The following is a 60,948-nucleotide window of genomic DNA, read 5'->3' on the forward strand; positions in this document are numbered from 1 at the left end:
GTGTATTTTATATGTTGTGAGCCGCCACAAGTCCTCGGAGAGGGGCGGCATAGAAATCCAATAAATAAATAAATAAATAAATTCATATGGAATTTAATAAAACAGTAGTTTTCCTTAACCTGTGTTCCATAACATTTGCAATTCTTTCTAGTTACATGAATGTATTACATTTCCTCATTTCAAAACATTCTTATTTTATTATATATGAACAAAATGTATTTTTGGTCAAAAGGATGAAAGATAAGACTAGAAAAACATGCAAAGGTTCATTTATTTCAGTAATGCAACTTAAAAGGTGAAATGTAATATATGAGAGAGACTCATTACATGCAAAACAAGGTAGTTTAAGCCATGGTTTTTCATAATTGTGATGATTATGAGGTACAGCTCATGAAAACCGCAAATCCACCATCTCAGAAAATCAGAATATTACATACAATCAATAAAACAAGGACTGTACATAGAACAATATCGGACAATATCTAATTTTCTGAGATGGAGGTTTCACGGTTTTCATGAGCTGTACCCCATAATTGATCACAATTATGACAAATCACAGCTTGAATTATCTTGCCTTGTATTCAATGAGTCTCTTTCATATATTACGTTTCACCTTCTAAGTTGCATTACTGAAATAAATGAACTTTTGCACAATATTCTAATTTTTTGAGTTTCACCTGTAACTTAATACATTGAAAACTATGAAGAAACATACTTAGTTGCTTCTATTTAAAAACTAAACTACTTCAATAAGAATGTTACAAATGAGTTGTCCTGCGGGAAATGGCAGTTAGTACTGGATTTGGGGAAAAAAAACATATAATATTTAGTTGTTGCATCATGATACCCCAAGTGGGGCCCAATATTCAAGCTCAGATTACAATAATTTTCAGGCCCTGTTTCCTCTCAGGAGATTCCTAGAGAGGCTCCACAGAGGCATCTCCCTGTCTCTTCCGGCCCTGTTTCCTCCCAGGAGATTTCTATAAAGGCCCCACGGAGGCTTCTCTCTGCCTTTTCAGGTTACAGTTTTGGAGGCTCAGGCTTGTAAGTGGAAAATGGTTCTTGAGAAGAGGCAAAAAAATCTTGAACACCCGGTTCTTATCTAGAAAAGTTCGTAAATAGAGGCGTTTGTAGTTTGAAAAGAATACATTTCCTGAAGTGTTAACTTTTCTCTTCTTGTAGAAATATATAAATATATCCCCTTAAGTTACTATGGAAGCACATGAAAGAATCCCAAATCAAAAGGAGGAATTATTACAAAGAAATAACCCACAATATTATATTTTCCCATTATCTTCCAGCTGTCACATTTTCGAGGAACCACGACTGTATCACAAAATCTTCTTGGATTTGTATCTCTATCTAATGTGGAATATTATACGCTTCTTTATGAAGAATTATTTCAGGTGGCCATAATGTTATAATTTTTACTGTAACAAGAAAATTATTGCATGTTATTGCTTTCTATTTTTCAGAATTTGGATGAAGATATAATGATAGAATGTCAAAGCAGTGAGTAACTACTGCAATATAGTCTACGTAAATTAATTCATGTTACAGGTGCTATAGATAGCTCTGGAACTTCATGACACTGGATCCTTTTATACCAGTCTCCTATATCTTTTTTTGAACACAATGGGTGATGGAGAGGAGAGACTACATATTGTGTCTTTAGCAAAGACGTGGAATGGTATAAAAATAAGTGATCTGCTATAAGTGTAATGTTTTTATGGTTTATTGTTTTATGAGCTGTTCCCAGTCAGACTCTTTTAACATAAAGGAATATAGGGAAATGCTCACTCCAATAGTTATATTAATAGAAACTATCCAGCATTGTTTTTAAGTGGTTAGTATGACCCTTTGAATTGTGATACAAACATTTCATTGAACTGCATTTAAATCAGCTCAGTCACATTCATGTTGGTAAGTTAGAATGATGTGAAGAACCATGTGGATGAAACTGTTCTTCTTTGCTTTGTTTTCTGTTCTTTTTCCTTTTAATTGAGATTTCTGGAAAGTAAAGCTTAAGAGCACAGAATGGAACCAATATCTTCCCTTGGAGACCTTTTCAAGCTTATATTTCAGAATTCTGTCTGTCCCCATTAGTTCCACTTGCTGGAGTTTTTGATGGATCACCCGTTAAAATGTTACACTGGATGTTCTTCAGTGTTGCTGGTGCACAAGCTCACCTCATATGCGTGGAAACCACTTTGAGTTTTTATCAAAAGAATCAACTTTTATTCATTTATATAAACTTTATTTGTGTAAAAGACAAGCAATACAGGGATTGGGACCATGTGTTTAGCTACCTTTGAAGTGAATGTGCTGTTGCTCTCAAAGTGTTTACTTACATAACTGAAATAAGACCACATATACATTAAAGAGATCAAGAGGTTCATAACCACCAGGAATTTGCAAAAAAAAAAATGCAGAAAGGGGGCAGAAGAATAATCGAATCGAATAAAAAACACCCAACTTGTTTTATTATTTGATGTATATTTTGGTATGTTAGTCATTAATGAGAGAATAAAAAATTACTAAAAGCTATAGCACCACAATCTTAAAATCTATGTGACAAAAATTGTTAAACAAAAAGGAAATTATTAGATTGGCCAGATGTGTATGTAAATCATAACTTCAGTTTCGAAGTTGCCTTGTTCAGTCTCAAAGAGAAGAATAGCAGTTGGAAGGCAATATGGGACATTTAAGATGGTCCTTAAGAATTGTACCTGAAATTGATTAAATCTTTAAAAGCTATCTTAATCCAGATTTGGTAATTATATAAAAAACCTTCTTTGATAATTTAATATTAACATCTGGTAAACAGCTGGGGCAAGCATTCGTTCCTGAGGATAGAAAAAATTGGAGCAAACCAGAGAAGGTGTCTTAAACTTTCTATCATACAAAGCTGCTGAATGAAAATCACTAATCATTTATGAATAAAATTCTTGGGTCATTAAAGCTTTTAACCTGGCCCATCTGCTATTTGTAATTCCCTCCTCTCTAAAAAATTTGATTACATAATTCTGAAGAGCATTTTTTTACAATGTCTTTCCAAAAAAAAGTGTCTTCATTCAAGACTTTCATAAGTAAAATAAATACTCTATCAAGACGAAGTCTTGAGCTTGGCTTAAGAAACCGAGCCAAAGCTGCCCGTAGATTCATAAATGCTGTGTGTTGTTTTTCTTCTGAAGGACTGGTAGATTTGTTTCCCCTGGTAATGATCCGACGGCATTTGTCATTATAAAGGGGAAATCATTAAATCTAAAAAGTGAAAGGATCAGTTGTTGATTTTAGAGGATAATGTTCAGTTTTCATTATCTTTGATGACTCATAATTCATTTTAGTTATAGTAGTTATAGTATAGCTATGTAAGATCTGTGAAACTACTGTGGATTGTAACCATACTGTATCCAGTGGTGAGTTGATCCCAGTTTGGACTTTAGAACCGGCAGCAGTGGCGAGAGGCTCCACCCATCTGCCTGGGATGTTTCTCCACATGCACCAAAGTGTAATGCGCGTGCGCAAGCGTGCATGCAAACCGGTGGCAAAGTTATTCAGAACCCACCACTGATTGCATCTGGAATGCCTCTCCCTAAATAGTATTAATTAATTTTATCCTAAAGTCATCTTTTCCATGTTGAAACATGGGAGCCTTTCTTCTCCATGAAAGCTCCTGGAGGAAGGTCCTCTCTAATTAGGCACACCTAGAATATTTTGTGCTCTTCTGGACAGCATGAAAGAACATTTTTATTCGCACAGACTGTTAGATATTTGCCTGGGTGACCTACCCAGACAGGGTAAAAGTCAAAAGTTCAGATTTGTTTATTGCATGTTGATTGGTTGCCTTCTTTTGGTGCTTAAAATGTATCTTTGTAAAACTACCCTGTTGCTGGGCTAGATTGTATAAATAGGAGAACTGTCATTGTATAGAGCTCTCAATACTCCATTGCTTCTTGACTGAATTGACTTCCTTGTCCTGTTAGCGAAATAAACCTTGCTTGATTCAACCTTGTTTTGAGAGTTATTATATTGGCGACGAGGAGACCGACCCTCCGTGTGCTATCATGGCTACTCCGTCGGTAGTCCAGCCACCTGAATTCTTTGACCCAGAAAGAATGACCTGGACAGCCTACATGGCGAAGTTTGAAATATTTTTGGAAGCGGCCGGCTTGCTTTGAGAATTATTACACAGACCATTTGATGTATTAGTCTGTTTGTATTTTTAAATACATGACAGCTTTCTACCATTGTCCAACCACCAATATTTTTGCACAGAATTATCCAAAATGGACAAATGTTAGTACGAGAAAAAACCATTTCTACAACTTGCAACCAAGGTCAGACAGTATCCAAGGACCCACAGTTCATCCCTGAGCTACAAATATTCTCTTCTATTGGCACTTGGCTTTTGCCTGTCCCGTTTTGCTATGGATGGCTTTAAAGGCCTGGTGAGTTAAGCTGAACATTCCCAAGATTCCACACAGCATAACAGCGATGCTTCAGAGAGTTCCTGCAGCTTGTTATGAGGGATGCCATGCATGATTTCTGCAGGGTATATTTTCATTTAACCCAGTGGCTTGGCACACTTAGTCAATAAACAGAAGCCTAGGTTAAAAAGAGAGGGATTTTTTTGCTCATGCTCAGAATGGTGGAAACAATTGATTAATTAATACCACGGAGACCTGCCATCTTGTTAAAAGATAAGTCGACAAGAAGCAGGCCTCAATGTTGGCTCTCTCTTCTGCCATGACTAAGTGCTCAGGATTGGTTTATGTTGAAACACGTGGAGTATGCAAATGATGATCCCCTTTTATGTTTACATTTGTGTATTTTCCTTCCCCCTCTGTCTGTTTCTGATGAGAGGCCCATTAGTGAAGCTGCCTATAATCTGATCTCATTGACAGACGTGCCCTTGGATCCCACTGAGGCCTGGTCCAAGGTTCCAGTCGATGAAGCAGACCCTGCTGTATATAACCAGATAGTATTTTAAGTATCGGTAAATATTGCCACTAAAAATAAGGATGAATGCACTTCTGTCATCATAACGCTGATATCTGAATGAAAGAGTTAGTTTATGACACGTGACATGTTCAATTATTAATTTGCATCCCTTCAGCATCTTATTTAACTATTATAAACCACTAGAGATTCCATTACATTATTTTAAAATAAGGACAGGAAGCTTTGTAGGAGCAGGAGAGTGAAATTGTTTATTGTTTTGTTTTTCTGTGATGGGGATGGGAGGAAGATTGCACTTATGTCAGAGTTTTGTAAACTGGAAGGATATGGGAGTTAAAGTTATATTTTTTCCCCAATTTTTAATTGCAGAAAAATTCCACATGTATTGCTTTGGTTTTTTTTGTTAATATCAAATACAGAGTCAATTATTTACATTTTTGCCCTTTGCTGTTGACTTTCATTGACACTACGCCAATCAAATTATAAAAGCCGTGAAGAGGTTGCCCCTGTTTCTTGTACTTTAAAATAATTTATGTTGTGAGTTTTTACATCCTTTCTGATTTCTTCTTAAACCTATTTCAATTCTTATTTTTAGAAAGCATTTCCTTATTCAACCTATCCAAACTTTTGTTGCCATCCTCATCAGAAATTTGAATTGTATGAGTACATTTTTATTCCTTTGTGAAGTTTAAGACAATCTTCCAAATAAATTGTTTTAAGGAAATACTGTTAGGGTCATTAGTGAATACATTTTTATTATGTATGTATGTATGTATGTATGTATGTATGTATGTATGTATGTATGTATGTATGTATTTATTTATTATTTGGATTTTTATGCCGACCTTCTCCATAGGATGGCTTACAAAATGGAAACAATACAAAAGACATATAAGAAACCCAATTAATTAAAACTAATCTAAATTTTATCTAAGAAACCTTTGAATGTTCAAAGATGGCTTATGTTTTTTAAAGCGCTATGGAAGTTTAGGATTTAAGTTAAGTTTAAGTTTTACTGTATTAGATTTGTATGCCGCCCCTCTCCGAAGACTCCTGGCTCTTCTGAAGACTCAGTCATAGAAAGAAAAAGTTCCCTATCTGAAAGTGGATGAGATGTTTTCGTTCTTCTGAAAGCTTCACAAGAATGTGTACAGCACTTACCAGAATAAAAAAATAGGCCAATGTCAAGTTGTGCTACTCAGATTTAAATGTTTAATCCCATTAATAGGGATGATACTACACTGGCTGAAATCCAAGTTCTTCTGCATAACATTGGGCTATGAATGCAGGAAATTCATACTTGTTCAATGGTGACTACCTAGGCATTGAGTCATAGGAAAGGCATACTCATGTTTAGAAGTCCCCAGAGTTTTGCAAAATATTTGGCACTTATCAGGTATTACTGGGACCATGTCATAGAAAGCTTCTTCACTAATCATTTTTCATAGGAGAAATGGTTCACAGGAAAACCAAAATAAAATAACACTACATAAAGGTGGGTAGAGCAAATGCAGAGCCATGAAACTATGATAATGTGTGGTTTAATGAAGAAAAACCATTAATACAATAAAAAGATGGTCTAATTTTTTAAAAATTAGCTTATTACAACTCTCTCATGTAAATACAAAACCATGTTATCAGGAGCACAAGATCAAAATATCCAGTTTTGATTACAGTGCATTACAGGATACTGAGGACCTGGAAAGATTGCAGAGAAGAGCATTACAGATAATGAGAGGCCTTTAGGATAAATCCTATGAGGTATAGTAGTTTGTAGAAAACATGCATCTTTAGCCTTAAAAAAAAGGTTTAGGAGAGTCATGATAGTAGTATTCCAATGCTTGAAGATCTACTTCAGGAAAGAAGATACGGATTTATTCTCCATAGTGCCAAAGTATGACAAAAACAAATTATGAAAGCATTACTGAAAGATATACAAATGTAAAATACGTAAGAAGGGATTCAATGAAATATGCAGATATCAAACTGCTTTATAGAAAAAGTTCAATAGTATCTGTACATCAGTTGTATATATCCCACTGAAACCAGACAATGTAGATTAGGTATATATTGATCATGATTGTTTGTGCATCATGTGGATATCAGCCTTTAAATTGTACTGTAATTATTAGCCTTCTAGAGAGACATTTAACAAATCTGGATGGACTCTTGAACACTATTGTTTTTAATAATAGCAAATTATTAAAACAAGGAAAATAACAAGATTAACTTCAACAGAATAAAGTTAATCTTTATCTCCGAGTCTTCGGAGAAGGGCAGCATACAAATATAATTAATAATAATAATAATAATAATAATAATAATAATAATAATAATAATAATAATAATCACGCAGTCCTAGGTGCTTGGGAAGCGCCCGACTGGTGATGAAATACAAAATCCAGCATAGTGATCTCGTTTGCTGTGTTGTACTGACATAATAATAATAATAATAATACGTTTAAAAGGAACAGTGATAGTATATTTCAGAGTCTTCGGAGAGGGGCGGCATACAAATCTAATAAATAATAATAATAAATAATAATAATTTTCTGGGAGTCTTCCTTAATGATTTCATCCTCAATGCGATATTTATTAATGTAACTCAACACAACACCAGAAAATCATCTTATTTATAGAAAACATCAATAACTGTGGTCTTGATTTTGGGGGCTTAATTCAAAGATACTAGTAAGCTAAAGCTACTCCTGCTTGTTATTTGGTTATTTTTTTCTAAACAAGAAGGGACATTTAGAATTAACAGTAGCAGGTGGACTTTGTGCGTATTTGCAAAGCATGGATTTTTCTTCACAAAGTAATTCCTTCTCCCCCCCCCTCCCTTTTTTTTTTACATCTGCAGCTGCTTCAAAAAAAACTTACCATGGAGGACTTGCAAAAAGTATTAAAGTTCATAGTAAAATGCAATAGTATTTTAATGTTTGATTCCCTACTCAAAAAGAACCTCTCGTGACTAATTCACTTGTTGCCTACGACCTCATCTGGTGCTCCTTTTACCTTCTTTCCCTCATGGTTTACTCTTTATTTTCTTCCCTGACGTACACCTTGTTTCCAAGTTTGATCACTATGAGAGAGAGCTGTCACTTGGAGACATCGTGGGAAATTGATGGCAGACAGGGAAGGGCAAAAAGACAGGACAGATGGCTCTGTCACCACCACCGGCTGGATGATATGAAATAAGTTCTGTCTTTGCAAATGCCACTCTTTTCCATAGACTCCCCCTCTCTAGTCCAATTGCCTCATCGACAGCTGTCTATTTTTAAAAGCACTTGTTTTATTTTGTTTATTTTAAGCCAAGTTAAAAAAAAATCAGTTTTTAAGTTGGCCAGGGATCTCTTTACTAGATCCATTCCTTATGGGTAGAGATTGAACAGAATTTAGGCTAAAAGGCAACTTCCAGGACACCAAATTTCCATCCTTGATCCTCCACATTTCAAACCTGTTTCTCTCTATTGGGTTCAGTTTTTCTCTACAGTCATTTCTTACAAGTTGAATGAGCTCAATTTCCATATAGAAAGAACCATTATTTTCACCAATATATCACAGATTTCATTTTTAGAGACAAAGCAACTTTTCTCTTTAGAACATTTTTTAAATTAACAAATATTTTAGATGTAGTTGATTATTTGCTAGTTCATGAAATAGCAGTGCAATCCCATGTCTATTTTCAGAAATATATTATTTTTTAATGAAGCTTCCTCCAAAGTACAGGTTGTCCTTGACTTATGACCACAATTGTGCCCAAAATTTCTGTTGTTAATTGAGACGTTTGCTAAGTGAGTTTTGCCCCATTTTATGACCTTTCTTGCCACAGTTGTTAAGTGAATCACTGCAGTTAGTTAGTAACATGGTTGTTAAATGAATCTGGCTTCCCCATTGACTTTGTTTGTCAGAAGGCTGCAAAAGATAAATCACATGACCCTGGGACACTGCAACTATCATAAATATGAATCAGTTACGAAGCATCAGAATTTTAATCACATGATTATGAGGATGCTACAAAGGTGGTAAGTGTGAAAAATAGTTATAGGTAACTTTTTTTCAGTGCCGTTGTAACATTGAACAGTCAGTAAATGAACTGTTGTAAGTCAAAGACTACCTATAATTATAAATTACAGTGATCCCTCGATTTTCACAGGGGTTACGTTCCAAGACCTCCCGCGAAAATCGATTTTCCACGATGTAGCGGCGCGGAAGTAAAAACACAATTTTTGGCTGCCCACCTGCCCACCCGCCCGATTTCCCTCCGCCCGGCTGGGGAGGTGGATACACCGCCCCTGCCAGCCCGATCTTCCTCCGGTGGCTGGGGACGTGGATCCAATGCCCTCGCCAGCCCGATCTCCCTCTGCCCGGCTGGGGAGGTAGATTCACCGCCCCTGCCAGCCCGATCTCCCTCCGGTGGCTGGGGACGCAGATCCACTGCCCTCGCAGCCCGATCTCCCTCTGTGGGGGGGGTGACAAACCGATGATCGGGGGCTGTCCGTCCCTGTTGGGTGGCGCAGGGCAGGCACAGGGAGGGAGGGAGAGAAAGGAAAGAGAGAGAAAGGGAGGGAGAGAAAATTGAATGAAGGAGGGAGAGAAAGAAAGAGTAAGAGGTAGAAAGGATAGAGAAAAAGGAAGAGAAAGGGAGGGGGAGCATTTTCGTCCCAGCTATCAGCGAGGGGGCTGCAGGAGAGGTGGGGGCAGGCGTTCTCACAGACAGGGAGAGGGAGAAAGAGAGAGAGAGCAAGAGGGGGAGAGTGGAAGGTAGAGAGAGAGAGAAAAATGATAGAAAAAGGGAGAAAAAAGAGAAATGAGAAAATGATTGAAGCAGAGAATGACAGGAAAGAAAGAGAAAGAGAGAGAGAAGTGACTCTTGGTGATGACGTATGACGTCATCGGGTGGGAAAAACCATGGTATAGAAAAAAAACCGTGGAGTATTTTTTAATTATTATTTTTTGAAAAACCGTGGTATAGCGTTTCACGAAAATCGAGACTGCGAAAATCGAGGGATCACTGTATATAAAATTGCAGTCTAGAGCTCATAGAATCGATTCCTAAGATTTCTTTCAACTTGTGAAAAGTCTCTTAAGAACTGAAGACAACTAGCAGGCAATTCGGAAGTCTCTTTCAATCATTCGTGGAGATTAATGTATCCGATTCTTTTTGTTATACACTTTTCCATTGAGGATAAATGGGGTTTAACAAGATCTGAGTAAAACTCCTTTGAGAGGGGGGAACCCATAATGTAATAATTTAGGGGGAAATGTCACCCAATTCTGAGATTCTAGGATGAGTCAATGTCTACTTCAGCTTTAACCACAATACACAAGCTCACATTAGATACAAACTTAATGTAAACCGTGCCAAACTCGATTGCAAAAAATTCTACTTCAGCAATAGAAGTGGTCAATGCCTGGAATATATTACCTGACTCTGTAGTTTCTTCCCCAAACCCCCAAAACTTTAATCTTAGACTGTTTCACCCCATTCCTAAAATATTTGTAGGGGGCGTGCATAAATACAGCAGCATGCCTACCATCCTTGTCCTAATGTCTCCATGTATTTGTAAAATATCCCGTACTCATAACCATGCTTGTACATCATATATATTCACAATAGTGTTTATAATGTTTGTAATCATATACATGCTTGACAGAATAAGTAAATAAACAAACAAATAAATATAAATTATTTGAATTCTTACTGACTCATGTGGTCTTGTTCAGCTACAACCATGAGAGAAACCTAGCTGCATAGAGAAAGATGCTTCTTAAAATTTGCCTTAATTCTCAGCAGCCTTGTGAATCCTAACAGAGAAAATGGTGAGCCAGATTAAGATGCCTTGGTTCTTTTATCAATTTCTGGTCATCCTCCAGATTCAAACAGCTGCACTCTAAAGACAAGACAGTAGCAGTACTTCAGTAAAACAAATGGAAGGGAGTGACAGCATCTCTATTCTCTTAACAGTGGTACATCTGCTTTCATTTTTGCAGCCAAAAGTCCTGTGCTAAGTGCCAGTGATAAAGCAGAGGCAATGTAGCTTATTGCATGAATTAAGCTGTGTGAAATCACACATGTTTCAGTTTATGTTCACAAAGCAGGTGGGAAGACATTAAAGGGCTGTATCGGGCTTGTCTTTTGCCACAGGGTAGAATCAAAAGAGGCCAACAAATCATGCGGAGGCATCTGATTATATAAAAGAGTTAGAATAGTATTTGCATGGCTCCCTATGCCCAAGGCAACTGTTGCTTCCTTCAGTTTATGGGTCTTGGATTAAATAATGCTGATAGCATACCTATCACCTAGAGGATTTTCTGTAAGCACAGAGGGTGATCCAAATGACTGCCCTGTTAATCTGTCTAAAATAGTTTGAGCATTGGCATTCCCAGCTGATGTGTATGTTGGAACATTTGAAACAAACAAAATAATAACTATACTAGTGTCTCGCAATGAAAGTCTAATGTACCTTGGAGAAATCACATTCCTTATAGCAATGGCTTTAATAGTTCAGGATAAACTCCAGTCTATGAAAACCTATTGTGCCTTTCATTGGTGGGATTCAAAATTTTTTAGTACCGGTTCTATGACCATGGTTTGTGGGCGTGGCTTGGTGCGTAAGGATACTATAAGATCTCCATTCCCTCCCAACTCTAGGGGAAGGATACTGCAAAATCTCCATTCCCTCCCCACTCCAGGGGAAGGTTACTGCAAAATCCTCATTTCCTCCAGATCAGCTGGGACTCAGGAGGCAGAGATTAGATAAGGGCAGGGCCAGTCAGAGGTGGTATATCTCCGAACTACTCGAAGTTTCCGCTACTAGTTCTCCAGAACTGGTCAGAACCTGATGAATCCCACCTCTGGTGTCTTTATACCTTTTGTAACATGCTGTAGTTACCATAGACCTCTTTCCTGCTCCTGGAGACCCAAATTTCCCTACTGCTCCAGAGCAAAGTGTTCTTACAACATCATATTTCTGTGCCGAAATATTAAAGAATGCAAATGCTAAACAAGCCCCCATGTGCATATAAATTAATGTACTTAGTTGGAATAACACTGTGCTATATTTTTCCATCCCAAAGTGAATTCCTTTACAAAGTAGTAGTGATATGAATGGTCACTGCATCAGATAAAACTAGTATCAGTATATTAAAATGCCAACTAGACACAAATCCTTAGATGAGCCATGATTATTGCTTAGCTCTAGATTGGAAAAGTGAAGGCTAATCTGGCTCCTGTTCGTTAATTTTTAGAGATGAGGATGATGATGATGAGGATGATGAAGATGGTGATCACCACCACCACTACCATCACTACCATCCTGCATTTCTTCCTAGAGGGCACTCAAGACACCTCATAATTTAGAAAGGCTACTATTTGTCATTCATTAATTAAACTTTTGTTTTAATATTATTCATACTGTATTTCAACACCCACCCCGCTGTTTTTATGAAGTATATATATATTAATCATTTTTCCATTTTCTTACTTTATAGATTCTGATGCCTCTATTTGGGTTGTCAATAAAAGAGTCATGCTTAGAATGTAGTGTTGACCAGCTCAAAGTTGAGTTGGCCTTCCTCGGCCTGAGGTTGGTAAAACGAGGACCCAGATTGTTGGAGGCAATATACTGACTTTGTAAACCACTTACAGAGGACCGTAAAGCACTATGAATCATTATATAAGTCTAAGTGCTATTGCTAAGTAGAATTTGCATTGGCAATTTTGATATTAAATGATACCATAGGCAACACTATTATATTTTTTAAGTGTACCAAGTGCATTCTATTGTGGAGAGCCTTAAACATGAAATCACTGAATTGCATCTCCCACTAGCAGAAAAAACAGTATCTCCCCACCAACTTTCTAAACTTCTAACTTAGTCCTAAATGAGACTAAGTTTTGTTTTATTTGGATAAAGTTTGGATATTAAAATAGCTTTGTTGTATATTGAAGAGTTTCATGATAATATTCTTTTGAAAAATAATTTAATAGTTTTAAACTCGTGTTTTTATCAAATAGAAAATGCAAAGAAAAAGGAAGGGTAGATTTCTTATAAATTATTTTAAACATCAGTGACAATAATGGGAAGGGAATGCAAAACCTTTGTAAGATATTTATTTTGATCATATGAATTTATAAGAAAAAGCTATGGTGCATTTGGTTTTTTTAAGTAGAAATGGATGTGTTAGATAAATAGACAAACTGACAGCAACATATTCAAAGTTAAAACGTATCTGAAAAAGGGGATTTATGATCCAGATGTGAAATTCTGACAGTCTTGCTCTCTCCCCCATCCCTACAGTCAATGGCTATACTTTGGGCACTTGGCAAAACCAGGCCTTATCTATAGTCATTTACAGTATCCCACAGGCACATGACAACATTTTAGGAGGGCCTTTGCTGAAAAACAGTATTTCAGGTTTTCAGAAAAAAAACCCCATGCCAGAGAGACCAATATGCTCAGTTGATGACAGTGGTGTTTGCTCAAAGACTCTGCATCCGTTTACGACCGCTGTGGTCACTTAACTCAACTACTGCAAAAAACAAAAAACAAAAACCCCAACCCCATTGTAACATGACTAACTCATTTTACCACAATTGCAATTTAAAGATCATAATAGACTCCATTAAGGTTATAACTTGAGTTCTACCTGTAACATATGGATTGCTGTTATGTGCAATAAATGGAAGTCTTGTAGAAGACTGTCTAGAACAGAGTTGTCAAACTCAATTTCACTGAGGGCTGTATCAGGGTTGTGTTTGATCTTGGAGGGATGGGATGGGTGTGGCAAAGGTGGGTGTGGCTAGCTGGACATCACTTGCTTGGCGGCCCAAGCACATCTACCAGCAAAAATGAGCTCCCAAGCTCCGTTTTTGGCTATGACGGCTTCCTGCAACCCACTGCTCGTGAAAATGGAGCTCAGGAGGGCTTCTGTTTTTGCTGGCAGAAGCACCATGAGCCAGACTTCACTGTTTCAAGGGTGGCCGTAAGGGGCCAGTCTAAATATCCTTGAGTTTGATACCCCTGGCCTAGAAACTGTAGTACATGCGGAGCTGTGAGATTTTAAGCAGCTAGTTGTTAGTTTAAAAGACATCTGTCGACTAGGCTTTTACAGGATAAATAGGTTTCTCCAGATCATAATATTAGTAAATAAAAGTACATATCTATATGCATCTAGTCACAAGATTTCTATGCTGTTTCTCCTCTGAAATTAAAGCTATTAACATTACCTATCAAATGTTATAGATTAAGAACATAAAAATGATAAAACTCCAGAACCAATGAATTGTCAGCTAATTAACCCTTGTTTTATTAGTTTTATATTTTAGCATTTAATTACTAAGCAGGAAAAGTGGGGTAGAGGGAGAAATGATGTAGGGAAATTAGTTTTTTTCAACAACAAAAAATCCTTGATAATGAAAACCTATGGAAAGTCCATTAAAGAATGGTGGTATATGGTGAGCATTAGTACTGAGAACGCAAATCAATTGCATCACATTCAATTATATCTCACCAGTATAAAGTGTGCTCATCAGGATATACATTCAGATAGACACAAACATACAACTTAATAAAGTTCTATGAGTTTTAAATATTGTACAAATAATTGTATGCAGTACACATATTGAATATTTCTAATAATAAACATTATTAATTTAACTAAATCTTTACAGTATAAATAATTTTTATTTTATTTTTATGTCATAATATTTATTATAAATAATTACTTTATTATTGTTTTGAAGGAAGAGCAATATATAAATAAATTTTTTGGAGTCACTTAAACTTTTAAAATCTCAATATAAACCATAGAGTGCCACATTGCCCAGACTATTAAGTTAAGACTGATAAGACTGTTGTTCTCACCACATTTATATTTCAACTATGGCTATGTGCCTGCTTTCTGTTATTACTACTGAGATATGTGAATTTATTGCTAGCTGCCCTTTTCCCTCTTTGAATCAGCAGAACTTTTGTATTACCTTCACCTGCTGTCCATGAGCAATGGAAACATGTTGGGGGAGATATATTCCTTTGATATTATAGCAGAGGTTCTACAGCTGCCTTGCTGTAAAGCTAATGCTTGGCTGTGATCTCTACTACTTGCTTTCAAAGCTGTGGCCATCACAGTAGCCAACAGCCAGGACCAGTAATAAGAAACATTAATAATGCCAGCCAAAAAGGATACATGAGTAGCTGCCATATATAGATGACATTTGTCTCTAACATACAGTGAAAGATGCATGGCCATGTCAAGCTAGATGAGGTCATTTGCTTCCCACAAGGACTTCAATGTAGGAGAAGGAGAGCAGGACAATGGGGATTTCTTCCTGTGTTCATTTTAAATAAGAAGCAAATAGTCAAACTTTTATAGACATGGGCATCTATGAAGATGATGGGGAAATGGCTGCTTCGTAGTCATTCATCTCAATGACTCAAGGAAGAATAACTTTATCAAATAACTGAGAAATGTCACAATTCAGAACAGATAGCGTATTCCCAATCAATAATTTGGGTTTATTATAGATCTGTGAACTTCTGCTGTAAAGAAGAATGTAGCTGCAAGCTTGAAGGTCAGACATTATTTCCTAATTCTACCAGTAATGCTCATTACCAATTATGCTGTACATATTGTCAGAATGTGTTCTGCTGCTTCTGCAAATACGCCAGCATCAAAATTGAGCTTCTGATATTTACTTATTAAAATGCTAAGGCACTGTCAAAATATTCTTAAAACTTGCCTAAGCAAAAGTTCTATTTCACTTATTTCCTTTATAAAAACAATCCCCAAAGCAGGAATGGAATGTTGAACAATATGCCATCCATAGATTAACTGTACCACAAAACCCTATTTTCAGCACTTCTTTACATTCCTATGATTTTCTGTCGCAAGAGACAGAATGGAGGCTGAGCTTATGTAGCAAAAGTTTGGGAAACCTTATCAAATGTTTGCTCGCAACAAAATCACCTTCTGATTCCTTCTCCAGAAATTAGTACCATCAAATATTTTAACCTGGAAGTGTTTGCCTGCCTACTTGCCTGCCAGAGTATCCAGAAAGCAATATGTTAATCAACTCAAAAGTTTAATGCATTTATTTTAACCCATTAAAAAAGAAAGAAAGGCAAGAAACACTTTAGAAGTGCTATTTTGCTACTGAATTTGGAAGGCTTGAAAATGGTGGGGGGTTTTGTGAATTCAGGTTATTGAACCCAGATATATAGCATCTATAGAAACTCACAGAATTTCTTTTCCATTTCTTTCTGGGAATATTAAGATATGAGTATAAGACGCACCGGAGTATAAGATGCACTTTAGCTTTGGGGGAGGAAAACAAGGAAAAAAGGCTTCTGCCTCACAGCAATTTTCCAAACAGCAAACAACATAGATGATATACAGTACAGTGTTTGCTGTGTATTTCTGTGCACGTGTGCCTGACCCATAGAGACAGCAAAGAATTGGAGAAATGTACATTATGGCAGTATATTAATCCCAGAAAGTTTTCTTAAATGTAATCACACTAACTCCTCTCAACTATTTAAATAGATCTACTCCAAACATGACTAAGTCAGAGTTTAACTCAGCTGCCTCATCTTAATATTAATACTTAATACCAATGCTTAAAACAGGACATTTCAGATTATACTTTTACAGATCTTTAAAATTGATGTGGCATTCTGGAAATATTCTATGCTATTTAAAAGAAGATACAATAGCACTGGGCCTTTTCAGATCAAGCCTTTATTTTATTTTTTAAAACTTCTTCATTTTGTTGTCTAGAACAATAATAAAGCAGTCTTTAAATATAAGTCTAATAATTTGAACATTCTATAAGCATTTATAGTTATTGATTTACCTCCTTGCAGCAAAAAGCAAACAGCCAGTTTCAGCCTTTGCCTCTACCTGCAGCAATTTGTTTCTGTGTAGCTTTAGTTTCACTTTCACTTTCACTTTAGCACATGGGTTTGAGGGCAATTTCAATCAATCAGCTGAATGTCGGGAGGCAGATAATCAGGCTCTGTTCCTGTTTGCTGCAAGGAGGTAAATTGCTGACAGGCAGAGACCAAAGAGTGGTGGTAGCTGGGTGGGGCTACATTCAGTGTATAAGATGCACCCAGGTTTTCACCCTGGGGGGGTGGGGTAAAAAGGTGCATCTTATACTCCAAAAATATGGTAATCTGTTTTCTTCAGTATGAAAATTATACACCTACTATTTAGCACTATAGCCATTAGACTTATATACTGCTCTACACCTTAACCACCATATAAGAGTGACTGGTGTGATGTACAATATATTATTAGTCTATTAATTAGATTTGTTGTTTGCATTGCTTATATTGTATCTTGTGAGCCGGGGAATGCAACTTTCAGAATTCCTATCCCGCGTGGCCTACCATTCCGGCTGGAATTGCTGGAAGTTGTAATCTCAATACATTTAGAAGTTATCAAAAAATGGAAATCTTACATAGCTGATCTTCACTAATATTAATGCTGTCAGAATTAAATTATTTCAAATAGCCTTTCCTTCTCCTAAGAAAACCTTGAGAGATACCTTTGTAAGAAGGCCTAAAGATCTCAAGGGTGGCATTATGAGCATATTAAGGATTCTTTAAACCCTTATTATACATATATGAAGTAAATCTATATTTGTAATATACATACAGTGATATCTACGGTACACTGATAGTGACGTTGCTTTCATCAGTCTGACCTTACTTGCTCTGTTCACAATACCACGTATGCTATATGACTTTCCTGGGAATCATGATTTGTTCCGGATCCACAACACTATCTAAGAGTTTTAATTTTGAATTAATTAATTCAAATATATTAGAAGAATTAATTAATTCTTCTAATATATTTCTGAAGAGAAGAGAATTTGTAAAATGATGACAGAAATGTTAATTTCCATCTTCTCTTCTGTATAATGCAGTCACAGTCACATTCTATAGATCTTAATTGTACAATGGTTTGAGCTATGAAGGATCTCACAGCTCAGGAAAAAAGATCAGCATAACATTATGTTGAGAATTAAATGTGACCCCAAGTTCACAGGTTTCCCTTCTCTAGACCAACCAGTAGCCTTATTTGGCATGTCTGCTTCCCCAATTCTCATTATTTGGTCACCAGAATAGTCACATTAAAACAGAAGGTTGAGTAGATAGATCTCACTTATATTACTGTTTCATCTGAGTAAATACAGAATGTATTTGTATTTGTAGTGCTGATATTTGGTGTTGAAATCCTTAAATCTTTTTTTTTTGTCTTGTCTTTCTTGATCTTCTTTTTGCTGGAGATGGGTCTCTGATATCACAGCTTCAGCTGCCTAATTTTAACCTCTTAACATGGTTTGCTAAACTATCAAGATCTAGATCCAAGCCAGAAATAGGAGGCAATGGGAGGATCATGTGCTTGACAAGGAGCCAGGCTGCCTGCCAAAACACATTGGAGAGGGATGGAATTTCTTGCCCCTGTGAAAATGCAGTGCTAAATCTTCCTCTGCCTCTTCTCCTCTTTATACACAAGTGGATCTCTCTAGTGCCCTGAACTGTCATCTGAAACTAACAAGGAGGATGTTTCCATAGGAAGATGAGCTTCAGAACTTACCCAGCCCTGTGAAAAAAGTCTAACACTATTTCTGCAACCGTTAGCAAAAATATTTCAATGCAATTCGCCATGCTATGCTATTTCACAAATAACTTCCAAAAAAATGCAAGGAATGGATCCTAAACATTCCTTGACATCCTCAAGTATCTGAAGAAGGTATGTGTTCATACCATCAGCGATCTTTTTGGTCCACAGCTTCATGGGTGTGATTTATTTTATCTATCTGTTTGCATCAGTACTCAACCCTGCTTGATCGTTCTGGACCTTTATATGAATAAGGTATTTCAATATCTAAATATTGCATGTTTCTTTTCATCTGGAAGCTGCCATCCATCCATCAACTTAACCTTTCACTTTTCAGAGTTGAATCCGGATATCTGTATCAAATTCCTGCTACAGCTACAGAGCAATTGGACTTCTGTGCTTCCTTGTCAAGTATGGAACTTTATATAAATTAGCCATTATATCAACTGTTTATTTATCATGTCATAATTACTTCATCAAATCATAGCAATTTAGCAGTCCCTGGTCAATGATTGACTGCTACTATCATGCTCTCTGAAGTCTATACTCATGGAATGCTATCAATTCATTCTGGATTCTAATATTGTGCATTTAGATGTCTCTATCATAAAACACTGCATTTAAGCTGAAACTAAGTATTTGATACAATTCTCTCCACAAGGCTTGACAGCTATGTATTACCATTTTCATATTAACAGGTTAACAGAGTTGGAAGGGACCTTGCAGATCATCTAGTCCAGTGATGGTGAACCTATCACACGGGTGCCACAGGTGGCACATGGAGCCATATCTGCTGGCACGCGAGCCGTTGCCCTATCTCAGCTCCAACATGCATGTGTGTGCTACCCAGCTGAATTTTGGCTCTCACAGAGGCTCTGGGAGGGCGTTTTTGGCTTCCAGAGAGCCTCAGGGGAGGGAGGGCATTTTTACCCTCCCCTGGCTCCAGGGAAGCCTTTGGAGCCTGGGGAGGGCGAAACACGAGCCTACTAGGCCCACCAGAAGTTGGGAAACAGGCCGTTATCGACCTCCAGAGGGCCTCCAGGGGATGGGGGAAGCTGTTTTCACCCTCCCCAGGCATTGAATTATGGGTGTAGACACTTATGCGTATGCGATAGCGTGCACACACACACACACACACTTTTGGCACCGGAGGAAAAAAAGGTTTGCCATCTAGTCCTACCCCCTGCCCATACAGGAGACCCTACATCTAGGATCTAATTTACAATCTCTTGATTGTGAGGCAAGAGCTCCACCTCTAGGCCAAAGCAGCTGGGTTAACTATCTATCTATCAATCTATCTATCAAACAAATCCACCAACAGGTTTGGCTTAATCTCCTAGCCCAAGTGTCCAGGGAAACAAGTTCACTACCCTACACAAAACCAGAAGACTTAGAGCCAGAGGTGAAATGTGACCAGTTTACTACCAGTTTGGTAGTAAAAAATGCTAACAGTTCAGGTGAACTGGTAGAGGGGGAAAAAATACTACCAGGCGAAAAAGTACAAACTGGATTAGCTAGAAAGCTGCTTTCAAAATTGCACAGCACAGCTGATAAGCCCTCCCTCGCTGTTCTACTTTGCAGACTCCAATGGCTTTAAAAAATTCCTTTTTCAGAACTACATGCAGGAGTGGGCTACTGCCTGCCTGGATGAGGGGGGAACACAATGAGGTAGCAAAAATGGAGCCCCACCCCAGAGCACCCAATTTACACTGAAAGATGTTGAAAGAAAATGCAGGGCGTCCTACATAAGCCACGCCCACAGTGTGGTAGTAAAAAATTTGGTAGCCCTTCACTGACTTTACAATAGTTAAACTTCAGAGGATTTCACCCCTGCTTGGTGCTATCTCTATATATCTACGTATATGTTCAGATGCTATGATACAGAAGTCTGGCAAGAGATCATTTCCTAGTAGACTTGGGGTTTGGCAGCCTTGCTGGTCCTAATGAGACCTAAGGTGCCAAACTGAAGCTTTAATCACTGTTCACTCTAAGCTGTGCGCGTGCACCCCAAAATATCCCCCATGCACCCTTTTCCAAAGGTGCATGCTCCCCATCCCCCTGCCAGCCTGCGGGGGGACAGGGGGCACTGGCAGTAGACATGGGTGGAAGGAAAGGCAGCTGCGGCCGCCCGTGCCTCCCCACGGTGCCTCTGGCCCCCTCGCGCCCCTGGCCTCTCGCCGCTGCCCCCTACCCGCCCGATCCACCCCGTCTCCGGCTTTCTCCTCCTCCACCTCCCGCCTTGGGGTGTGACTTCTCCCGTGGTGGTGGCTGCAGCGACGGCTTCTCCTCCTCCTCATCCGCGCTCCCAGTCAAGGGGCTGCGAGAGGATTTTCTCCGCACGCTTTGGGAATCCCCGCCCTGCCCTTCTCGTAGCCACTTCGCTGGGAGCGCTTTCGTCCCAGGCTGTCAGCAAGGGGGCTGCAGTAGAGGCAGGGCAGGCATTCCCGAAGCACTCAGAGAAAGTGCTCTCACAGCCCCCTCTCTGACAGAGAGAGAGAGAGAGCAACAGACAGAGCATGATAGAAAGAGAGAGGGAGAGCGAAAGTAAGTGAGAAAGAGAGAGAGAGAGAGAAAGAGGGGGGAGAGAGAGAGAGAAAGAGAGAGAACAAGAGAAAGAAAGAAAGAGAGATAGAAAGAAAGAAAGAGTGAGAGAGAGAGAAAGCAATAGAAAGAGAGAGAGAAAGAAAACAAGGGACTGCCGCTCAGACACTATACTTTTCCGCCCACACCGGAAAAAAAATAAGAGGGAACATTGGCTTTAATGCCCAATTCTTTTCCTTTCCTCTTGCATATTTCAGACTGCCACATACCACGTGGTTAGCCTTCACTCTGCATATTTTAACAGTAATCTGGGAAAGTGTCAAATATGGGATTGATATACACAGAAAAAGAGCCCCTCTTGGAATTATACTGCATGTGGTGCAAGTAAGACTGTATTTCTTTGTCCTAATGGGGGCTGCTCGACAGAGAAAGAATATGCATCGAAGTTCCAAAGAGGGAAAAACAGAACCCTTCCAGTATCAATTGGGACTGCACATGTGGTCACAACATACCACGCCTCACCCCACCCCCTGGCACGAAAGAGAGAAACAGAAAGCGGCAAATATGAGTTTCAGCAATGACTTCAGCTTTGCTTCCCGTGACAGTAATCTATGCTTCTTGTTGAAAGAAATGTGAAAGCTTGCTACTGCACTGCAGGAATGTGTGGACTGTGTAGTGTTTGTAGGGAACTGGAAGGCGAGAAACTGAAGTATGGCTTGGCAAGAGCAATGCTGGAAAAGCTGGAAGACTGAAAGACACACTCAGGGGTCAGAGATTAACAAAGATCAGGAAGAGGAGGAAGATTCATCCACAACCATCACCATGACGAAAGGTTTATAAAACCAAATGTTTTATCGTTCTAAAGCAGAAATGTGTGGCTTTGGATTCAATGGTATCCTTATTGTTATCGTCAATCAATTCTAATTTTGTTCCCCCAGAGGGGAACAAAATACAGTGAAAATATTGAAATAATCAAGAGCAGTATTTAAAATGCCAGAGGCATTAAAGGTTTAAACACCATGCAATTAACAATTTACAAACATTCTACAGTTTTCAATCATTTTAACTAATATTTAATCTATCCAGATAACTTTAGTTATTAACAGGACAATAATTATTCCATCCATCCAAAAATTAGGTTGAATCCTCATCATTTTATTCAGCTCCTTTTGTACTTATCTTCAAGCAAGAGTCCCTATTTTAGTTTTACAACTAAGTCCAAAGCTTAGGGAGAATATTTTTTTGTGCTGCAAATATAAGAAATCAGAAAGGCATGGTGTGCCACAAACTATGTCAACTCATTACAAGATAAAATATATGATAGAACACTGAATTCCAGTGGCTTGTCAGTCTCCATATCTATCCTTCACAAGATCTTATTTTTGTATGCTCTGCTCTCTATAATTTTTCTTTAATTACTTAAATGTTTTAGCAATTCAAGGAAAATTCAAATACGATTAAGTTAAAGATAGCAATAGACGCATTCAGAGTTTCAGTATTTTGATCCACACACCCATGTAAAATGTTTAAACCTGACTACAGACCTGCTCTTCTCCCCTTTCCCCACCCCGATTATGATATAGAAGAGGTACTGATGATATAGAAGATATAGAAGAGCTAGAATGATATAGAACAGGGGTAGGCAAAATTGGCTCTTCTATGACATGTGAACTTCAACTACCAGAATTCCTGAGCTAGCATGATTGGCTCGGGGATTCTAGGAGTTGGAGTCCACAAGTCATAGAAGAGCCAACTTTGCCTCCCCCTGATACAGAATGATATAGAAGAGCTACTGATTACTACTGATAAGGTTTTCTGCTATCTACCGGTAGCTTGTTGCAAACCATTGGTGGGTTGCTACCAGTTTGCCCTCGTTCAGGCAAACCAGTAGCAGCGGTGGCGGGAGGCTCCGCCCACCCAGACATCATCTGCGCATGTGCAAAAAGTTCTGTGCATGCACAGAAATGCCATGCACGTGCATTCACAGTTCCGAACCGGTAGTGAAGGGAAGTGAACTCCATGCCTGCTTGCAACTCAAAGGAATTGGAAGCTTTAAAGCAAATAGAGCTGTGGTGGGCTGCTGCCGGTTCGGACTGGTTTGGGGGAACTGATAGTTCTGATGATCAGCTGGCCACACCCACCTACCCACCCCATGCTATCCTGTCCTATATTTCCTTCTTTCTAGCTCAGATGATTCACGCAGCACAGCTGGTGTCTATGTCTCCACTGTTCTACTTTCCACGGCTGCCTTAGAGGTTAAGAGCTGAGCTTCAAATTGCTGTGTTTTGAACACTGTGTGAAGCATGTTAGGCACATGCAAAGCACATGTGTGCATGCAAAGCACACAATCACTGAACCAGTTGTTAAACTGGCTGCAGCCCATCACTGAAATAGTGGCACATTCCACATAAGTGGCATAGATTCCTACATGAATATATTTTTTGATTTGATTTGATTTGATTTGATTTGATTTGATTTGATTTGGTTTGGTTTGGTTTGGTTTGGTTTGGTTTGGTTTGGTTTGGTTTGATTCCCATGCCATCATTCCTACAACAGAGAAGTAAAGGAACAATAATGGGTCACCACTCTATCCATGTGCTGCCATCTGGTGGAGTTTTTCCAAGTGCCTTTAAACACTAGTTGACTTGGCCCACAAAGTAAACTGATGGAATCTTCAAAAGAGCATTTGATCTTTCTACCAAGGATTCCAAAAATAAAATTATCTTACATCTGCTGGGCCTTGGATACCATCACTTCTCAATTTTATTTATAATTACGTTCAAAATATTACATAGATCCTTTTATTTTTTGCCAGATGAATTTTTTCTTGTAACCGGAGAATACAAGAAATGCTCTTAGTAACAGCTAAACAACTTCAAAGAATCTGGGCTTATCTTGGGTCTGCCCAATACTTGTTGTATTTGCTCTTATCCTTTAGCAAAGAGGTTGATTGGCTGAGTCCAAGACAGGGGTGAAATTCAGCAAGTTCCGACAGGTTCTGGAGAACCGGTAGTGGAAATTTTGAGTAGTTTGGAGAACCGGCAAATACTACCTCTGGCTGGCCTCAGAGTAGGGTGGGAAAGGAAATTTTGCAATATCCTTCCCACGGGAGTGGGGAGAAAATAGAGGCTACTTGAAATTGATTTTGACAGTACCAAATTAATTTCCAAAACAGAACACTACAGCAAAAGAATAATCATGGAAGATAGAAAAACATCCCCAAAATATGAACAAGCGGGATGATACCTCCCGCTTACCAGACATCTGGAAACCAGCCCTCAAACGTATCCCAGCCATAGAAACCAGACTCAGAACACACATTGCTAAACAATCAAGTAGCCTGCAAGTTCCAACTACTCAGGATATCACGCCTAATCTACAACCATTAACTAATCAGCATACCTCAGCTACATCAACGACCCCAGATGTTACCCCACTGACTCACCAGGAAGTTTCTACACAGCAGGCAATTGCTGAGCCATCAAACCACACCCATCCACTAGTATTTCTAGAAGGAAGGCAGCTCAGGTCTCGCAGTGTTCGCCTTAGAACAAGGACAGAAACACCAGCCTGAAGATGACGAGTGGGACCTCGTCGAAACGTCGCCAGAAATTTCCAAATCCTACACAGGAAGAAACCCGAATATACCAATACCATCATACCTGTACCCGTGAAAATCTACGAATATATATATATATATATATATATATATATATATATATATATATATATATATGTCACATGTTTAAGCTGAATTTGAAAATTAAGGGAGACTAGGATAGATCTATTTCGGCCTTATTTTGGCCTCATCAGCTAGCCATACCCACTGGGACTTGAACCTGCAACCTTTGCCTTGTAAGGCAGAGATCTATCTATCTATCTATCTATCTATCTATCTATCTATCTGTCTATCTCTCTCTCTCTCTCTCTCTATCTATCTATCTATCTATCTATCTATCTATCTATCTATCTATCTATCTATATATATATATATATATATATATATATAAAGAATAGTCCTAAAAATACGAGTTCCAGGTACATACGTGAATGATGAGGCAGCAGCCATCTCGATCACCGGAACATAGAGACTTTAATAAAACCACTTAGCTTTCGTTAGCGTGCTGCTAACTTCGTCAGAGTATTAAAATGCCGTGGGAGACAAACATCTTTATAAAGCATTACTCAGTCTGCTCATTGCCCGCGTCACGGGGCCACACCCTTCCCTCCCCCCTGCGGTAAGCCTAATTGTGGGCTTAATCCTGCTGGCTGAAGGGAGATCTACCGCTTTTGCTCGTGTTTGTTGCCTTTTTCCCTCCCCAAGGGAGGGGGTGGAATTGTGAGGCTTAATCCTGCTGGCTGTAGGGAGATCTACCGCTTTTACTCGTGTCTGTTGCCTTTTTCCCTCCCCAAGGGAGGGGGTGGAGTTGTGAGGCAATGCTTCGGAGGTGTTTGGTATTCCTTTCTTCCCCCCATTGTCGTTGTTACTTTCTATAGTGGTACATGTCTGCTCTTGCAATTTTTTTACCCATGTCCTCGTCCTAGGTCTACACTGTTCTAATCCCCCCTTGTCCTCTATGTTAGACTTAAATTGTGCCCCTCTACCTCTACCTCCGTATTGCTCCAGTATGTTCCCTTGTTTCTCGTGGGGGGTTATCCCACCCTCATTTGGCTGGTTTCTATGTCTGGCCTGGGGAATTCTGCTGAGGGCTGTGTCCAATCTTAATGACCCATCTCCTTTAAGTCGTTGTTGGTGCCTTAAAGCCTGGTATGCCATCGGCACCAACAACGACTTAAAGGAGATGGGTCATTAAGATTGGACACAGCCCCCAGCAGAATTCCCCAGGCCAGACATAGAAACCAGCCAAATGAGGGTGGGATAACCCCCCACGAGAAACAAGGGAACATACTGGAGCAATACGGAGGTAGAGGTGGAGGGGCACAATTTAAGTCTAACATAGAGGACAAGGGGGGATTAGAACAGTGTAGACCTAGGACAAGGACATGGGTAAAAAAAAAAAAAAATTGCAAGAGCAGACATGTACCACTATAGAAAGTAACAACGACAATGGGGGGAAGAAAGGAATACCAAACACCTCCGAAGCATTGCCTCACAACTCCACCCCCTCCCTTGGGGAGGGAAAAAGGCAACAGACACGAGTAAAAGCGGTAGATCTCCCTACAGCCAGCAGGATTAAGCCTCACAATTCCACCCCCTCCCTTGGGGAGGGAAAAAGGCAACAAACACGAGCAAAAGCGGTAGATCTCCCTTCAGCCAGCAGGATTAAGCCCACAATTAGGCTTACCGCAGGGGGGAGGGAAGGGTGTGGCCCCGTGACGCGGGCAATGAGCAGACTGAGTAATGCTTTATAAAGATGTTTGTCTCCCACGGCATTTTAATACTCTGACGAAGTTAGCAGCACGCTAACGAAAGGTAAGTGGTTTTATTAAAGTCTCTATGTTCCGGTGATCGAGATGGCTGCTGCCTCATCATTCATATATATATATATATATATATATATATATATATATATATATATATATATATATATATATTTTCGTAGATTTTCACGGGTATATGTATGTAGATTGTTCTGAGTTCTGATGGTGAATGTGATTTCACCGAAACGTCGCATAGACACTCAAAATATTACACGGGGCAAGACCCGAACTCAGAACAATCTACGTGTGTGTGTGTTTTCGTAGGTTTTCACGGGTATATGTATGTGGATTGTTCTGAATTCGGGTTTTGTCCCGTGTAATATTTTGAGTGTCTATGCGACGTTTCGGTGAAATCACATTCATCATCATCAGGCTGAAGTTTTAAGCTTCGTGCTGTTGTAAATATGTAAATATATTTACAACAGCACGAAGCTTAAAACTTAAGCCTGATGATGATGAATGTGATTTCACCGAAACGTCGCATAAACACTCAAAATATTACACGGGGCAAAACCCGAACTCAGAACAATCTACACATACATACATACATACATACATACATACATACATACATACATACATAAATATATACCCATTAAACCCTCATTGTGTATTGGTCAAAATAAATAAATAAATGGGGAGATGGTGGGTCCGCCGCTCCCTTGAACGACGGTATATCGTCGGAAATGTTGGTCCAGGATGGAAGGCTGTCTGCTGTCGCTGCTGCTGCTGCTGCTGCTACCATGGTTCCAAATGCAGAGCTCTGAGACTGAGGCCGGAGGCGCGCTGGTGACTGCGGAGCGACCAGCTGGGACGCGGAACCAGCTGGGACGTGGAAGATGGCGGCGGTGCCTGGCGCGGAGTTTTCGACATCGGAGGGAAGTGAGTGGCCGAGAAGATGCAGAGTGACTGTCGGGCTGAGCCCCCACGACCCGGCCCGACAGATGGGAGCGGACGGAGCCGGAACGGGACGGTGGGGGCCGGGGGGCTGTTGCTGTAGGCACCAAAAAGAGCCGCAGCGTCGAGAGGTGGCTAACCGGGACGCGGAGGATGGCGGCGAAACATCGGAGAAGTAAGGAGGAAAGTGGACGGTGCTGAAAGAATGCGGAGTGAGGAGTGTGGGGCCACGGATGAACTGACCCCCCCCCCCCCCCGGCCTGGTGAGGGAGAGTGACCGGCGTCGAGGTGGGAGAGAACAGGGGAAATGGAGGCGATGAAGAGAAATGGAAACCGAGAGGGGAGTTGCCAGTGGAGGAAAAAACTGCAAGCGGGGCATATTGGAATATCAACCCCCCCCGCCCCCCCCCTTTCCTGCATGGCACCAGCGGGTGAGAGCTGCTGGTGCCAAGGGAAGATTAGGTGGGAAAGACTGTGGAGACGGACTTGCTGGACGATAAAATCATTACAGCGAATGAGAAAGATGGGACTGGCTGCTTGGGGTATTGCTTATACTAACTTGGCAATTAACTATCATGGTTTCCCCCCCCCCTCCTGACTCCTATGCACTTTACAGAAGACCCATGCCCCCTAGTGGACCGGCTGTGAAAAAACAGCAGCTTTTAAAGACTTTTTTAAAGACTTTTTTAAGATCTAAGTTATATTGAAGACCTACAAAGACACTACACCTGGACCAATTGATTAACCGACGATCAGCTAATAACTAATATTAAGATCTGATTTTAGGCCATTTTTATTATTTTATACTATTTTTACTATTAATTAATTATTAATTATTAATCTTGTGAATCTTTCTACTGTTATTTATATGTATTTATATTGTGTCACATTTTTATCAGTATTTTTATCTATTAATAATTTAATCCTTTTTTAATATTGGGGAGGTTTAATAATTAATGGATGGTTGGAATGGATTCAATGTTGTGCATGGAATGAATGACTGGTATGAGTGTGAGGGTCGGGGTGGGTGGGAGTACGATATGGATGGGATGAGTGACAATAGTTTGAGTGATAGATTTGGCCCACCTGACGCTCGGGAGACAGGGGAGGAAGGGGCACTGATCTCTGGGGTGGCAGAGGGCCGGAATATCCCTGTGTTGCTGGGGAGAGGCAGATATGGCGGGGGCCACAGAGCTAGCCGTTCCAGGGGAACGAGAGACCGTTGCCTAATAACGGTCCCTTGTTCCGGCTCTGTGAGCCCAATCTTGGGTACTGGTGATGAGTGTAACTCTGGCCCTGGACTCAGGTTGCTGCTGCTCAATGCCAGGTCGGTGGTAAATAAAGCTCTCCTCATCCGGGATCTGATCCTGGATGAGGAGGCCGACCTGGCTTGTATTACTGAAACCTGGCTGGGCCCGGAGGGAGGTGTCCCTCTCTCTGAAATCTGCCCAGCCGGGTTTCAGATATGGCATCAACCTCGACCCCAGGGAAGGGGGGGAGGAGTGGCTATTATAGCCAGGGAGAGCCTTTGCCTGCGTAGACTCATTGCTCCGGAAATTGCAGGTTGTGAGTCTCTCTTGCTGAAGTTGGACTTAGGGGTTCAGGTGGGCTTATTTCTCACGTACCTGCCTCCCAGCTACGTGTCAAAAGCCCTGCCTGTGCTACTCGAGGAGGTAGCCGGGTTGGCGGTGGAGTTCCCCAGACTCATTGTCTTGGGGGACTTCAATCTGCCGTCACTCGGTGAAACCTCTGGGTTGGCACAGGAGTTCATGGCCACCATGACAGCCATGGACCTGACTCAAGTAATACAGGGTCCGACTCACGAGGGAGGGCACGCACCTGACATGGTATTCCTTTCCGAGCAATTGAGTAATGGTCCGAGATTAAGGGGCTTAGAAGTGTTGCCTTTGTCATGGTCTGACCATTTTCTGCTACGGCTTGACTTCCTGGCTCCAATCCTTCCCCGCAGGGAGGCGGAACCAATGAAGATGTTCCGCCCCAGACGCCTGATGGACCCAGAGGGCTTTCAGACGGCGCTTGGGGTTATTCCAAAGGCACTCGTCCACAGTTCGGCGGAGACCCTTGCTGAGGCCTGGAACAGGGCTGCGGCAGGGGCTCTCGACCGGATTGCGCCTTTGCGACCTCTCCGCGGCGCTAGACCCCGTAGAGCCCCATGGTTCAACGAGGAGCTCCGGGTGTTGAAACGCCAAAAGAGACGTCTAGAGAAGCGATGGAGGAAGAGTAAGTCAGAATCCGATCGAACACTTGTAAGAGCTTTTATTAAGACTTACAAAGTGGCGCTCAAGGCGGCAAGATGTGCGTACCATGCCGCCTTGATTGCATCAGCGGAATCCCGCCCAGCTGCTCTATTTAGGGTGACACGCTCCCTTCTTAATCAGGGGGGAGTTGGGGAGCCCTTGCAGAGTAGTGCCGAGGAGTTTAACACGTTTTTCGCTGATAAAGTCGCTCAGATCCGGGCCAACCTCGACTCCAATTGTAAAACAGAGTCGACTGACAACGAGTCAGTCGAGGTGACTGGGGCACGTACTTGTCCACCTGTCTGGGAAGAGTTTGATCTGGTGACACCTGATGAAGTGGACAAGGCCATCGGAGCTGTGAGTTCTGCCACCTGCTTACTGGATCCGTGTCCCTCCTGGTTGGTCTCGGCCAGCAGGGAGGTGACAAGGAGCTGGGCCCAGGAGATTACCAACGCTTCCTTGGGGAGGGGAGTCTTTCCACCACTCTATAAAGAAGCGCTTGTGCGCCCCCTCCTCAAGAAGCCCTCCCTGGACCCAGCCGTACTTAACAACTATCGTCCAGTCTCCAACCTTCCCTTTATGGGGAAGGTTGTCGAGAAGGTAGTAGCGCTCCAGCTCCAACGGTCCTTGGAAGAAGCTGATTATCTAGGTCCCCGACAGTCAGGCTTCAGGCCCGGTTACAGCACGGAAACCGCTTTGGTCGCGTTGATGGATGATCTCTGGCGGGCCCGGGACAGGGGTTTATCCTCTGTCCTGGTGCTCCTCGATCTCTCAGCGGCTTTCGATACCATCGACCATGGTATCCTTCTGCGCCGGTTGGAGGGGTTGGGGGTGGGAGGCACTGTTCTTCAGTGGTTCTCCTCCTACCTCTCTGGCCGGTCGCAGTCAGTGTTAGTGGGGGGTCAGAGGTCGGCTCCGAGGTCTCTCCCTTGTGGAGTGCCTCAGGGGTCGGTCCTCTCCCCCTTGCTATTTAACATCTACATGAAACCGCTGGGAGAGATCATCCAAGGACATGGGGTGAGGTATCATCAATATGCCGATGATACCCAGCTTTATATCTCCACCCCATGCCCAGTCAACGAAGCGGTGGAAGTGATGTGCCGGTGCCTGGAGGCTGTCGGGTCCTGGATGGGTGTCAACAGACTAAAACTCAACCCGGATAAGACGGAGTGGCTGTGGGTGCTGCCTCCCAAGGACAATCCCATCTGTCCGTCCATCACCCTGGGGGGGGAATTATTGACCCCCTCAGAGAGGGTCCGCAACTTGGGCGTCCTCCTCGATCCACAGCTCACATTAGAAAACCATCTCTCAGCTGTGGCGAGGGGGGCGTTTGCCCAGGTTCGCCTGGTGCACCAGTTGCGGCCCTATCTGGACCGGGACTCATTGCTCACAGTCACTCATGCCCTCATCACCTCGAGGTTCGACTACTGTAATGCTCTCTACATGGGGCTACCTTTGAAAAGTGTTCGGAAACTTCAGATCGTGCAGAATGCAGCTGCGAGAGCAGTCATGGGCTTACCTAGGTACGCCCATGTTTCACCAACACTCCGCAGTCTGCATTGGCTGCCGATCAATTTCCGGTCACAATTCAAAGTGTTGGTTATGACCTTTAAAGCCCTTCATGGCATCGGACCAGAATATCTCCGAGACCGCCTCCTGCCGCACGAATCCCAGCGACCGATTAGGTCCCACAGAGTGGGCCTTCTCCGGGTCCCGTCAACCAAACAATGCCGGTTGGCGGGTCCCAGGGGAAGAGCCTTCTCTGTGGCGGCACCGGCTCTCTGGAACCAGCTCCCCCCAGAGGTTAGAACTGCCCCTACTCTTCCTGCCTTCCGAAAACTCCTCAAAACCCACCTTTGTCGTCAGGCATGGGGAAACTAAACATCTCCCCTGGGCACGTCAATTTATGCATGGTATGCTTGTGTGTGTGTCTGTTATCATATGGGGTTTCTTTTCTTAAATCGTTAAATTTTAATTAATTGGATTGTTGTGACTGTTTTTACATGTTGTGAGCCGCCCCGAGTCTTCGGAGAGGGGCGGCATACAAGTCCAACAAATAAATAAATAAATAAATAAATAAAATAAAAAATGAATGAATGAATGAATGAATGAATGTCCCATGGGATTTGTCCCATCACCTCTGGCATTCTTCTTTGAGAAGGCTCTGTGATATGCAACCAAACAGAGCAAGGACCAAAAATTCCAATTGGAATATTTGCACTGTGCTACCATAAAATGATTCAGGTTAGACAAAAACAGTAAGACTCTCACCTAAAGGCCTTTCATTTGCTGTCTCTGCATGCATTGCTTTGTTTCCTTGACTCATGCCTTTCCCTAGTGTGAAAAATGTCTTCAGTCACTAGCTTCATGTGTACCACAAGGCAGATTATGACATATCCCTAAGAATGTATATGTGAAGGTGCTACCAACTGGAAGCACCTTCCTCTAAAAAAAAACTGCTGAAAAAAAGTTTTTCTCCTTGAGGCTGATCCATGTTTCTGTCTCTGGATTAGATTAGGAATCACTGGACAGCAACAGTAGGAGATGCATTCAGTGAAGAATAAGCAATAAATCTGTACGTGGATACATTGCCATGGGAAATAAGGAATGAGATGAAAATAGTTTACGAAGAGTACATTAACTGAATACATAGCTCAGGGTAAACATAAAAAGAAAATATGCGTTGTTAGTATTCAAGTAAGAACTGGCAGCAATTAGAGAGAACTCCAGATATAAAGAGAATTGGAAGGACAAAGTGAATGACATAAAGCTGATCCATATTTCTATTTCTCAGTCTAAAATCACCTATAAATAAGCCACTACTCATGTGGGACTATCTTTGAAGAGTGTTCGGAAACTTCAGATCGTGCAAAACGTAGCTGCGAAGCAATCACGGGCTTCCCTAAATATGCCCATGTTACTCCAACACTCCGCAGTCTGCACTGGCTGCCGATCAGTTTCCGGTCACAGTTCAAAGTGTTGGTTATGACCTATAAAGCCCTTCATGGCATCGGACCAGGATGCCTGCGAGACCGCCTTCTGCCGCACGAATCCCAGCGACCGGTTAGGTCCCACAGAGTTGGCCTTCTCCGGGTCCTGTCGACTAAACAATGTCGTCTGGCGGGATCCAGGGGAAGAGCCTTCTCTGTGGTGGCTCCAACCCTCTGGAACCAGCTCCCCCCAGAGATCAGGATTGCCCCCACCCTCCTTGCCTTTCGTAAACTTCTTGAAACCCACCTCTGCCGTCAGGCATGGGGGAATTGAAACATCTCCCCCTTGCCCATGTAGTTTTTGTGTATGATTCGATTGTGTGTTGTTTTTTATATATTGGGGTTTCTTTTTTTTTTGGACTTTTAATCTAAAACTGTAACCTAGATTTTTAAATATTAGATTTGTTACTATGTATTGTTCTTCACCATTGTTGTGAGCCGCCCCGAGTCTGCGGAGAGGGGCGGCATATAAATCCAATAAATCTAATCTAATCTAATCTAATATTGGTGCAGTAAGATGTGTGTCAATAAATATTATTCTGTATGTGATTAAGGAAACTCAGTACTACTGTTTTGCATGTGTTGTTTCTATGGCAAAAAAATTGTTGGGTGTTGTAAAAATGTTATCTCACTATGACAGCATTTTCTTTCTTGAGAAGTAGTACTGCCCATGTCAATGTTCTTTCATAGCCCCTCCCAAAAAGTATTCTGTTTCCATACAAATAATGGTCTCAGTTCATTTATTTTATTTTATTTTATTTATTTTGTTTATTGGATTTTTATGCCGCCCCTCTCCGAATTCACAATAAAGAAAAATCATTAGCCTATTTTTTTTTAATGGAAATGGAAATACTGTAAAAACTGCTGGTTGCTAAAGAATAGCTGGCAACTCATAAGCCCATAGCTGCTTACAACCCTCTTCACTGACTGTTTAAACACCCACTGCAAAATAAATGCTAAGCATCCTTGTCATTCTCATCACTTTCACAATGGTCTGCACGCTGCCCAGGGTCCTTAGGGAGTTGGGTGGCATACAAATTGAACTAAATAAATAAATAAAGTAAGTAAGTAGATAGTGATGGTGGGACATGTTTTGCTTAACACCCTTTATTGCTTTGGATGCTTCGCTTATAATATCTAATGCTTCACTTCTTTCCCAACTCTCTTCAGTCAAGCTCAATGTCTGATGAGTTCTTGGACATTACCATGCAGTTTCCCTGGCAGTTTACCATGCAGTTTCCCTGGCAACAATATGGAAGTGATTTGTTAAAAGCATTTTTTTCTAAATCTTCATCCAGCTACAGTCCAGGAGTTTTCTGGTGGTCTCCCAAACAAGGACTAACCAAGACATCCTTCCCATTGTAACTAGTTGAAATAAGCTAAATCATGATAGCGGGGTTTTACAGCTTTTTCCTTCTCAGAGGCAAAACTGGTGATGACACTCATTTTGGTGCTCAGGAACAGAAGCAATAGGTTGGAGACTTTCATGGATAGATGGATGGATGGATGGATGGATAGATGGATGGATGGATAGGTGGATGGGTGGATGGATGGATGGACAGTCTTTTTCTCCTCCTACTTGGGATGGCAGGGAATTTATTGTCCTATTTTTTAAATTACACTACCACAGTTCTCATTAGTATATTTGTTTAAAAATAACCTCATAAACTCAATAAAAACTACAGCCATATAAACATGCATAAAGTAGCCAACTAATTGACCACACACTTGTTTCCACTGCAGATGTTTGAGGTCAAATATTTTAATGCTTGTTGGTATCTTAATCCTTAAAATTCCCTAGCAGAAGTTAAATATCTACCCATTCTAAGGCTGTTTTGTGTCTGTATCATCAGCCAATAACAGGATTCCCTTAGCATAGGAGGAAATCCTGGATGTTTTAGAAATGACATACTTGGTTTACATTGCATTCTGTCAACACAGTTAATGCGGCTACAGGACAGAAGAACATGGCCAGGATAATATTGCATTCTGGCAATCTGTGTCTATGAGGAATGCAATCTCTATGTCATCTGGTAAGGCTTCTCTGTTTTGTGCAAAGTTCCAAATGGCACCTCTTTATTTATTTAAAGACTTTAGGTCAAAACCAACACCGTAATTGTGCCAAGAAAGGACTTGGAAGCCAGTGCAAATATTGGTAACACGTTCTTGGAAATTCAACCAAGAGCGAATTACCAAATAGCCGAGCAGTCAACAAGAATATCTCCACCCAGAGCATATTATAGTAATTTAACTTGAAGCACATCCACCAAACCCAGCTATTAGAAAGGGACACAAAAGCTTATGAAACAGAGAAACATGTGTGCTGTTAAAAGAGTATTTACATTTGTAAGAGACAGCATGTCCAATTAAAATGTTACTGTCTGAATGACGAAAACTACAAACTGATTTCATATGCTGATGTGTGCTTCATTAAAATTATACAATTAATACGAGGTATCTCTATACAGTGATAAAGTGATAAAGTGATTTGGAGGTAAATTTTGTGAATTGATTCTAGTTTTAAAATGTGTAATATTATACTGTAAAATGAGTAGACTTATGATCAAGTTGAAATAACTGGACATTTCTTTTAACACCTTTTAAGGGTCCTATTCAACACTACATAATTTGATTAAATGTAAATATGTTTTCCTGGATTCTGAACTTCACATGCATGTGAAACATTTTAATGACAATTAGGAATGTTTTCCTGCTTCAGCTTGTATACCTTGTTGGTGTTTGCAAGTAATGCTAGCACTATTCCACATGTCATCATGCTGCCTTCCAGCTCATTTGGGAGAAATGACTCTACAAGGCCAGTTGCCAGGAAATCTTTAGCCAAATACATAGGTCAGTGATGGCAAACCTATGGCATGGGTGCCACAGATGGCACGCGGAGCCATATCTGCTGGCACGCAAGCCATTACCCTAGCTCAGTTCCAATGTTCATGTGCATGCCGGCCAGCTGATTTTCGGCTCACCCGGAGGCTCTAGGAGGGCATTTTTGGCTTCCGGAGAGTTTCCAGGGGGACAGGGGAGGACATTTTTGCCTCTGGAGCCTGGGAAGGGTGAAAAATGGGCCTACTGGGCCCACCAGAGTTTGGGAAATGGGCTGTTTCAGGTCACCATAGGCCATTTTTGCCATACCCATGCATTGAATTATGGGTGTGGGCATTCGCGCACACGTGATAACACACACACACACACACTTTTGGCACCTGAGGGAAAAAAGGTTTGCCATCACTGACATAGGTGAACACATTCTTTCCAATTCCTAGCTAGAAAACAACCAGTGGGAATTCCTATTTCTTGAAGTCAGCAACCATATTCAAGCATGGAAGACAGCCAGTTGAGCTGATTGTAAGAAACACACAATCAAAGACGTTGGCAATTTGCCAGAAATAGCAGCCATTACTAAGTACCTCCATAACAGATAATAGGCTACTGCATCAGTTAATCACCTTTTATTTTATTTAATGAAGAAAGGGTCTCTGCAATAAGTGGGCTGTGATGCTCATTGGGACAAGAGAGGGAAATCTTTCACCAGCAACCAAATTTATTCCTGAATGGAGAATGTAACTAGGGTGAGTTGAGAATCAGAAGTTCTTCCTCTTGTCAAATGCTGGAGTCTGCTTTTATATTCATCTAGATTGATTACTAATGCTGGATTTCCATATCTGAAAACTAGATATGGATTCAAGGCTCTTCATTGGATTACCTAATCTTACTGAATGATGTGCCCATCACTACATCTTTGTATGGACATCTTTAGGATGAGCCAAAATGTGGTCACCACTTCTACTTGCTCATGGTCTGAATGGCACAAGAGTTTCTTGTGGATGTCAATATTGACTCTTCTTTCATTTGAAGGGAAACATTTGCTTAGATACTTAACAGAAAGTGTGAGCCTTTGTTTGAGATGATGGTTATTCCTTTCTCCCATCCTATTGCCTGTCATCATCTATCCCTTGCAGTAAAAGAAGAAATTCTCAAGTGAAACTGAACTTCTAGGATTATATGAATAGAAAACTCAGCCCTTTTCTTGGCAACATTTTGGAAGTGGTTTGCTATTTCTTTCTTCCAAGGTGTTTTCTCAACTTTCCAGTCTAGTCTGCAGTCCTAAAATTCTCAAGGGATCTCACATCCAAGCTCACATCCCTACCAAAGATTTATAACATCTTCATTCCATCACTCAGTTATTGCTGTATTGAAGTGATAGAATGTCTTTCCTTACTACTCTTATTCTGGCACAACAATGATTGGATGATTCTATAATACTCCGGGGTACTAGTGGGGAAAGAAGTATTTACTAGGCCCATGTCAGCTTAGCATCCAAACTCAGACAAGATTGACCAGGTGCTGCTACATACCGTAGTTAGATGCCTATCAGAATACAGTAAGGATATGCTATTCTGCATATACAGAAGTGTGAGTATGGGGAAGGGGGAGGTTAAAGAGGGAAGGAGGGAGGGAGAGAGGATATGCATGACTTATTATGATTTTTTTGCATCTGGTGTGAAATTAATTTGATCAGTTCTGCCTGGTTTGTTTACAACTGGTGTGAAGTAGATACCCATATCCTGGGCCAGCTTCCCCGCTCTCTCCCAAGCTGACAAAGTGAACATGTTCTATACACAATTGTATGCCTTCTTGTTAATTTCATGTCTACAAGGCTACTTTATTTTTGTTCTTAATTAGTATTGCTGCTATAACTCATTGGCTTTAAAACACCAAGGAACTGAGAACATGGAAATGTACAAATCACTAGTATTCCAGATAGATGAATATGGTAATGAAAGAAAAGAAAGTGTTAATGTTGGGTTTATTGTACATATACATACCTACACATCACTCACATACATTTTAAATTCAGAACAGATTTTGAAATAGATAAACTAACATTAGTACAGTATATCTAATTTATCAGCATGAGTACATTACAGTAATGTTAGTTCATTATTTCATAATTTCCTATGATGGTGGGTGGAACAAAAAGAATCACATTAGTTTATTCGAAAAGGGAAAAATTTTATGGTTATCAGTTTCAACAAGTATAAGAAGCAGAGGAGAAGCGCAAAAAAAAAAGCACAAACTTCCAAAGTTAGGTCCCTTCTGGGTCCCCTTTACTAAATTAGCATCTTAAATCCTTCTGCCAGCCAAGGATCAGTGAATCACCAGTTCTATTTGTATTATGCACAGATCCACAAAATAAGCTTCACATTGTGCAAACCAAGGTTATGGGGTAACCTTATGGTACAGAGTGGTTAGAACCGCAGTGCCCCAGTTATGGGAACGAAGCCAATCTATTAGCTAACCAGAACTAGAAAGGGATCCAAGCCATACAACTGGGGGGGGGGGGGGGGGGAGAGGCCAGGAGGGTTCCACCGCCCTCAATCCCTTTCCAACGTCCATGCATTTTCAATCTGAATGTATCAAGGCACCCAGAACAATTGTGTTCCTAATACGGAACGAAGAAGACTGGAGCCCCAGTGCTGATTCACCCCAATTCTCTCACTGCATTTACAGATTTTGGACCGTTCATGAGCTGGAGTTGGAGGACCAGGATGCAGCGAAGCGATCCTCGACGAAGCCTCCCAAGAGATGATGCCGCCGCGGTTCATTCTACAGGGAAGCACGAGACGTTCAGCCACTTCCCCACTCGCAGCAGCCCCAAGCAGGGCAGCACGAGTGGCCGCGGCGCACTGGGGCGTCCGGGGCGCGCGCGCACGCGGCTTCCCCATTGGTCCCGCGGGCTGGCCCGTCTCCGCCTCCGCTTGACGACCGGCCCTGCCGTTTAAATGCCTCCCGACGGGCGCCCGCCGCACCTTTGGGTCCCGAGCTGTGAGGGCTGGTGGCGGGCGCGTCGCAAGGAGGGGAGAGAGAGCAAAGCGCGCGACTTCCCAGGGCGGCTTCACCTTCTCCTTGTTTAGCCGAGGGGCTCGGCTGCTTCCCCCGAGCAGCCCCCATGAAGAAGCCGCCCCTTGGCTTGGCCTCCTAGCCCGCTTTGCGGCGCCAGCCCCAAGTCGCCTTCCGCCATGAGCTGTCTGGATGTTATGTACCAAGTCTACGGTCCACCTCAGCCTTATTTCGCAGCAGCCTACAGCCCTTACCACCAGGTAGGTCGCTGGTCGGGCGCTTCCCTCCGAAGGGCAAGGTTGCGCGGGGGAGACCGGCCTGGTAAACTGGTCCTATTCCCCTCGGGGTTTATTCGCGCTGCAGGCCAACGGCTTCCTTTTTCTCGGAATGGTTGAGTGCGTGGGGCGGGGGGGGGATTCAGTAGTCACCCCTTTTTAAAATCCTGGGGCCGCAATGGGGCTGGTGGTCTTGGCGAAGGATTTCGTTTCTCCCCGTTTTTTGTGGGGAGTCGGTTGGGTTCCTTTGCGCGGGCGGACAACTCCGAGAGCAAATCCTAAACGGAGAATTGGACTGCCAAATCGCTGGCGTAAATTTTCTGGACGCCCGCGGGATTCGAGCCGATTCACTGCCCTGACCGCCGCGATTGGTAAAGGCGGAATGAAAGATTCTTACTTGCGACTATCGTTAGGTTTCAACTTAGAAAAAGGTGTGTTCAGAGCGCTGGCTCGGATAGCGAAAGCAGCTAAGCGAACCGGTGCCGTCCGAAATTCATCTACGCCAATTACGATTTAAGAAATTGTGGGGTTTGTCTGCAAAACGCTTCTGCCACAGAAAACATTTACGGCCCCCTCGTTAAAAATTTAGGATAGGTCCGTATACTGTACATGGCCATATACCTAGAAGAAGATAGCGGCGTCGTATCTGGCTTTGGTACTGGGATCTCACCTGCCAGTAAATCTCTCTGAGCTCGAGATATTCTACATTCGTGTTAGAAATTTTTGGTGGGTACCTAAAACTCGGCTAACCTGCTTTGCAGACTTTTGATACCCACACCCACACCCACGGCATTAGGTTTTCCTAATGGAAAAAAGAGTCTTCGGAGAGGGGCGGCATACAAATCTAAATAATAAATAAATCTTCATACTGCGTAACCATTGCGAGATGGAACTGGTTCTTGAGGCTTCATTTAGATCCGCAGTTTCTGGCCTCGCAGACGTTCCTATATATACCTGTTTACATTCGTGATAGGATGGGACTGACTATAAATCGCTAGCTGGAGATCCTTTAGGATCTTTTGTTTTGTTTTTAAAAAAGGAATGTCCCGTTTTTAACAACCTTTAACCCATGTGATTAGAACAAGATTGCGCACCTAATATACATCTTTTAAACAGAATTTGTTTTATAGAATTCGTCCTGAGCAGCCCTAATATTGTCATTGTTTACATTGACAGAAAAATATTGTTTAATTCTAAACCTGTTGGCATAAAATAGGATTAAAAGGTTTAGAAGAAAATTGCACCTGTTTCGCTTCCCTACCTCTCCTTGTGTTCAGAAATGAAGTGTTGGCTTAGCCAAGCATTAGCTAAGAAGCTAATGCTTCTTACATGTCGCCCAGAGTCCTTCCGGCGTTGGGCGGTATATAAATTAATAAATAAATAATAAATATGTAAATGAGCCAAAGATGAGGCGGGCGCCCAAAAATATTGTTTAAAATAAATTTGGTTTAAATCTTCAGGAAACTGAAATCTATTCTCTCTACAAAACGGGGGGGGGGGGATGCGAAGGCACTGTGTCCGTTTGCCCGTTCCCTCACCCTCCGCAATAATAAATTCGTCCCCGTTGCCTTACTTTATATAAATAGCAACAAAACTACCCATTGCCATTATTCCATTTTGAAGAATACTTACTGGTAAACTCAGAACAAAGGGTCTTCACCAAGAAGATGCCTCATTTTCACTACCTGCTACCTCGCGGAATTCCAGCGGATTTTGCATTGGAACATTGTCAGTGGCTGCTTTGAAAACCAGGTGTTTTTTTAGAATTCTGGGGGTATAGACACTATGACATTAAGGGCTGTAGCCTGCAGTGGGTTTTCAGAATAAAAGAAGAAGACGTGCCGAAGATAACCTGAACATCGGAATGGAAGGATTCGGGAAGGGAAAGGTCTTAAGACTGAACAATTTTTCGACTTGTAATAATGTGTTTTCCCCCTTCTGGGTAGCAGTGGATCAGATGCGCTTCCTATATTTTTCTTATCAGAAGCCCAAGATCAGGGCCAGTGGTCCAACAAGTTGCAGTTCCCAAACGAAGGCCGCCTGCAACATGTTTAGATAGGGAGGACATCAGAATGTCCCGGCCATCACAGTTAGTAGCCATTGGTGATCGCTCCCTCCATGACTGGGAATCCTTCCAGTTGCCCGCGCTCTTGACTTTCGAGAGGAAAGCATTGTTGACGTAGAGATTGGTCGAGCCTTGTTGGTTCGCTGACAAAGTCCCATTTTTGAAAGCGTTTCTCCGATTTAGTTTTCCAGGCACTTAACACCGCATCCGAATCCAAATTATTTGCTTCGGCCCTTCCCAAAAGTAGCAGCTGCAAGCAGCTTAACTGCGGGAAAGCCAGCGCGGAAAATGTTTAGCCGAAAGCGCGGGCTCTTTCTTTTATCAGAACCTGGTAAATATAATGTTTCTTTACGAAATATCTTTTTATTATTTATTTATTGGATTTGTTTGCCGCCCCTCTCCGAGGACTCGAGGCGGCTCTATTTTTCCTCTATTCGCCACGAAAATTTGGGGGGAAGATTTCCTTTCTCTCTCCCCCCCCCCCAAATCTATTTTGAAACGAACAAAGTCTCTTGTCTTTTTAATTTCATTGCCTTTCCTTGTAACCAACAACGTTTTTTTCTTCTTCTTGGGCTAAATATGGGAAGCCCCGTGACTTTAGGGCGTCCACTTCGTGAAACGCCCCCTCAAAACGCTCGTGATTCTCTAATGCCTCATTTTTCCCAAAAAAGAAATTATAAACTAGGACCCTGCAGGCATTTGCTCTGAAGAAGAAAGGGCAGCCTTCCGCCCGAGAGCAGCAGTCTACTGGAACTTTGCTCCGTGGTCCTTCAGAATCTATACATTCGAGACAGAAGTTCAAGACTCTTCAAAATCTATTCTTAGCCGCTCACTAGTGTAATATTGGATCTAATGAATCCTGTAAAAGTCGACAATGACGGTCTTTTCCGGAGGTTTGGGGTCCCCCCTGTTTCCAGAGGATGAAACTTGTTAGATCCGGGCAGGGAAAAATCAGAGTCTTGTGGCACTCTTGAAGCCGGAGGCACAAAGTATGGCTTAAATCGCAATCGGGTTCAACAATCTGTTTTAAGAGTAGCTTTTCCCTTGCTTGTAAGTTATTTAGCGCGAGATTTTCTTGGACGTCCCTATGCTTTTCATGCATTCTGGGCGTTTAACCTGCTAACTCTTGTCAACGAGAAAATAAAGTTGATGTAGAGTGGGAAATTCTTCGCTGCCTTTGGTCGTTTGGAATTGTTAGGCAGTGATAAATGGTCGCCTTCCTTCTCCAGACGCGCAAGGGTGAATGGCCTTTTCGACCCAGCCATTCGCAGGCCAGTTTCCCTCGTCCGTGGGCAAAAGGCCCTTCGGCCCGTTTCGAGGCCCTCGACGTCTTTTTAAATGTCCTCGCGGGCGCTTGTCAGCCCGAGAAGAGAGCGCGCAGGCCGCGACCGAAGATCCGACACCACCTCGGGTTTTCCTTCCTCCCGATTACTTTCACAGCGAAGGCGGGCGGAGGGATGCTCACCCGGGGAAGTGAGGCAGGGTTGGCAGAATGAATCCGAAGCCGAGCAGCCGAAGCTGCGCGGCCCTTCCATTCGGACTTCGGGAAAGGCCAACGGACGAGTCCGGGCCAGTTTTGTCCTCGGGAGGCGAGCTAGTGGACTAATAATCCGTCCCAAATCCGCCTCTGGTAGAAGGAGACTTTTCTGAGGCAAAGACGTCGCGAATGAAAAGCCTGACTGACGGCTTTTTATCGCAGTCTCCAGTCCTTTTTTTGCTTTCTAAATGGACTTAGACTACCATTCCCATAAGCCACGCTCCGGGCGGGGGGAGAGAAGTTGTTTTAACGGTTTAAGGACAATCCCGCCCTCCCTTGCGTCCCTTGAGCGAGGCTCGTGGCAATGCGGAAAACCCCGAGCGCCTTTCCTGACAACTTCTTTCCTCGAAGGCGGCAGCTGAGGCGCGGGGAAGGGGGTTCTCGCTGGTTTTCCCGCGCTTTTCATGGCTACGAGGCAACCGGTGTGTGTGTCTGTATCTGTGTGTGCGCGTGTTACCATAATCACCATGTTGGAAGACTCTCGCCCGGGTCTCCAGCCGGGCCACCAAGCTGGCAGCGTGGTGACCACGCCGGTTTGCCGACTGCTTTGTCTCTTAATAGCTTTCTCGGGTTAGCTTCACCCAGCCTGGTTGCGGCAATAAATTGGGCCCTTTATTGGCTGGCCGCGGGGGGGTGGAGGCAATTGGGTGAGCCGCAGCGCGCGAGGGGAAAAAAAAGGCTAGCTCGAGGGTGGGGGGGGACACCTCTCTCCGCTCCTCCTTCTCGCCCCCCTCCCTCACGCAAGCGTGTTGTGGGATTGAAAATGAGAGCAGACCGCCTGGTTAAACCGCCTCGGGCTCCCAGAGGAAAGACCAGGAAGGAAGGGCGAGGGTATTCAATAGTCGCTCCGAGACCACCAATTACTACCCCGTGCGAGGAAACACTTGAGGAGGGAAGGAGGGGAGGGCAGCGGGGATCCCCTGAGTCCTGACCGTTTTGCCTCTCCTCCGCAGAAATTAGCCTTTTACTCGAAGATGCAGGAAGCCGCCGAGAGCGCCAGCACCAGTAGTAGCAGCTCCTCCTTCTCCAACCATGCCGCCCCGGCCAGCATCAAGGAAGAGGAGTGCAGCCCGGAGAAAGAGCGCCCCCCTGAGGCCGAGTACATCAACGCCAGGTGTGTCCTGTTCACCTACTTCCAAGGGGACATCAGCGCTGTGGTGGATGAACACTTCAGCCGAGCCCTCAGCCAGCCCAGCAGCTACTCGGCCAGTAGCACAGGCCTCAAGGCCATCGCAAGGAGTTCTGCTGCTTGGAGAGGTGAGCTGGGTAGTTGTTGTCTTCTTCATCTTCCTCCACCTTCATACTGGCCCCAGGGATTCTCCTGTCACCTGAGGCTCAAGAAGATGCATCTCCGGCAGAGTTTGGGATGGGGTCGAGCCATAAACAACCTGTGGTCTTCTGGTGCCTTAGGTTACCAACTCCCAGAGTTATAGCGTGCGAGTTATAGTCCAAGGCATCTGGAAACTGGCCCTGATTTAGATGGTTCTTTTTGGTATAGGGAAAGCCACAAATGGGCATATTTCTCAGGTTTCCAGGTTTCTGAGGGATTGCAGTTGTGTGGAGATTTTAAAAACTAAGAAACCAAGTGCTTTTGTTGTTGGTAGATAGGTAGCAGTTGTGCAATGCAAGTTTGGAATATTAAGAGGAGAACATTCCTATGCCTATAACATATTCACTAGCAAATAAATGAGTCTTCTTTGAATGCACTGTTTTCATAGACTTCTTAGCCAAAGTGAGAAAATCCTCATCAAAAAAATCTACCTTGCTTTCAGGTGTAACCCATATTGTCCCATCATTAGTTTGAAGGAAGTTTTGCTATTCCTGATATTTAAGGCAAAAAGGCAGAGGAGGCATCTTGCAATAAAATGCCTTGGGCCATCTGATAGCAATTTGAAGAATTGAGTTGAGGACTAGCAAGGTAGAATTTATATGTTCCCTCAGCCGCTTTCTCGGTATCATTGCAATCATGTTTAAAAACTTCCAATGCTCATAGGACCAAACTAAGGTGGTTGGGTGTGTCTATTATAAGATTATTTTTCAATATATATCGCTTTTAGGTACAGTGTGTGCAAAGGAGAGCAGAACTGATAATATATTTTGATTACTATCAAAATGACTAAAGGCAACCACGTTTTTAGACTTAACTTCATTTTATGTAATAAGTCTTAACTTTCATTTTAACAGAACTGTCAATCATCGTTTGACACAAGATGATATAAGAATAAAAGTATTTGAATCCAGGAATATGTTTTGAATGCAGAGCTGAAAGAATATATATATATGTGATACATATATATTTATATATATAAATAAAAGGTTTGCTTTAGTATATTTCATTTCCCAAGTAACTTCTACAGAGGGAAAGAGAGAAATATATCTCCAGTCCATGTAGAACTGATAAAGAAGTTTGTTTAAGCAAGAAAATTCTTTATTCTCAACTTTGCCTACTGCCTGCTTCTGTTTGCGTTCAAGGTGGATGGTCAGAGGGCAGAACAGTGATACTCCTGGATAAAAGTTGATGGTTTGATCCAGGGGTGGGCTACTGCCCAGACAGAGGAAGGCGACACAGTGGGGTAGCAAAAACGGAGCTCCACCCCAGAGCACCCAATTTGCACTGAAAGATATTGAAAGAAAATGCAGGGCGTCCTGCATAAGCCATGCCCACGGTGTGGTAGTAAAAATTTTGGTAGCCCTTCACTGGTTTGATTTGTCCAGCAGCCTTATCCATGTAAAAACTTGCTTTAGGAAAAGGGAACAGAAAGCATCCTGTCTTCACTTTGCCAGAGATGAGAAAGACTCCTCTTCCCAGCCCCCCCCCCCCCCCCAAATTATAAACTTGGGTTCCATTCATTAATTACCTTCTCCTAAAACTGATTTCAGGCATGTTTAGAAAACTCTTTTGTCTTCTTATGTTGATTGCTGCTTTCCTGCTGGTCTCAGTGAAGAAACTTGTTATTGTGCCAGGTGATGGTCTGCTTTGGTCCAGTAGAATTCTTTGGAATATTTTCCATTAAGAATTGGTTTGTGGGAATTGTTAATATTAACCAAAAGAGTTGCTTTGTTTATGGATTACATTAAGATATGACTTAATTTTAGCTTAGTGTGAACCCCAAAAGCTTAACTGACTTAATTTTAGTCAGTGTGAACCCCAAAAGCTGTGGTGGAAAATCATAGTTCATAGTTTAGTATAGGGTGTCACTCAGCAATTCATGGTCTGGCATGTATGAATTAATATGTTTAAAATAATGTTTTAATAAAGCTGTGAAATTATATATATTTATATGAAGGAAAGATTGGTTAAGTAGGTAATTGTATCTCCCCCCAAATATTAAGCTAAGTACATTCATTTATAAATCAATTTATTTGACCACCCAATTTGCAAATCCAATTCTGAGCAGCTAATAAATAACATATCAAAACAATAAAAAGCTATATTTGCAAGTGTAAAAATGAACTCGAATTACTGATGATGAATCCAATAAAATAGACAAAAGATTTTTTTCAGTGTATCCAAAATACATGCTATTTTTATAAATCAGGTTGTGCATACAAGAACAGATTAGCTTTTTATTTATAAAAAGGAAAACAAACATGGGAAATAAGCAGTATTAAACATAATTTTCCTATATAGAACACCATAGAAAGATGTTTATAAAACTATCCTACCTTAACCAAGATTGTTGAATAGGCCACGCCATTCAGTGATGAAAGATAACAGGCATTAATTATTATATTTGCAAATAGATTGCTTACACCAGTCTTATATTCTGAGCGAAACCGGGGAAAAGTGCTAACCAATCACTGGGCTTGTAAGAGATGCCCAGATGAGAATATTTCTTATTGCCAAAGTCTTGTAAGTTCTGGGGCTAGCTCTGTGCTAGGAGAACAAGATAGATTACTTTTAGTGAAGCAATTGGTAGATGTGGAGAGCATTAGGGTTCATCTTTGGCACAGTGAGTACAGCACCTCAAAATGGGGTCTTCTAGAAAATGTCTATGCCGGTGATATGCACATGGAGCCATATCAGAGGGCACTATGTCATCTCTAGCGCACATGCTAGCCAGTTGATTTTCGGCCTTGGGGAAGGCGGTTTCGCCCTCCAGAGGCTTCATGGAAGCTTCCCTGAAGCCCCAAATTGCTAAAAACAGCACAATGGGCAAACCGGAAATCCTTTTCTCCGAACTTATGTTTTGCCCATTTTTTCACCATCTCAAGCTTTAGTGAGTCCTGTGCGCATGCATGGGGATGGGGGGGGGATGGTGCGCATGTGCTGGGGCAGCATGGGGCGTGTGTGTATACGTGTGGGGAGGGCATGGGTGTGGGCACACAAACCAAAAAAGTTTTGCCATCACTGGTCTATGCCATTCTAAGAGTGTCTGAAGGCAAGCAGGTAGAGGAGGTATTGGCATTGTTCTGTGGCTAAACTCATCCGGCTTTATTTAAGTCTAACATAAACATTTGTTGGATGGAAGCTTGAAGGAACAGGGCTCTGAAGCTCAGCCCTCTTTCACTCTGTTTTGAATGAAGTGGAGCATCTAATTGTCATGCCTGGTCATGGAGAATCCTTTAATGTAATCCCAACATCACTTTGGTATCTATGGTGGTCTTATAGAAATCAGTTAAGTAAAGTCAATATAAGTTTAAATGGAAAGCTTTTGCAATCACTGCCTTGATTTATTTCATGGGAACCAAACTTCTGGACTTGAAAAGTTAGTCATTGTCAGACAGTGCTATTTCAGAAGCTCCAGAGTTTCACATTTCAGCCACAGCCATGAAGAGTGCTGTGGCATTTGAAAGACGAACACATTCATCATCATGTAAACTTTGGTTAATAAACAGTTCACCTATAGGTTGCGAAACAAGCTCTTTATTTTTTATGCCTGAAATTTGTGCTGCTACAGCTAACAAAGCTAAAGAAAAATGTGTTTGAATACTTGTTTGCCTTCCACTGGATACAGTAATGGGCAGCCAAAGTTTTTACTGCCACCCTGTGGGTGTGGCTTATTTTGTGGGTGTGGCTTAATGGTCCTGTGACTGGGTAGGTGTGGCTTGCCAGCTATGTGATCAGGTGGGAATGGCTTGAATGATCATCATCGTTCAAGTGAACTGTGAAGTCCTTTTTTTTCATTCCGTACTTTGTATTCTCATACATGTATGTATGCGCACCATTATGTATTGGATTGTCTTTTCACTTGTTGTGAGCCGCCCCGAGTTTTCGGAGAGGGGCGGCATACAAATCCAAATAATAAATAAATAAAATAAATGACTGTTTCATATTAAGGGTTTTAACTGTCTTTTAATCATTAGATTTGTACTGTGTTTTCCTGTTGTAAGCCGCTCCGAGTCTCCGGAGAGGGGTGGCATGCAAATCTTAATAATAATAATAGTAATAATAATAATAATTATTATTATTATTATTATTATTATTAATAATAATAATAATAAATAATACATAATTAATAATAATATTACAATCTTCCATCCAAGTACTAATCAAGGCAGCTCCACTTAGCTTTCAAGTCCTGGATTTTTATGGGAGAACAAAATTAATAGTCACTAGTGTTGCTCCTTCTAAATAAATAAAGAAAAATAGTGTTCAAAATTAGCACGATGTCTTTCTCTATACAACATCATAACATACACAATAATGTATGACATTTCTCTCTGGTGAAAATATTATGGACGTTAAATATTTCTGATGTAAAGCTTTAAAATTCAGGAAAGTAGTCAATTTGAAAGGGGAGTTTTAGACTCTTACGTCATCTTCCCTGGAAATAAACCCTGCTGAAATCAGAAATACTTATTTTGGGCCAAGTATGTGTAGATTTGTATTCTTACAATGCAGTTTTCTCCAGTAAGATCTACTGAGCACCCAAGTTGTTAAGGTGGGCTGCTTTTTGTATTGAGAAATTCAGAGCATTTGATAGCTGCTCTTATCAGAAGCTATCAAGATACATTGGTTTATCACACCAGCCAGCCAAGCCTTGTTTAGGGCACCTCCTGCCTGAAATGCAAATTACTGGGCATATCGCTGGACTTTGAAGCATTTAAGAGGATGACAGATTCTTACTGAATCACCATAACTGCCATCACATATTTTTATTCATTAGATTAGATTTGTATGCCGCCCCTCCCCGCAGACTCCTTGGTGCACCTTGGTGTAGCTCATTAAATATGCTTACTTATGAGCACACCAACTTTTAACCAATTCATTTTATTTCACACATTACGCTAAACCAAAACAATCAAGTCATAGTGAGATCATCTATTTTGGTTTGGAGTTATTATTGTGCCCTAAACAGCGCACTATGGTTTATAAACTCTGGTGTGTATGTTAACATGACGTCTGAACCCAGCCAGTTAGGATGGATAAAACAACTGTGTCCTTTGCTTCCATGCTGCTTAGTCAGCGATTCCCAGCTCTTGCAGTGCAGTTTGATGGATCAATTCATCTTTACCATTTCCAGAATTTCATCCTAAAATGCCTCAGAAAAGACTTCTTTAGTTTGCTTAAATAATTAACTGTCCTACTACAACTTGCAAGTAACCTCTTTCAGATCCATCCCCTCGATCTAGGAGTCTTGCATTACAGTTCCTGCAAACCCCCAATTAGCTCAGCTTTTTCACACTGTCTGGAATTATTAGAATTGTGGTCCATTACTATTTATTTATATGTCACCTCACTCCCAGCAACTGATTTCAGATAAAATTGTTTAAAAACAAGAAAAAAAACACCTCCCAATAATATAGTCAAAAGGTACCACTGAAGGCTATTGTAATGTTACTCTTCAAGATAGAAGTTAGGATATTCCTCTTCATGACAATTTATTCTCTCCTATCCTTCCACTAGATCTGTTGTGGCCCACCAGCAGAGCTGGCAGCAGATTCAGACAGGGGAAAGGTTGGGGAGGAACATGGGCCAGTCCTGAAGTCTGGGGAAGGCTCTGAGAAGTGCTCTGCATTGGAAGCAGAGATGGAGCCAGGGCTATATGACAGTTATCAGCTGCCTTTGGAGTCAGACATCAGTGAAGCAGACGAACAGCTGTAGCCTGTTCCAAGTGTGTGCGTGCGTAGAGTTGCCAGATGAAGGGAACAGCTAAGGAATAAGGGTCCACTTGCGATTAAGGCCACAGGTATATGATGAATGCCTCCCTCATAGGGAATAAAAGAGAAGAAAAGGAGAGGGGTGTTTGCAGGAGACAATTAGTTCTTTCTTGCATTCTTGCCAAGTACAGTGGTACCTCTATCTTACAAACTGAATTCGTTCCATGACCAAGTTCTTAAGTAGAAAAATTTGTAAGAAGAAGCAATTTTTCCCATAGGAATCAATGTAAAAGCAAATAATGTGATTGGGGGAACCATAGGGAGGGTGGAGGCTCTGTTTCCTCTCAGAAGATTCCTGGAGAGACCCCACAGAGGCTTCACCCCACCTTTTCTGGCCCTGTTTCCTCCCAGGAGATTCCTAGAGAGGCCCCACAGAGACTTCTCTCTGCCTTTTCCGGTTACAGTTTTGGAGGCTCGGGTTTGTAAGTGGAAAATGGTTCTTGAGAAGAGGCAAAAAAATCTGGTCCTTATCTAGAAAAGTTCGTGAGTAGAGGCGTTCTTAGATACCACTGTATTGCAGTGTTTGAAAAATATCGGCTTCTCCATTCTCCAAGCCTGATAAAAGTTGGTACTTGTGAATTATCTTGAAAGCCTGGAGGACTTTGCTGGAGAGAAATTCACTGTACATTAAATAAAAGAGGTTTTATCAGGGCGAGGAGTCTGCTTCGTGGTTTGGCAAAGCCTAGGTTAGAACAAGATCAGGGCTGTTGAACTCAGAGCTGGCAGGCCAGGTACATCACCCGCTTGCCATGCCCAGTTTAGTGAAGGGAAGGAAAGTCATGATATGTCACATGATGACATCATGACGATGTCAGTTTGACACCCCTGCACCAGATCCTAGTGACCACAATAACATTTAGTCATTTGTAGGACTATAGTTGCATTTTTAGGGCATCGGTCAGCTACAAAAACAAATCTACATGCCTCATTGTAGTTGATCCATTAGTACCCACTCCTGCGCCTATGGTTTTATGATTGGGAAGAAGGCATCAATGATGATGCTTTCTTGATGCTAAAAGATCTTCCAATAGCACACACTTGCTTTCCAGTGTGTGCTAGGAACCTAAAGCAACCAAGCAACACAAAGAATGGCAAAATTTATTTATTTATTTGTTCATCCATCCATCCATCCATCCATTCATTCATTCATTCATTCATTCATTTGGACTTGTATACTGCCCAACTCCCAAAGAACTCTGGGCGTCTCACAAGTACAAATAAATGTAATATAAAACCCCAATAAAAAACAGTTCAGAACCTAGCCAAGCCAAGGGGAGTCTTGTGCTGCTGGAAAGGTGATTATGTCCACTTTGTGTGGTTAGTTCTGTCACTATTGGATACTTTACAAAATTTGTGCTGTTTTGTTGTTTTATCATCCCCTCAGTATGTAGAATGAGTTGGTCAGTTTTTTGCCTATAAGCACTGATGCTTCGTGAGAAGCCAGATTCTTCTACCAATCATTTTCCGGAATTTGTGAGAATCGGGCATTTTTCATTGTCTTCATTACTGTGACTTTAAAAAAAAGAAAAAGAAAAAAAGTTTGACAATCAAGGCCAATTTTGTGCTAGAATACTTTTCTGCCAGTTGAAGAACTAGTAGATTGCACTTCAGTGCATTCATCTGACTGTTCCCTGAGAGAAGAAATACAGTACAATAATTTTGCATCCCTAAGGGAAAAAAAGAAATACATGGAATCTTTCCTTTATGCCTCTGAGATGAATTATAGATAAGTACCCCAAAGTAGAGCAGTTTATTTCCTCCTGTGTCCTCCATCTTTTAAAATGGTTAGGTTTTAGCACACATTTTCTAACACTCTTACATTTTTAAAGTGGAGGTGGGGAAAGTTTATATGCCTCTTCTCCAGAGACAAAGGAATTGGGGTTTCTAGGACATTTTGTCACTTGAAAAACATCCTGGCAACTCAAATGTTCTTCTGTGTTCACAGTGCTGACCTTAGACTGTTCCCAGCCCATAATCTTAATACCATATACTGTATGGTGGTCCTTCCTGTTTAATTTATCACAGCTAAAGTCTTCAAACTTTATCCTACTTCTCCACACTACTTTTGAGGTATTGATATAACCACCCAATCTTCAACATTCCTTGCTAAACTCCCAAAGGGAGTTTATATTTTAATGGAGGGTGTCAAATATGCCATTGACTATTTCATAAGGAATCAGTCTTAAAAATAGCTTTAAAAAGTCCTCCTTTTAAGTGAAAAAGGCAGTTCATTTAATAAGCTGGTCAGTATAGCTAATCACTAACCTACTGAAGTGTTACATTGGTACACAATAAAATTAGTTACACTAAAAATCCTTAATGAATTATGAAAACCAGAGAGCTGAGCAGTTGGCCATGTTGACTAGGAGTTAGAAGTTGAAATGGGACAATTCACCGTGGCCAACTTGCTACGGTCAACCTGCCATAGCCAACTCGCCAAGGAACAACTCACTGTGGAACAATACAACAATTCAATTTAATTATTTAAAATAATTTTAAAAAATATTTTAATTTTTGTCATTCACATTTCATTTTGTCTCTCGTTTGCAATCCTTTCTTTAATTATTCTATTCCTCTATTTCTTTGATATTAGTGTAACTCTTGCAAGTTGTCCCACAGTGAGTTGGTCACAGTAAGTTGGTTGCGGTGAGCTGGCCATGGCATGCTGGCCGTGGTGAGTTGTTATAGACCTCTGGGTGACACATATCCAATATTTTTGATTTTTAGAAGGTTTTATTTTTAATAAGATGACCTAACAAATGGGAGCCTATGGCTGATCTTGTCTGGGCTCAGTGTATTTATGTAGATGTCACTAGCAATCTCACCACCGGCTCAAGGTTGACTCAGCCTTCCATCCTTCTGAGGTGGGTAAAATGAGGACCCGGATTGTGGGGGAAATAGGCTGGCTCGGTTAAAAAGTGCTATTGCTAATATGTTGTAAGCCGCCCTGAGTCTAAGGAGAAGGGCGGCCTAAAAATCGAATGAATGAATGAATGAATGAACGAACAAATAAATAAACAAACTAACTAACTAACGTATAGTGCATGTTGTGACTATGACTGCGGGAAGGAAAAAAGCATTACCTGTAAATGTTCATAGGAGCGATTTGTTGTGTTGGATCCTGTTTCAAATAGAAAGCATATTATACAATCTGTTTCAGAATTCAGATTATTCCAGAAAAACTGGAATAATCTGAATTCTGCATCCTAGCCCCCAAATATTAGCATTGGGAGTTAGGATATAAAGTTACTTTAATTGATAATTTTCTTTTTGAGTACTCCAAAATTTATCCCAAACTTTTCCCCCGCTCTTTGTTGCTCTCTGAGGCTCATGCTTGTGGCAGAAGCCACTTTGTATGCTTTTGCAATGCATCTTAGGCAGGGGGTTGGACTAGATGACCTTGCAAGGTCCCTTCTTCCAAGAATTCTCTTAAATCTGTTAAATGTGTTTAACAGATTTAAACCATGGCCACCTGATCACATGACCACCAAGTCACGCCCATCCTGTCACATGACCACAAAGCATGCCCAATGAATCACCTGACCAAGCCATACCCACCTGAAGCCAAACCCACCAGACTTCAAGCCATAGAATAGAATGGAATAGAATAGAATAGCATTTGATTGGCCAAGTATGATTGGACACACAAGGAATTTGCCTTGGTGCATATGCTCTCAGCGTACATAAAAGAAAAAGATACATTTGTCAAGAATCATGTGATATAACACTTAATGATTGTCATAGGGGGTCAAATAAGCAATAAAGAAACAATATTAATAAAAATCTTAGGATACAAGCATGCCCACAAAATAAGCCACACCCACAGATCCAGTAGGAAAATTTTTCACATTTCACCCCAACTCAGCTCTACTATATTGCTAGAACTAGCAATCCAGTTTCATTCAAAAACTAGATGGATGTGCATCTGCAGTTGAACTCGGCTTGAAGGAAACATTATCTTCAGTGTACTGGGTTTTTTTTTTTAAAGATTTCACGTGCATTATACTTGATATAGTGATAACTAGATCACTATAACTTGATAACTGGAGGCATTTATAAGTCAGTTTTATATAGTGGTTAAAGTCACTGGATTAGAAACCAAAAGACAATAAATTCTTAGGTATGGAACCTAGCTGATTGATCTTGGAAAATCACTGTCTCATTATAGAAAGACAACAATGGCAAAGTATTTTTTTGAAAACCTTGTCAAGAAAACTGTAGGGACTGGTCAATCAAGTTGCCAGTAATTAGACTCAGTGGTGGGTACTAGAGACAAAGAAATAAAAAGACACTGGTGCTAAGAATGATTTTTAATCTATAAGTAACAGAACAATTCCATGCACAATACCAAACATTCATCTAAACCCAGTTCGCATGCTATATTTAAATGTAAGTAGAATTTTTAAAAATTGTGTAGAAATCTATATTTTGATTTGAAGCTAGTGTGAAAGAATGGAAAGTTATATTGGATTTATTCTTTGCTTTTTTATTATTTAAATATTTTTATTAAATTTTTATTACAACAAATAAAGAAACAAAAAAAATCTTAAAGAAAAAGTGCCCAACACCAATAAACCCCACCACCATTTAGGGGGTTAAATTATTATTATTGGATTTATTCTTTGCATATAGTCATGTTTTGAATAAGTCCGGAATGAGCAGATTTGTACTAAATTATGTTTTATAGTAAAGGTGTATAAATCATGATTGGGTTAACACTAAGCCAAAACAAAACACACATTAGAGCTTTGCATACAGTAGTATTATATGAAACCACCTGTTGTTTTAAAAGCATCAGTCTTGAAAATTCTTTTTTTTCTTTTTTTATTGTTTTTTATCTTTAAATATCATGTTATTTTAGTACAGATCTACACCCAATTTTATGCATTGTTATTATTTGTTAATATACAATACAAGCATACAAGTCTAATGAATAATTTCATGTATTTACAGTCCCATATCGTTGTCTTCATCTCACATTGTCTCACAGTCTTTCCTATTTTTTTTTTTAGTTTAATTGTACGTATTTAGTTCATATTTCATAGTATTCTGAATTATTTTGTCCTTTAAGTTTAATAGTCAACATATCCATCTCAGCAGATATGTATTTTGTCCATCAATATGTTTTCTGGTACAGTTTTGTTGTCCTTCCTATATTGGGCGTATGCGATTCTTTCCGCGATGAGTCTCAGGAGAAGGGGGGCTTAGAAATCCAACAAATAAATAAACAAATAAATAATACGTAACAGTAAATAACAGTAAATATTGTATGTTTTTTGGATGCTGTTTTCGTATTATTCCCAACAAGAAAAATTCCATTGAATATTCTATTCTTTCCATGATTTGTTGCAGCCAGTTGTGTAAAAAGTCTTGAAAATTCTTTTCTGGTACTGACCTCTTTTCATATGTGTTCAAAAAAAAAATCCTACAAATTTTCAGTGTCATTCAGTTTGGGAGGAGAAAATTTGCCTTCAAGATGCATGTAAATACTCTCAATTTTGAACGCCCAGGTTTTAAATTATAAACAATTATAACTATTTCAGAATGGAAAACACAGATATGAGCCTCCCATAGACAGCTTTGTGATATTCATTTCTGAAGAATATTTACTTATACAGGCCTGTATGGCATGGGGTCTGGATGACTGAGAGACTAAAGTTTTGACCTCACCAGCATGTTTCTGTAGAATGGGTGCATTCCAGTCTGCCTCCCATTTCTTCAGAAGTACTTATACCTTCTCTGTTGCAGCCCCACCCTCTGGAACTGCAACCCCTTGAGATAAAAGAAAGCATCCTTTCTCCTGGGGTTCCAGAAGACTTGGAAAACCTGGCTTTGGAACCAAGCCTGGCTTATGTTTTATGATTTGTTCAATGGCCTCTGTTTTATTTTGTTGGTTTTCTTATTTCAGCTGTCTGTTGTTATGTTTTCTCCGGTTTTGTATAACACCCAAAGTCAGGAAGAGACAGTGTGAAATGAAGCAGAGACACAAATTATTTAAACTTTATACCTCTTTAATAAAAGTAGTTTTTTATCATATTTGTTAGAACAAATGCTGAAAGTGTTTTATTCATTTTAGAAATAATAATAACAAAAAAAGAAAGCATTTAAGTGTCATCTGTGATAGAAAACAGGCCTGAATAATCTAGGGCAGTGATGGTGAACATTTGTGGCACCGTGTGCCCAAAATGGAATGTGCTTGTGCCAGAGCACGCTGAAAACTCAAAGACCAGCTGGCCAGTGCGTGAATGCCTGGTTTATGGCCATTTTGGAGGTTGTTTACAGGCCATGTTTCAGGCCATTTTCCAAGCTATTTTTCGCCTGCAAAACAGCCCAGAAACCGCCCAAAAAACAGAACAGTTTTGGGGGTATTTTGGGGGCCGATTTCAGGTGCTCCAGTGCCCACGACCAACCGGCCAGAAACCAGAAGAGCAGCTAGTGATGGCATATGCCCACAGAGAGGTCTCTGCATAGGTTCGCCATCAAGGATCTAGTGGGTTGCTTTGGAGAGCTACCTTTGTTTCAAACGTATATCCTGTAAGGATGCAAAAGGCAGGATATATCAGTCTACTTGAGAACTCTTTAAAGAATAAACAGGCCACTTGGTCTTGGTTAAGGAACAGGAAAAATGTAGTACCTAGAATAGTGATGGGGAGCCTTTTTTTCCTCGGGTGCCAAAAGAGCGTGCGCGCATGCTATTGCACATTTATGAGTGCCCACACCCATAATTTGATGCCTGGGGAGGGTGAAAACAGCTTCCCCCACCCCCCGAAGGGCCTCCGGAGTCTGGAGGTGGCCTGTTTCCCAACTTTTGGTAGGCCCACTAGGGCTCGTGTTTCACGCTCCAAAGGCTTCTCTGGAACCAGGGGATGGTAAAAACACCCTCTCCCATCTACCTGGAGGCTCTCTAGAAGCCAAAAATGCCCTCTGTGCAAGCCAAAAATCAGCTGGCATGCTGTTGGAACACATGCATGTTGGAACTGAACTAGGGCAACAGCTCGCATGCCACAGATATGGCTCCGCGTGCCACATGTGGCACCCGTGCCATAGGTTCACCATCACTGACCTAGAATATACACTATTGGTGGTATGCAAATGAGGAAGAATAGAAATAGTTGTCCTCCTATCCTTCTAATGCTGTCTGTTTTGTGCTTGTCTTTCTTTGTACAGAAGGATCTTTTCCTATGAGCCAGCGTAGTTTCCCACCCTCATTCTGGAACAGCACTTACCAACCTTCTTCTGTGCCTGCCTCATTGGGCAGCCCACTGGCAGCTACTGCCCACAGTGAACTGCCCTTTGCTACAGCGGACCCTTATTCTCCAGGCTCACTGCATAGCCACCTTCATCAGGGCCCCCCGGAACCTTGGCACCCAGCTCACCATCATCATCATCACCATCACCACCCATACATTGGTGCACAGAGTTCTGCTTACCCTCGGCCCACCACAGTGCACGAGGTCTACAGCCCACATTTTGACCCTCGCTATGGTTCGCTGCTGGTGCCTGCTGCTTCTGTGCGTCCCCACCGCCTCACTCCTGCCTCGGTGCCCACAGCTGTCAGCCCTCAGTGTGAGCTAGGCAAGAATGAGCCTGCCACATCATCATGGACAACGCCAGCTCCTTTTGCTGGTCCTGCAGGAGAGATGGCACAGAGCTTAGGGCTGAATGTAGAGACAGGTAAGACCTGGCAGGCAAAATAATTTATTGTGATCAGATTTTTTTTTGTTTCTTTAAATATCGGAGACTTTAAGTGCAGATTACCTTATTTGTCAGAGTATAAGATGCACCAAAGTATAAGATGCACCTTAGTTTTGGGGGAGGAAAATAGAGGAGAAAAATCTACCTACCATGTATTTCGTCTGGCTAGTATCCTTAGTCTGGTCAGCTTCAGCACATTATTTTATCCCCTGGTTAGGGCTGGAAAAAAAATCATCTTCAGAGGCAGTAGCAATGAAAACAAGCCTGCAAGAGCCAGGAAGATTGTTAGCACCTTGTTAGAACTGGGGGGAAAAGCTTCGAAAAAACTACATTTCAGCCTCTTTGGGGGGGGGGGAGATGCATCTTATACTTCAAAAATACAGTAGGTACCTGAAGTCTTCCAGAGGTTTAAAGAACCAAATCCTGACGAAAGTTCAAAATAGAAATTCTGCTTTCTGTTACATTTGGAATTGTAGCTTTTGGTCCTAAGCTGGCAAAAGTTCTGTGCCCCAGCATTAAGTTATCATGTAATTTGCTCGTCTGTGATCCTGACAACAGAACAAGAAAAAGGTATTACGTAGAAAGTGATCTGTTTTGTTACTCCGGCCACTGTAACTTGATAACCATGCTTTGTGGTTTAGCAGCCTGTTAGGAACCCAAGCACTAATCCAATAAACCTTGATTAAACAAACCCTGACTTGCCTAGCCTAAGGTATGAACAAAGCTGTTGTGTTTCCTCAGCCCTCTCCACATCATTGGTTCTCCAAGAGGGGACAAGGAAACACTCAGCATGATGACATCATGACTCATATTGCATCATGTTACCAGCAGGACAGGAGAAACAGACACAAAACACCAACAATGTGAGGCCATTTTTTGTTTCTTTCAGTAAGTGTCCTGAAACTCTTCTGCAATGTTTCTCAAGACTGCCAGCTTTAAGATGTGTGGACTTCAGCTCACAATATTCTCTGCTGGCTGGGGATTTCTGGGAGTTGAAGTCCAATGTATCTTAAAGTTGGCAAGGTTGAGAAGCACTGCTCTAGTGAATTATATTGTCCATTACTGTCAACTTCACAATAACTCTGCAAGTTGATTTTATTTACTTTGGTCAAGGATCATCATGGCAACTGTTTTTGATGCCAGAAAGTGTGTAAAACATCTGAGATGTGGCATTTTTCTATTAACTAAAGAGGTGACTCATTTGAAAAACAACTGTGTATAGTGTTTAGAACTTGGCCCAGTGGTTGTACCATCAAGCATGTTAGATTTGGTAAATTCTCACATGAAGTTAATCCATATGCATATCTTCTTCATTTCACACTTCTTCTATAAATCAATTCTTGTGTTTTAAACATCTTACCGTATTTTCCAGAATACAGTGCTCCCTCGATTTTCGTGGATTCGAACTTCGTGAATAGCCTATACCACGGTTTTTCAAAAAATATTAATTAAAAAATACTTCGCGGGTTTTTTTCTATACCATGGTTTTTCCCGCCCAATGACGTCATATGTGATCGCCAAACTAATAATTTTTGCAAATAAATTTAAAAAAATATTGTTAATAAATAATTATGTTTATAAATATCAGGATCACTAAGTGTCTTATTCAATGGTGAGTACCAGTAATAATGGTGAGTAAATGGTTGTTAAGGGAATGGGAAAAGGTAATTTAGGGGTTTAAAGTCTTAAGGGATGGCTTGTGATACTGTCCATAGCAAAAAATGGTGTATTTACTTCCGCATCTCTACTTCGTGGAAATTCGATTTTCGCGGGTGGTCTCGGAACGCATCCCCCATGAAAATCGAGGGAACACTGTATAAGACACATCTTTTTACCACCTAAAAGAGGCTGGAAATTTGGATGCGTCCTATATTCCAAATGTAGCTTTTTCTAAGCTTTTTTCCCCAGCCCTAACAAGGTGCTAACAATCTTCCCAGCTTGCAGGATTTTTTTCATTCCTACTCACTCAGAAGAAGTTTTTTTCCAGCCCTAAGTCTTTCCAGGCTAGTTTTGTTACTCCCTCTGAAAAATGTTTTTGTCAGCCCTAACCAGGGGATAAAATAATGTGGTGAAGCTGAACAGTCTAAGGACGCTAGCCAGATGAATACCTGGAAGGTAGATTTTTCCCCTTATTTTCCTTCCCCAAAACTAAGACACATCTTATACTCTGAAAAATACGGTACTCTATTTTTGCAAGCATGTGAGAGTATTTGGCTCTTTCTGTCTTTATTTCATTTCTTTTCTCTTCCCTTTTTTAATTTCCAACTTCTCTATTTCTTTTTCTTTCTTTCTCTCTATTCTCAGGTTTGCAACCTCAGGATAAAAGCAAAGATCTCTACTGGTTTTAGATTCCAACATGACTTCTCCTCTAGTCAGACTTTTGCCTATATAGGAGTGGGGACAAGAGCCCAAAGTCAAGTCAATTTGTAACAGCTTCTGATCTTGGTTTTCAGCTCACCATTATTCCTACTGTGCTGGATCGCTCCTGAGCTGAGCTGCTGGTTATAGCCTCCTTCTTTGCCTCACGGTTCTGATACCAGCATCTCACATCCAGACAAGAAGAGCAGAATGGCAAAGGAGGCTAAAAAAGCTGCTTCAGCTTGGCATTTCTTCTCCTAAAATGGCAAAATTGAGCGCAACAGCTTCACATTCAGAAGAACTGAGTAAAATGAATGAGGATGTGAAAAATATTGACTTTTGGAAGCTGAAGGGTTTGTTAATATTAGTGAGAACATAAATCATACTTATCATTTGGCATTTAAAAAAACTGGAAGCAGCATGGAAGAAATTTAGGCATTGTGAATGAAGCAGAATAATTCTAAACTCTTAAATACTTATGGAACATTTTTTTATATATAAAACGATGGATTTTTCTGACTGCAGAGTGGTGATGAGTGGCAAGTGACTAGTGGGGCCACCTGCCTCCAGGCTTACACAAATGCAGCTGTTCAAGAGACAACTGTTCTGATTCCAAGAACTTGACAATCAAGGTGGCACTTCTCAGAGTTTGGCACAAAAATTGCATAGGATAATACATATATACATAGTTGTGTATATAAATATATATATATATATGTTTTTATACAAAAAACGTTTATGATGATAGAAAATATCCTTTAAAAAAAAACTCTTCCAGCTTTCAGGAGAAACAACTGGAGTGAGTGGGAGGGGAGGGCTAATGGGGTACACAAAAGACTTCATTTAATTGAATGTTCCCGTATTGACTTTTTGCAGCAACCAGGAGATTGTCTCTCCTCTCTCTTGTTTTGAAAAGGGTATACAGTATAAACAGTGTTTATTTGTAGGGAAGGTAATTAAAAATGTCTCCTTTAACTTTTGATTGCATTCGTTTTATGAAATAGAGGGTGGAGATTTCAGGTGTCCATTTGGAATCCCAACTCTCCCTATTTTTTAAATTTAAAATTTCAATTGATTTGATTAACATTTAGAAACCATCCGGATCAAGCCAAATAGTAAATTAGTTCAGTATCTCATTTCCCCCATGACAAAACCTACAGATCAACAGGCAGCAAGCCATAAATAGGCTATAGAGATGCAATAACCCTCTTATCTTTAAGCAATTGCTACTCTTGAGATACGATGCTTCTGAATCTGGTGGTGACATATAAGCATCCTGTTTAGTAGCAACTCACTCTCTTATCATTTCATTTCATTTATTCAATTTGGGCACTCC

At 41.2% G+C, this 60,948-nt stretch overlaps 1 protein-coding gene across 2 annotated transcripts; it reads left to right on the top strand.

Annotated features, from left to right (window-relative positions):
- The first annotated feature begins 38,757 nt into the window (after positions 1–38,757).
- On the top strand, positions 38,758–60,390 carry VGLL2 (vestigial like family member 2). 2 transcript variants are annotated; one of them, XM_070739601.1, is made up of 4 exons: positions 38,758–38,838; positions 43,409–43,712; positions 56,727–57,233; positions 59,708–60,390. In XM_070739601.1, the coding sequence occupies exons 1-4, from the start codon at positions 38,758–38,760 to the stop codon at positions 59,746–59,748; spliced, it is 933 nt and encodes a 310-aa protein (XP_070595702.1). In that variant the 3' UTR covers positions 59,749–60,390. The 2 variants fall into 2 exon arrangements, with proteins under 2 accessions (XP_070595702.1, XP_070595692.1); XM_070739591.1 differs by lacking the exon at positions 59,708–60,390 and adding an exon at positions 59,559–59,640.
- Positions 60,391–60,948: the final 558 nt, after the last annotated feature.

The sequence above is a fragment of the Erythrolamprus reginae genome, chromosome 1 (assembly GCF_031021105.1).
Source record: "Erythrolamprus reginae isolate rEryReg1 chromosome 1, rEryReg1.hap1, whole genome shotgun sequence".
NCBI lineage: Eukaryota > Metazoa > Chordata > Lepidosauria > Squamata > Dipsadidae > Erythrolamprus > Erythrolamprus reginae.

Coding starts and splice junctions, on each gene's coding strand:
- VGLL2 (XM_070739591.1), top strand. CDS start 38,758: ATGAGCTGTCTGGATGTTATGTACCAAGTCTACGGTCCACCTCAGCCT. Junction 38,839..43,408: donor CCTACAGCCCTTACCACCAG/GTAGGTCGCTGG, acceptor TCTCCTCCGCAG/AAATTAGCCTTTTACTCGAA. Junction 43,713..56,726: donor GAGTTCTGCTGCTTGGAGAG/GTGAGCTGGGTA, acceptor TTCTTTGTACAG/AAGGATCTTTTCCTATGAGC.